The sequence below is a fragment of the Silene latifolia genome, chromosome 4, assembly GCF_048544455.1.
Source record: "Silene latifolia isolate original U9 population chromosome 4, ASM4854445v1, whole genome shotgun sequence".
Classification (NCBI taxonomy): domain Eukaryota; kingdom Viridiplantae; phylum Streptophyta; class Magnoliopsida; order Caryophyllales; family Caryophyllaceae; genus Silene; species Silene latifolia.
The window spans coordinates 93,899,783-93,971,871 of NC_133529.1; the positions used below are offsets into that span (position 1 = coordinate 93,899,783).

Sequence of the window (72,089 nt, forward strand, 5' to 3'; positions counted from 1 at the left end):
TATCTTCATATGAAAGATTCGAGTCTGGACCGCTGTCATCCTACAATGCCATATTAGGAAGACCATGGATCCACAACGTAAGGGCCATACCCTCCACCTATCACCAATGCATCAAAATACCAACAGAATGGGGAGTAGCAACCATAAAAGGTGAACAAAAATCTGCCCAGGAATGCTATACTGAGTCACTAAAGCCTTCCAAGGCAGGTAAGTCTCTCGCCTAGCAATTACGGTAAGACTGTCGGGACAACTCATATGGCAGAAACCAAAATGGAAGCGATCAAGTAATCTTAGACCCGAGTATCCTGGACGGGCATGTATCTTTGGTAGGATCCGATGTCCCCGATAACATCAGACCAGAATTAGTAAGTTTTCTTAAAGGTAAATCTTCATGTTTTGCCTGGTCACATTTTGACATGACCGGTATAGATGCCAATATTATTACGCATAAACTAAATATAGATGAGTCTTATAAGCCTGTCCCAGTGAAAAAAGAAGAAAGTTTGCCATTTGAAAGACATGCTATCCTTAATGAAGAAGTGGACAAACTATTGGACATGGGAATGATAAGAGAAGTCATGTACCCTTACTGGCTAGCCAACGTAGTGGTGGTACAAAAGAAGAATGGCAAGTGGAGAGTTTGTGTAGATTACACAGACCTCAATAAAGCCTGCCCAAAAGATCCATTTCCACTTCCACACATAGACGCAATGGTGGATGCTACAAAGCAGGCATGAACTCCCGACATTCATGGATGCCTCAAGTGGATTCAACCAAATCAAGATGCACCCATCTCGATCGGGAACATCTGCATTTATCACGTAAAGAGGCATATCTTGCTACACAAAGAATGCCCTTTGGCACGAAAAATGCGGGGGGCAACATACCAACGCCTGGTCAATACAATGTTTAAAGACCAAATAGGAGACACAATGGAAGTCTATATTGATGACATGGTAGTCAAATCAAAGAAGGTCAAGATCACGTCGGGACTTGGAGACGACCTTTAAGATCTGGAAGAATTTAATATGAAGCTTAACCCATCCAAATGCCATTTTGGAGTCTCTTGAGGCAAATTCCTAGGTTACATGGTGACCAAAAGAGGAATAGAAACCAACCCAGAACAAATAAAAGCCATACTAGAACTGGAATCTCCCAAGTCAGTCAAGGATATTCAAAAGCGACGGAGACGAGTTTGCCACTGAATAGATTCATTTCCGGATCATCGTAAGGTGCAACGCATTCTATGACCTACTCGGGAAGAACAAGGCATTCAAATGGTTGCACGAACACGAGACGACCTTCCAGGAGCTCAAAACATACTCGACTACACCTCCACTACTTGCGGACACTGACAGAGGAGAACCCCGACGGTCTACCTATCTGTCACAGTAAAACAGCAGTAAGTGGAGTCGACCAAAGAAATTGATGGCCAACAAAGCATCCGTTTACTATGTAAGTAAAAGTCTCTAGACGAAAACAGGTATGGCTTACTTGAAAAATATGTACTTGCTTTAGTAATGTCATGCACTAAACTTCGACCTTATTTTGAGAGTCACCCAATTATTGTAAGAACCAACCTGCCTATCAAATCTGTCCTGAGAAAGCCCGAGTTGTCGGGAAGAATGGCAAAATGGTCGAGACAAATTAGCACCTATGATATAACCTTTGAACCCAGACGACAATTAAATCTCGGGCATTAGCGAGACTTCGTGGTGAATTCAGTCCTACCCTAGAACCAGACCTCATAAAAGAGGTCAATCACCTTGACACCCATAAGACGGACCAGGAATAGACTCTCCATGTAGATGGGGCAACAAATATGAAAGGCACTGGCCTAGGACTAGTCCTAAAATTACCACAGGGAGACCTAATTGCACAGGCTATTAATTGTGAATTCAAAGCCACAAATAATGAAGTTGAATATGAAGCCCCGATTCTTTGGACTAAAGGTATGTATAGAACTCGGTGTAGCAAACCTCAAGGTAAAAAAACCGACTCTCTCTTAATTTCCAACCAAGTCAAAGGAGTATATCTTTGCAAAAGATTAAAAAATGATGCTCTATTTGGAATATGTCAAAAACCTTTGTAAAAAATTCAAAACCTTTGACATTGACCAAATACCAAGGGATTTAAATACCCAGGTGGATGCCCTAGCCTGCCTGGGATCAAACTTCAGCCCTGCTGTGTTTGACAAAATACCCATCGTCCACCTGTTAGAACCAACCATAGAAAGGCCTGAACAAATTTGTCCTATCCAGGAAGACACAACCTCCTGGACTAAACCCTACTATGATTGGTTCTTACAGGGAATACTCCCTACAAATAAAAACGAAGCAAGGGCCCTGAAAATCAAAGCCTCCACTTATACCATCATAAATAACACCTTGTTTAAAAGTCCGAGGTGGACCTTACTTACGTTGCACTGGAACCAAATGAAGCCGGTCGGGTCATAGAAGACATACATGATGGATCTGCGGAAATCATAAAGGTGGAAGAAGCCGGCAAGCAAAATTCTCGGGGCCGGCTATTTTCTCGGCCAACCCCGAGAGCCGATCGCATAGCATATAGCTCAAAATGTGAAGCTGCCAAATCCACCCCCTTATATCCATCAGCCATCAGAGCTACTACATTCCATCTCAGCTCCCTGGCCATTCATGAAATGAGGCTTGGACATAGTAGGCAAGCTACCTCAGGCACCTGGACAAAAAGTCTTCATGCTAGAAATGACTGACTACTTTTCCAAATGGATAGAGGCAGACTCTTACAGGCAAGTCAAAGAAAAGGATGTCATATCATTCATCAAAAGGAATATCATATGCAGATATGGAATACCTTCAGAAATAGTCTGTGACAATGGTACACAATTTGTGGGAAAAAGAACAGCAAACTTCTGTGCACAGTGGAATATCAACCTAGTTACATCTACACCAGGCTACCCAAAAGCCAACAGCCAGGCAGAATCAAGCAACAAAGTAGTAATCAGCTGCCTGAAGAAAAGCTGAAAAGGAGAAAAGGAAGATGGGCAGAAGAGCTCCCCTTAGTCTGTGGGTGACAGACCACACCCAAAAAACGACCCACGGGCCGGACACCATATTCCCTGGTCTATGGGTGTGAAGCGTGATACAATCAGAAATTCATGTGCCAACTACCGAAGCGACTTGAACACCATAGAAGAGAACATGCCCCTATTGCGGGATAACCTCGCTCCTAATGAGAAGAACTAAGGGATGCGCCAAAGTCGGGATAGCCGCCTACCAACAGCGAGCAGAAGTTACAACAAAAATGTCAACATCAGAGTATTCAAAGAGGGAGACCTAGTCCTAAGGAAAGTCTTCCCCAACACCAGAGAAAAGAACGCAGGCAAATTAGCCCCTACATGGGAAGGCCCGTACCTAATTGATTCAATAGTAGGACAAGGAGCTTACAGGCTACAAACTTTGGAAGGAGAAATGATCCCCAGATCCTGGAACATTTCCCACTTGAAACTATTTCATATTTGAGAAGCAGGTAAAACCACCTACTCTATATACATGTCAATAAAACTTCCTGCTATGTGCTAAACTGCTTGCCTGTTATTTTTAGCTTTATCTAAAACTTTATTCCAATCCTGAAAACTTGTTTTACGCCTTCTCTTCACTTGTTATATGCTACATTTTAGGCTTAAACAAATGTTTAGGATTGAGGGCCACTCCACCCAACCTGAATAGCATTTCTAAAATGCTCTAATTTGGCACCTGCCTGCCTGACCTAAAAACTAAACTGAGCTCAGTATATAAAAAGGCAAGTACAATGGTGGAATAGACCAGAGTACTTGTCAAAATAAGCCCTCTGACGACAGCCGAGGGCCATAAGCCCTCCTGACCGGCAACCACCCTCATTTTAAAGCCCTCCTGACAGGCAAATAGAGCCACCATTCCCCATAAACACAGGAATGAGGGCCATAAGCCCTCCTGACAGGCATTACTCTAACAGAAAAATACCACATGAATGTACAGGTACAAATTTTAGTCAAGCACAGCAAGAAAATCAAGAGAAGAAAGGACATATATATTAATACCTACCCAGGAATATACCCTTCCCAGGCAGGAAGAACAACTGTTTATCCAGGAAAAACCAACAAAAACCAAAACAAGTTCTAAACTGTTTGTTCAGGGAACATCCCCCCCTGAATAGGCCAAAAATAAAAATAAAAAAACAAACTAGCCCGCCTTGGAAACAGTAGCAGAGCCAATTCCCTCATCAGCAGCCTCCTCTTCTTCATCTCCCTCCCCTTCAGCATCACTATTCTCCCCTTTCGATGGTGGAGAATCAACTTCTTCGTCAGCATGTAATTTACAAAGCTCAGGATAAGTGGTATTGAGATCAGCCAACTCCTGATCAGGATTCCAAAAAGGCCTGACTTCAACAGGCTCCTTCATAGCATCCACACGACCCTTGCCAAAGAAATACGGTGCAAAGCATCTTTGTACCCGGCCCGAACCTCATCCCTCTCTACCAATTCTTCATTCACCTTTAATGCTCTTGCATAGCCTCGCTTTTGACCTTCAATTCTTCCCCGGGCAATATCAAACTTCGCCCGAAGAGCTTTGAGCATCCTGAGCGATTTCGACTTAGAAGACTCCACCACCAACCGAGCCTTCCCTGCTTCATTATCCTCCTTTAAAGAGTGATTCTCAGCCTTAGACACCTCCAACTCAGCCTTAAACTTGTCAGCATCTTTTTTCAAGATTTGTACCTCCCAATCCAAGGTATTTTTTAGGCTGTGGATTGATTCCATTTGACAGGCGCTCCTCAGCATATCATTGACATTCTAACAAAGAAAAAAATGCCTATCTAAGCCACAAAAAAGAAAACACACACAAATATCCATAATAAACAAGCCAAAAACAAAGAATATATACCTCCTTAAGCATGGTAATCAGGTTGGAAGCATAGTCCCTGGAACGGTACATAGCAGCCAAAGCACGGGTATAAGCATCCTCTGCCTGATACTTGAAGTAGGGATCATCAACCACAAAAGCCTGAGCCTGAATTTGTTCCTTGGCAAACTGGACCTCATCCATACGAGCCCTGATCCCCCTGACCTCATGAACCCCTCCTGAAGACTCATCCACTCTCTTCCTCTTCTCAGGACGATCACTCTCATCCACAACCTTCTCAGCGATGCCAATCGAACCCCCGCACGGGTTCCCGAATTTGAACAAAGACTATCACTTCCCGTAGCTTCACCGCTCTTTGACTTCTCCCCGTAATTTGAGAGATCCCCGCCTTCACGAGAGAGATGACCAAAGCAAAGCAATCCTGGCAGAAGCCCTGGTGGCTGCACGACGAGTTTCTAAATCAGCAATATAAGCATGAGTCCAATACAGCAAACAGAATGACAAAAGTAAGCAAAAGAACTTACTCCCTGACGAAGACGCCCCTGGAACCTTAGTGCTCTTCACAGGCTTATATGTACTCAACTTGGCCTTCTTAAAACGAGGCATAGAAGCTTGCCCCAGACGGACAGGCCACGCCCTCTCCTCTTCAGACAACGCCATAAACGCTGCTATTCGGTCAGCCGACCCCTCAGCATCAGGATCATTCACCCAATCATTTACTACAAGAAGGCATGAGCAAAGTAAGTAAACTCTCCAAAACATATTATTACCAAACCAAAAATGATGCAGGACAGAAAGTTACCTCCTTCAACAGCTGGGTAATTAAGATAGTCCAGGTCAGGGGCAATTGAATTAGCCTTGATAAACATATAGGTTTGAGCCCATCCTTTATCATCCCCTGAATCAAAGTTGGTAATCAGGCGAGCCATTTTCGACCTGACTCGAAAATTAAACCTTCCAGTAGAATGACTCTTCAGGTGATAGACATTCTTGAAGTCATCCAGGGTAATAACCAACTTATGCTTAGAACATAAATGCTCAACAGAATGAACAATTTTCCAGACCATTGGCATAAGTTAAAACGGGGGAACCCTGATAGCCCTAATCACCTCAGTCATAAAAGGAGAAAGGGGAAGCTGACCGCCACCCCTGAACGCCCACTCAAAGATACAGAACCAACCTGGGCTGCTCTAATTAGCCCTGACCGGACCGCTCTCAGGAATCCAAACCTCAACCCCATGAGGAATAAGGCCCCTGCCCTTTATATAATGCTCAAAAGCTGGTTTTAGTTGATTGGCTTCATGAAAAGAAGCCGCCAAAGCCCTATTAGGAGAATATTCAACCCCCTTATAAGACATGGACAGAATCTTTGGGGCAGCAACAACCTCCACCACATCATCCTCAGGGATGATATCAGGAACCTTCTCAACCTCGGCAGAAACCATTTCAACTTCAACAGGAACTTCTTCAGCCTCAGCAGGAGCTTTGGAAGCTGTTGTCCTTCTCCTGCCACCAACCATATCTTATTTTTTCTGGAAAATGAATTTTTCAAAGAGAGAATTTTTTAGAAAGAGAAAGAAGAAATTTGGAGATTGGAATGTGAAGGTAATCACAACAAAGGAAGGATATTTATAGCCGCAAATCCAAAACGGCTAGAAAAGCAAGTGGTAGAGACTAATCATGACTCTCCTAGGGTTTTGTGAACCTACCTTATTAATGGCAAATAGCCGTTACCAGAAGCCGAATCAAAAACTAATTCTAATCCGATAAAAAATCCCTGCAAAATCCATTGCCTGGCCCAAGTTTTTATCTCCTTATTCCTGGCCAGACCCAATAATGGAATAAGCAAATAAGGGGCAATTGTTGGGCCCAAAATTATCCTGCCTGACCTGACATAGGCCAGGCAACAGCCAAAGACAAGTTCCAAGCAAAAGACATCTGAAATCAGGCATTTATTCAAAGCGGATAGGCACCAAGCAGGAGTTGATACAAGACAGGCGATAATCAACCTAAGCAACCTGGGAGGAAAATAACTCGAGCACAACAGCAAAGACTGGGCAATTAACATATGTCCCCTACAAACAAGGAAGACTAATTCAAGAAGAAAAGATATGAAAGATAGTCAAAGGCAACGGTTGAAGAGATGGCAACCACCTCCGGGTAAATAAGGCACATTCCCTATTTACCAGGAAACCCTAAACGGCATAAGAAAAACGGAGAAATCAAGTATAAATAGAAGAGAAGACAAAATCAGAAGGATCATTGGACACACTCTCATTCTCACCTACACTTTTGTATTCTTAAGCATTATAATTTCGCCTGTCACGCCTGATATATCCATACTCTGTCAGGCTATCTAAAATCATAGTAACAATCACTCCTGGCTTGGTGCCCGTGGTTTTTTCCCTTATTCCCAGGGTTTTTCCACGTATATAATCTTTGTGTCTTTATTTATTAGTTGTTATTTCATTTAATAAATACTAGTAGGCGAGTTGTTTGAGTTAGATCACCCTACTTATAAATCCCTGGCAGGATATCCTAGATCAGTGAAATCCCTGCCAAAACAATCGAAGTTCGAAAAGTTTTGTAAATTTATTTGGGTTTTGTGGTTGTATCCCTCTTGTGTAAGAAAGGACTGCCTACATATCAACTTGAAAAGGTGAAATCAAACCATGCTCGGAGTTCGAAAAGTTTTGTAAATTTATTTGGGTTTTGTGGTTGTATCCCTCTTGTGTAAGAAGGGACTGCCTACGTATCCACCTGAAAAGATGAAATCAAATCATGCTCGTAGTTCAGGTGTTTTGGTTTGAGTGCAAATGGATGTTGCCTTTGACAGATCAAAGGATGTTTGAAATGTGGCAAGATGCCGCAACTTAGACTCGATAAAACATGCAATTTCAAATCAGAACGCGTTGAGGAACTTGACTTGAAAAGGTTGTGGTGGTCGCTAGTTTGTGAAACTAGGGTGAGGTTTGCTGGTCGCTAGGGTTCCAGGGTAATATTTCTTGAGTTGGTCTAGGTTAGTTGGGTTTGTGAAATCATCCCCGTCTAGGTCACTCAGTCTCACTGCGCCCCTCGAAAGTATTTTCTTGACGAGGTATGGCCCGGCACAATTGGGTTTGAATTTCCCTCTCGGATCGACGGGTAGTGGTGCTCGAACCGACTTGAGGACCAAGTCGCCTTCTTTAATGTTTCTGGGTTTGACCTTTTTGTTGAATGCCCGTTGTACACGTCGTTGGTATAGCTGGACGTTATGCAAGGCGTTGAGTCGCCGTTCGTCTAGAAGTGTGAGTTATTCGAACCTTCGACGGGTCCATTCCGCCTCAGGAACTCGACTCTCCAGTAGGATGCGTAGAGATGGGACCTCCAACTCTACTGGTTGAACCGCCTCCATACCGTATGCTAGGTAGAAGGGTGTGGCTCATGTTGGTGTTCGAATGGAGGTTCGGTATCCCCAGAGTGTGAATGGGAGTTTGCTCGGCCAATCGCGGTAATTATCTTGCATCTTTTTGATGATGGTGACAAGAGTTTTGTTTGATGCCTCCACCGCTCCATTGAGGACGATAGAGGGATGATCGATGTCGCTTGATCTTATATTTGTCTAGCAAGGCTTGTGTTTCCGCCCGGAAGTGAGAGCCTTGGTCGCTGATGATTTTATGGGGTACCCCATATCTGTAGATGACGTTGTCCTAGATGAACTTAGCCACTTGTTTGGCGGTCAAGACTGCATAGGACTGTGCTTCTACCCATTTGGTGAAATAGTCGATGGCGACGAGGACAAAGTAATGCCCTTTGGTGCCTATCAGGTTAACTTTTACGATGATGTCGATACCCCAGGTCGAGAAAGGCCAGGGTGATGTTATGGTGTATAAAAGGGAAGGTGGTATGTGTTCTATATTGGCGAATATTTGGCAGTTGTGGTAATGTTTGACGTAGTCTCTGCAATCGGCTTCTATGGTGGTCCAGTAGTAGCTTAACCGCATGATTTTTCGGGTCAGCGTCATTGCGCTCATGTGAGGGCCGCATTCTCCATCGTGGACCTCTCCCATTACTTTTTGGCTTTGTGATGGTCAATGCAAAGGAGAAGAATCCCTTGGGGTGTTCTTTTGTTTAGTTGTTCTTGGTTTATCACGAATTGTGATGCAAGTAAACGGATGATCTTTGTCCTCTTGTATCAGAGTTGGGAGGGAATTCGTTTTTGGTTTTATAGTTGAGGATAGCTTGGTACGAAGGTTCGACATGGTTTTCCTCGTCATTGTTGATGGCGCAGATGTGAGCTGGCTCATTCCTTCTCTCGACACATAGGGGCATCGATGTCATGTCGTCAGGTATGTTGACGAGAGCGGCAAATTTTGCTAGGGCATCAGCAAATTGATTTTTCTCCCGTGGCAAGTGGAAGTAGTCGACTTGGTCGAAGAATTCCGCCTCTTGATTGATTTTTGCTAGGTAGGGTGCTAAGCTGTCGCTTCGGATTTTCCATGATCCGGACACCTGATTGATGATGAGTGAGGAATCGCCGTGGTCTCTCAGTCTCTTGATGCCAAGCGCTATGGCTGCTTGTAAGCAGATGAGGCATGCTTCATATTCGGCGGCATTGTTGGTGACGGCGAAATCTAGCTTGACTGAGATCGGAACATGTTCTCCCTCTGGTGATATTAGAAGGATTCCTACCCCGAAGCCTCTTAGGTTTGATGCACCATCGAAGTATAGATCCCATGCGTCGGTGTCAGTACAAAGGATGTCTTCGTCAGGAAGTGCCATATGTCGGTCGTTGAGTCTTCGTTGACGGGATTTTCTACTAGGAAATCGGCGACTGCCCTTCCCTTGATGACTTTGAGGGGTACGAACTTGAGATCAAATTCAGATAGCAAGAGCGTCCATCTAGACAGCCTTCCGTTTAGTACGGGTTTTTCGAAGATGTATTTGACCGGGTCCATCTTGGAGTAGATGTGAACCGTGTAGCTGAGCATGTAGTGTCGCAGCTTCTTTGTTGACCATACTAGGGCAAGGCATGTTTTTTCCAGTTGGGTGTACCTTGTCTCATACTCGATGAACTTTTTGCTGATGTAGCAGATGGCTCGTTCTTCGCCGTCGACTGTTTGTGCTAGAATTGCTCCCATGGCTGTGTCGGTGACAGTCAGGTATAGGGATAAGGGGATTCCTTATTGAGGTGTCATGAGGACAGGAGGTTTGGATAGGATTTCCTTTATCCTGTCGAAAGCCTTTTGACAGTCGTCGTCCCAATCGGTGTGATCGGAGGCGCGAAGCTTCTTGAAGATTGGTTCACAAATCATGGTGAGCTTGGCTATGAAGCGGCTGATGTATTGGACTTGACCGAGAAATCCCCGAATCTCCTTCTCGTTCTTAGGCCGAGCCATTTGTTGAAAGGCTTTGATTTTGGTTGGATCAATCTCAATGCCTATTTTGCTGATGACGTGTCCCAGCAGTTTTCCGGAGGTGACCCCGAATGCACACTTATGAGGATTCAGTCTCATGATGTATTTTCGCAGACGAGCGAAGAATTTCCGGAGGGCGCTGATGTGGCCATCCCGTTCTTTTGACTTGACAATCATGTCATCGACATATACCTCCACCTTCTTGTGCATCATATCGTGTAGGAGAGTGGTAACGGTTCTTTGATAAGTTGCTCCGGCGTTGATTAGACCGAAAGGCATGACCGTGTAGCAGTATGTACCCCACTGTGTAGTGAATGCAGTTTTGTGCATGTATTCCTCAGCCATTTTGATCTGGTTGTACCCAGCATACCCATCCATGAATGACAGTAGGGCGTGCTCGGCGGTATTGTCCACCAGGATGTCAACATGTGGCAGAGGGAAGTCGTCCTTTGAACTTGGTTTGTTCAGATCCCTGAAGTCGACGCAAACCCGAATTCTTCCGTCTTTCTTAGGTACTAGAACAATGTTGGCCTCCCAGTCAGAGTTTTCAGACACTTTGATGAACCCAGCTTCGAACTGCTTATCCACCTCTTCCTTGATTTTCAAGGCCCATTCGGGGCACATTCGGCGCATTTTTTGCTTTACGGGTTTAGCTCCGGGTTTAATGGGTATCATGTGCTTCGCAATCTCCCTGTCAATCCTAGGCATGTCTTTGTAGGACTAGGCGATAACGTCATTGTATTCATGAAGGAGGTCAATGAACTGTTGTCTTTCCGAGGGGTCAAGGGTTGTCCCTATCCTAAGTTCTTGAGGTGTGTTGTCGGTTCCTACGTTAATAGGCTTGGTCTCCTCAATGATGGGGGTCCTAGTTTCTCGTTTGTCAAGTTCTTTGGCTAGGTAAGGTGGGTAGTCACTCAAGTCAAATTCCTCATATTCGTTCAGATCGCATTACAGTTAAATTGAGATGAGTCATAAGCAAACTTAGGTTCATTAAGTCGACTTGAGCGAAAAGCTCGGACAGGACAGACATCTCGTGGGCGGTCAGAGGCGACACAGCAGAGGAGGTGGCCCCTGGAACAAACTCCAGGTTGCTACCTTCCACGGGAGTGGGGATGACCCTAGTTCATTCAGCCTCTTAAGCAGCCACAAGTTTGTGATAAAACAGTGGAAAAGGGAACCTGACTGGGACATTAGGAGTGCTAGGAGCTAAGACAGACTCTGACTCTGACTCTGACTCAGACTCAGACTCTTCTTCACTTCCCTCTTTGAACATAGGGCCTTCTCTAGTTGTGATCTTGAGAATGCGGCCTTGGCGATCGGTCCACTTGACAGTTTTCCTCCAGCCTTGTGTAGCTTTATCTAGATCAGTTTCAGAGATTAAGGCGGTGGGATCGAACTGGTTGTCCTTTAGAGCAATGTTGATGATGTCCTCGTAGGCGAGGTGCTTGATGTTGTCCTCTCCGAAGAGGAGACTGGCGGCTTGTCCGTCGAGGCATCGGGTCGACTCAGATTTGGTCGACACAGCTTTGGTGTTGTCGGGGATGCAGTAGCAGTCTTGGAAGACTTCTATCCCCGGGTGCTTGACCTTGGCCACGTAGTCATGGATCGGCTCAGGAAAGTCGTGGTAGAGCTCGGATTCTCCCTAGGGGACGAAGTATCCAATGAGAGTCAAATGATAGGGACGGAGGAGGACTCCGTGCTTTTGCGCTTCCGTACTAGGAGGTTCATCTCCTGGATGTCTTCATCGGTAGGATCATAGCCTAGCCCGAAGGGGATGTTAGGGACCTTAGCCTATTTTAAGGGAGGCAAGGTGCTCTTCAGCGGATTGAGGGGTAGACCCGGGAAATAACCCTGGCGCATCAGAATGCGGTTAACTGTGAGGTTGGAGAACGGGTCGCAATCGAAAGGTGCTGATTCATCGGTTAGGGCGTTCACAGCTTGGAAACCCCACATTTCGATGTCGTCCACCTCAATGGCTTGGGAGGCTATTCCCTTTTTCATGATCGACTTGATTGGGGAAGCGGGAATTGTAATTGTCGTGCCGTTGAAAGGGACCTTGATCTTCTGGTGAAGGGTTGAGGTAACGGCCTTGACGGCGTGAATCCAGGGGCGTCCCAGAAGCATGTTGAAGGAGGCGTCAATGTCGACTACCTGAAAATTGGTTTGTCGTTCCAAGGGTCTAGTTGCAATGGTCAAGGTGATAAGCCCCGCAACCTTACGACGAGTACTGTCATAGGCGCGTACTCCTTGGTTAGTTGGGACCAAATCAGTTTCTTTGATACCCAGTTTATGAGCCGTCTTGAGGGGAATGACATTAACCGCAGATCCGTCATCCACTAGAACCATAGGCACATTCTTTTTGAGGCATTGTACGGTGATGTATAGGGCCAGGTTATGGTTGGCTCCGAATGGAGGGATATCTTCATCAGAGATGATGACCGGGTTGTTCTGGTCAGGGAAATCCCTTGTCATGTGTGCCACCACCTCTTCAGGAGAGGAGGTGGAGGGAACTGTCAACTTTCCCAAGGCTTGTAGTAGAGCTTGTCGATGTTCGAAGGATATAGCAATCAGTTGCCAAATTAAAATCTCGGCCTTCGCTTTTTGCAGTTGTTTGAGGATCGAGTTTTCGGGAACCTTAGGTTGGGTGTCCACGTCCGGGACAACCTGGTCATTCATTGTTGGAATGACTATTGAATTGCTTGGGTTTTAGTAGGGGCGTCCAGACCGTGTAAGATGACCGATCTCTTTTGTTTGTTTGCCCTTTCCTGGAACCATATAGACATCCTCGCGTCGTCTCTCCGAACACCGTTGATTTCGGGGTCTCGAGGGTACCTTGGAGGGGTATTCCTCGCTGGGTAGTTTTTGTGAGGGAAGTTTTTATGAGGGTAATTTTTGTGAGGGAAGTTTTTGTGAGGTTGATTATTATGGGGTTGACTGTTGTGGGGTTGATTATGGTGGGGTGCGTGCCAGAATGATCGCGGGAGCAATCCTTCCTGGTGAGGGTAGTTTTGGGTGTTTGGAGTACCCTCCCTCGGGCGTGGTGTTGGTGTTGGTGGGTTGAAAATCAACCGGTGGTAAGCGTCGTCAAGTCGAGTAATCCTTTCTGAGAGACTGGTTATAGCCTCCTCAACTTGTTGGAACATGGCGAGCATGGTTGCGGCGCTGAATACGAATACCCCGTCCGAGGCATCCTTCTCCAAGGCGTTCACCTCGTCATGAATTGGTAAGATGAGGTGTGAGCAATCTAAGGTTGGCTCGTCATCAGAGATAGCATGGATTCCCAAAGGGTTTGTCTTGTTGTTTGGTTTTGTTTGTGGTGGCAAAGGTAATTCCCCTTTCTCGATCATGTCTTGAATGATGTGTTGGAGCTTGAAGCAGGCTTCTGTGTCATGACCCTTCCCTTGGTTGTATTGGCAATAGGCATTGGGATTCCAGAAACGGGTTTTCTTAGCCTCGGATGGATCCCGAGTGGGTCCAATTGGTTGTAGTTTCCCTTGGTCCATAAGCCTTTTTAGGGCGCTTGCATAAGTTGACCCCAGGTTGGTGAATACCCTTTGAGGACGCTCGATTTTCTTTGTGGTTGGTTCGAGGAGGTTGATCTCGTCAATTTTGTTTGTTTGACCATAGAACGAGATTCGGTTGATGTAGGTTCCTGATAGCCTCTACGGGTGGTTTTGGCTAGAACACCCTTGCGGAGGTCGTCTTCGATGCGGGTTCCAAGGATTTGTAGATCCTGGAACGTTTTGATGTTTTGGTATCTGAGCAAGTTGGCATAAATCGGGCGTAGATTGTTGACAAATTTCTCTACCAAAGTCGCTTCACTCGGCTTACTGACCAATTGAGTGCTTACCCTCCTCCAACGGGTTAGGAATTCCGTGAATCCTTCCTTATCATTCTGAGTCAGCACCTCAAGAGTGCGGGTGTTAGCCTGGATTTCGACATTGTCGGCATACTGTTTAGCAAATTCAACAGCGACTTCGTCCCAGGTAGTAAGGTTCTTTGGGTCGAGGGAATAGTACCACTGGCGAGGGATCAGTTCTAGGGATGATGGAAAGATCCGGGTGAAGAGCTCCTGTTTGACCCCCTTTATGGCCATGTAGTCCTTGAAGGCCCGAATGTGATTGAGCGGATCCTCCACTCCCCTGAATTTGGGTACATCAGTCATGGTAAAGTTGTCGGGTAGTTGATCCCCACGGGTTCAAATCTCCGATTGTTTTCGAGGTGGATGTTGTTACCACAGGCTAGGAGTTGTTCCGCCAAAATTTTGAGCCTTTTCTCAGTCTCGGTCAAAGGTGGAGTGTTGTGTTCTCCATTTTCCTTGTTTTCCAGGGTGTCGATACGGGTCTCGACACGGTCCACGGTGACCTTATAAGCGGTGAGCAGGCTGGCTAGCTGAGCAGTTGTGAGATCTCCGTTGTCATTGTTGTTGGACGAAGTTGAAGACGGGGCCATGGTTCTGAGGCAGACAAACGGCTCACATTTCATCTCAATCCGACACGGTTTAACGACTAAACGCAGACAACACAAGGGACGGAAAAACAGATCGGACTCAACGAGACGAGGACGACCGTGTGTGGTCCCTCGGTGCTGACTCGATTTATGATGTGACGGTGTTGACCGAACTTTGACTCGCGTCCAACGTAGTGGTGTGATGCCGTTGGACGAGTCTCGTGGTGAGACGACTCATAAGTAAAGACCCATAAGTACGCTTGCTTTGATCCGACAGACACGAGGCGGAATTGGAATGGTGGACTAAAGTTTTCGAAAATAGAGATTTTCAAAAAGATTTGTTTGTCGCTTTATGGACGGCTTCCGAAGAACAGGGATCTCCGAAAGTCGGTCAGTTGAAGAGTTGTCTTAAGTTCGTTTTCAAAAGACGGTTTGAGTTTAAGTCGGCTCGGAAAACAATGTACTGTTTCCAAAGACGGTTTTTGAAATTCAAAATTGTATGTTTTGAAAATCGAGTTTTGAAATGTTTGAGAAGGTCTCGGGGATGGTGTATGGTCCTCGGGATTTGAAAATGTCTCGAAAAAGGGGTGTGTGCCTTTCTCGGGATTTGAAAGAGCCATTGTGTCGGCACGAGACAGGTTAAAATCCGTGTCTTGACGCGGCGATTATAACGGCGTAAAAAGGTGTTTTGAAATGGCTGAAAGGAATCGGGTTTGAAAATCGTCATTACGACGGCCTAGAAAGGCGTGTTTGAAATGGTTGTAGAAAATTGGGTTTCAAAATCGTCATTACGACGGCCTAGAAAGGCGTGTTTGAAATGGTTGTAAAAAACCGGGTTTGAAAATCGTCATTACGACGGCCTAGAAAGGCGTGTTGGTTTGAAATGGTTGTAGAAAACTGGGTTTGAAAATCGTCATTACGACGGCCTAGAAAGGCGTGTTGGTTTGAAATGGTTGTAGAAAACCAGGTTTGAAAATCGTTATTACGACGGCCTAGAAAGGCGTGTTGGTTTGAAATGCAACGGTCGACGGAAGACCGAGGTTTGAAATGGCCATTATAACGGCGAAAAAGGGTGTTTTTGAAATGACACGAGGACTTATGATCACATAACACATAAGCACTCGCAGTTTCATTATATTATGCATAATGCTGACACGGGTTTTGGTTTAAAAGGGTGGGTTACACACCAAGCAATCAAACCTCGATTTTCGAGAGGGATACCAATCCAAACAAAATGTATAAGGAGGGTATCCTAGCCTCGTTATCGAAGGTGATGAAAGCTCTTTGACGAAACCGAAATGTGTAACGTCAACGGCATGCTTGACTCAATCGCGATTTGAAATACGGGGATGAGAAAACTCACGCCGACGAGACGAGCCAATTGGTCGAAAAGGGTTAGGTTGTGGGCCCGGACAAGGAACCCAACCATGACCATAATATCAATTGGTGCATTTAAACCAAGACCTCGTTCGAGTCTCACCATCTAGAGATCACAAAGACACAAGTGTCCTAGTTATCCCAAGCGGAATCGCCAATCTCTGGACATGGCTCACCTGCGACGCCGGGCCGATCTGCGGGACGCGGCAGCGGTCTTTTTAAAAGCGACGCTCGGTGGCGTAAAAATGCTTTCGACCGGATCGTTTTAGATCAGTCAGTTTCGTCTCGGCAAGGGTCTCGAAACGATGCAAGAGATGTTCGGAGTCGCCACCAAGCATTTGTCGGATGCTTGGAACCCGTTCGAATACACTTTATACCTAGGTCAACCAAGGCAAAAAGCGGTGTTTGACATAGGTACTAAAGATAAGGAATCGTCCCTCTTTAGCATCCTATCTCTAGAATGACTCTCGTACGCCCTTGATAAGGTCGTCCACTATCCAAAGTTTCGGAGTAAGAGGTGAAGGTACGTATTGGGAAGCCCTTCAATCGGACACCCAATCCCGCCCGTGGTAGCGGCCTCTACTGATCGATCTTGGTTGGTTAAATGCAAAAGTTGATAAAACGGGTAAATGCATGAATGCGCATCCACGAGTTTGAACCTAACATGTGAGCTTTCTATGTTAGTTGTTTAATCCAAGTATCAAGTATTTGATGTCGAGTTGGATTTAATGTTGATTTGCATGCAAGACGGAAATTAAACATCCATTTACCGAGTTAGGTTTATGGTGTATAACGTGATATGTTTGTCTTAGTAAGGCGTTTTGCAAATATGATGTAAAATGGGCAGATTTTTCATCTGATCCGTCCTGTATTCGGGTTAACCGAAGTCGGGATCGTCATAGACAATTGCTGGAAGGAAACAGACCCTGCATCAGGCAGCCTATATAGGTGCGAGCCATCAGGCGATGCAAGCAGGTCTGCCCTGGTTTGAGAATGGAAAAAGGAGTGGCCTGTTTAGGCGCGGGTCAACAGACGATTGAAGGACGTCTTCTGACCATTGAAAAGTTCGTAAAGTGTATTGAAAAGAGGGTGTTTGAACCCGTCTTGATTTGAAAAGGTCGTTTTAGACCGCTTTTGTATTGATGTGAAGAACGAGACTTGAATAATCATCATTGTTTTGACAATATTCGACGTCGGGTACGGTTTTGCAAGCTTGACATGAATAGTTTTGAAAATGATTATGAACTAATTGTTTTAAGTTCATTTGATTATAATTAGTCAATATTTATCATCGTACTCGGGTTGAAATCCGAAATGGTATGTAGAACCAAGGATGATTTTGTATTTATGACTAATACATTTGTTTTGAAAATGTAATGAAATGAAATAAAAGGCTTTAAAATACCCTTTAAAATGTAATTAACCAAATATTATCACCGAAACACGGATTAAACCGTCATGGTATTAGGAACCAAGGGTGAAAATTGTTTCATGGTTAAAAGTTTGTTATAAAAAAAAAGGATTTGAAATATTTGAAATGGTAAAAACCGATTACAAATAGGAAATGAAAACGAAAGGGGAAGAAGAGACCAAACACGTTTGGATTTAGGCTGAGAGGGGCTTTAGGCGCGAGCCTGGTTGCTATACAAGCAGCCCCTGCCTCAACCAAAAATCACGTTTTGGCTCATTTATCCCATGTTTGGACCATGTTATGCATGTTTTAGCATGTTATAGTCATGAAACAAATGAAAAACATGATGGAAGAGGATTTTTACACCCTCATACTTACATGCTAGGCTTGAGATGAGAAATCGACGAAAGTGTATCAATTTGTTTGGTCGGAAAACTCGGTTTGAAAACCGTTTTAGAAATGTAAAAGAGTGTTTTAAGTTTAGTGATGGTGGAGTTGGTCGAGATGGTCGGTCAAGTGATTTAATGCACGATGACGGTACCAAACAATGTGTAAAGCTTGTGTTTTCGATCGGTAGGTCGGAAACACGTGTCGGTTTGTGACTTGAGAAGTCGAGTCTAGAATTTTAAGGGAGAGATGAGGGGGCGGACACTCGCGTAACTCTCAAATGGTGGAATTTGAGGGGTATTTATAGGAAAATGGGTGCTTGTGTGCGTTTTGAGCGACGTGGCCGCCAGGGCTGCTTGAAGAGGCGCGAGCCATTTCGCGGGTCTTCGAGGTGTCTTGTCACTATCACGCAATTGAAATCATGATTTGTTCTATCCTATGTTTTGGATGAACTTGATTTGTACTTGACCATTAAGGATTCCGGGAAACCTTAACATGGAAGTCTTTGAAAAGTTTATTTTTTGTGTTTGACTCGGTTTTACTCGCTGTTGGAGTCGGGATTTGAATTTTTGAGTCGGTTTTTGGTCCGGTGTCGGTTTGGACTCTAATTAGTGTCATTGCGACCCCGTCGTCATGCATTATACACTCCAGGTACTTTTGAAAAGTTTGGAAATGTTTTATTTCGAAATCGTTTTAAGTTTTACGACGTTTAGTTGTACAAAACTGTCGATCAAACGCTGCGATTCCTAAGCATGTTGTAGTCCGAAAATCATCGGGTGGTTGTTGGAGACTCGACAGATACTGGCTATCTACAATACCTTTCGAATTGAAAAGAGAACAATGCATTGCTTATCAACCTTCACTTCAGAGCTCTTGTTTAACCATTTTAACCTGTATGGACTAGGGTGCTCTTGGGTGGGTAAACTCAGCTTGCTGACCATAGTGATGGAAGCTACATTGGTACAACTACCTCCATCAATGATGAGATTACACACCCTTCCTTGGACAGTGCATCTACTCCTGAAGATTAGGGATCTTTGATCAGCTTCTAGGGGAGCTGGTTGAGAGTGCATGACCCTCCATAGGTCCAAACTGTGCCCTATGTCAGGGTGGGCTAAAATCTGTCCTTCGCCTATCCCCTCTACAGTCTCTACTTCCTCTAGGACCAATGTCTCATCTTCCTCATAATCAACTAACGCTTTCCTTTCCCACTCTTCAATTTCCATAGTTGTGAGAGCCTTGTTAAAAGGACAGTCCTTCTTGAAATCGCCAAAACCTTGGCACTAAAAATATTTAATCTTGTCCCTGGATAGAGGTGGGTTAGCCTTAGGTTACATGGGTGCCTTTCCCTTGTCTCTTGTGGTTTGGGTTGCTGGTTTAGGTGTTTCAGTGATTTTAATACCAGTATAAGGTTTGAATGCTGGTTTGGTGAGAAATTTAGGTGTCACAGGTTTCACTTTTCCCAATTTCTTAATCCTCAAAGCCAGATTGACAACTTCATCAAATGACCAAACTTGCTGCATCCTTACTCTGCTAGCAATCTTAGGATCTAGACCCTCAGCAAACCTAGCAATCGTTTGCTTAGCCTTTTCAGTGACTTCACATTGCAGGGTTAGCTGTTCAAAGCTCCTAAGATAGGCTTCTACAGATAGTTGGTCTTGCCTCAACTGAGTCAACTTAATAAAAATATACTGGGTGTAGTCTTTGGCTATAAATTTCTTTTTTTAATTTAGCCCAAGACTTTACAGGTTCCTTATCATCTCTAATCCTTTGGTGTTTTATGCTTTCATACCAAAGAGATGCATATCCTTTGAGTTTTAAAATGGAAATCTTAAAAGTTTTCCTTTCATTATACCCTTTAAACCCAAAGACTCTCTCAACAGACCGAGGCCAGCCTAGTAAACCCTCAGGATTTAGACTACCATGGAAATCAGGGATCTCTACTTTAACATCTTTGTCTCTAGTTTAGTAGTTACCCTCTTGCATAATAGATTCTTCTGAATCAGGTTGATCTCTTCTTCATTCTCATGTTGTGGTTGGCCTCTTCCTGCTCCAAGGAGCCCCCTGCCTCTACCTCTTCCTCTATTTTGGGGTGGTCTTCCTTTTTCTGTAGTGGGAATGTTTGCCTTGTTGCATTCCAGACTTCTAGAGCCACATTGACCAGGTTGGCCAACTGATCCACTTTTGTTTCAATCCCTGCTAGCCTCTCCTCACTCATTGGGTTGTTTTTGCGTTTTTAAATGTAGTTAGGCAATGATTTTTCTCTCACTCAAGACTAACATAAGATGGGATTGTGTTATAACGTAGGCTCTGATTACCAGAATTTGCAGTGCAATATGCCTGGACTCACACAAATTTGCAAACTCTGACACACAACTTTCAGAGAATGCAATAACCTTCAGAAATTTTGTAAAAAAAGCAAATGACCTTAACAAATCATGAAACTTGGTGACAATTTAGTTAAGATAGTGAACTAAAACTGTACCAAAATTCAGAATTTTACAAGCACTCTAGGTAATTTTAATAAATTGAAAACCAGACTGAAATTATTGAAATTTCAGACAATCCTATCAACAGGATTGTGTGACTATTTTTTTTTTTTTGGTTGATTTTTGTGAATAAAATTTGAGATATACTTATTAAATTCACCCTCAAGCAAACACAGAAGGTTCACTTAATAATTTGGGGAGTCTAAGAGTAAATTGTTCAAGTAAGCACAGAATAACTCAACCTCAGACAGACAATGCAACTTAAAACAGCTCAAGCAAGCACAGACCTGTTCTAAGATACACCACAGATCCTTAATCACCTTCTAAGCAAGCACAAGAAGATATTAAGTCTGACTTACAACTAAGACTCAGCAAAGTTAATAAGATTTGCAATTTTGAGAGAAATCTCAAGGTTTATCATTCATAAAATCTGCCTTTCAAAAGCAGTCTCAAGGTCCTTATATAGGCCTTGAAAATTAGGTTACAATTCGAGGGGGCATCCATCCAAGGGCCAGGATTGCCTTTAGGATAAGTACAACTGAAAGATAATATTTTACAAACTGAAATTAAAAAGTAAACTAATAAAACAAGAGCCTGAGGGTAAAACAGACTGTGACAAGGGCAAAAACAGTCTGCTCTTGGCTTGTTGCGTACAGGTTGATGTTGGTCTTGAAGGCTAGTTGCATTACTCCCAAAGTAAAGACTATTTTTGTGGTTTCGTGCCTTGCATTTGAATGGAAAACTGAGCAAGGAAACTTTATAAGTAGCCTCACAATTGCCTCACCAAAAGAGGAAAGTATGCTTTTTGCTTTTGTTTGTTTCATTCAGCAACATGTGACTGGCTCCTGGGATTGTTTCTTGGACTGCATCTTGGCCCTGTCTTGGGTGTGTTCAAGTCTCAGTTCAAGGACCTCTCAGGTGGCCATGGTGGTAGTTGGTGGCTGACCTGGAATTGGTACCTATTGCTTGGAAAAGTTGGACTGATTAGGACTGTGGCCTGCTTGTGTTTTGTTGAGTTCTCCTCAAGGCTAGGTTGGTCTAAGCTCAGTCCAGAAATGTCATTGCCCTGGTCTGTGGCTCCTGCTGCATTATCGTTTATTTATACTTTATACAAATGACATTTAAATGTGAAATAAATTGGTTTCCCGTGCTATAATCTTATGAAATGATGTATTATATTTCATATACGAGTTATAATTTATTCATTTTCATTTATTTATCGTATCTCAAGTATGAATGATCTATTTTAAATAATTACTTGAGTTTGAGTCATATATTAATGAAAATGTCATAATGCTATACTTTCTTGCTTGACTTGTCTTTACGCCTTACTTGTGTCGTTCTGCCAAGTATTGGTTTAACTCATTCCACTTCCGCCTCTTTCATGTCATTCTGCCGAATTCGGAGTACTCGACTTCCGTTTTGTTGATCGAGTCTTGGTGGCGTGACGTTTATCGCATGTCGAATCGGGAAACGTTCATCCCGAGAGTCTGGCTAGGTTTAGACTAGGACCGTATTATATTATCGTCGTCCTACCGGGAGAATTTGAGTCTAAGTGTAGTAAACGTCTTGCATTATTTGGTTGGTTGCATATGTCTCATTTCATTGGAGCTCGTGCTCGTGATTAATTACCGCATCCATGTCTCTATTAATTGTCTCACATGATTGGATATGCTTATGACACGTTCTTTTACTATTCAATTTGCTTTCTCTTGTTACATTAACATGTATGATCCTACCAAGGATGTCTTAGTCTAGTGGTTAAGACGGAGGTATTGTGGACAATAGGTCCCAGGTTCGAATCCCCTCTCCCCCTTATTGTAATGCGACTATGTGTGCGCGCTTCGTGAGACCAAAAAAAAAAACATGTATGATCCTACGTTATATTAATTATTATTCAAGTTAATTACATTTGTTGATTTGCCATGTTTAATTGAGTTCTTTTTCATGTGCATTTTGATATAATGTGGCTGCTTGGAGAACCCTGAGTTACTCCTCACTGACTGTGGCATTCATGTTTCATGAATGACAGGTATTAATCGGTGCATTTATGGAGTGAAGACGTGTGAGCTAGCGAGCAGTTTGACTCTCGGACTTTATTTATCATTTTGCTAGACTCACCTATTTTGGACTTGTTATTCGTGGGATATCTTTTGCCCCATTTTGCTAGAGTTCGTTTGTAATAACCTAAGTTTACTTATCATCGCACTTGGTTTCGTTATGTTAGTGAACCTTCGCGTTTAAACTTACAAAGTTTTTGAAAACCCACAGCTTTCCGGTACTTCTACTGTTTTATTTTCCGCATTATCGCGGGAGTTTACAAAATCCCCGTCACCGATTTACATAATAAGCGTATCCATTTTATCATTATTCGGGATTTGAACCTATTTTATTACCAGTAATACATATTTTAATTGTAATTTTTTTTTATATTGAGGGACCGTCTCGCATAAGATTTACATCTAAAAAATTGGGGCAGAAATTACCTGATAGATTTAAAAGGAGACTGATGGTGCTCTAGGACTAACCGAACAACGAATTTACCCACAAAAAACGTGCAAACAATGTACAAATAGTGCATCAGATTCAGGCTTTCGTCAGCCAAGTAGGGAATTAATAACTCAATATTAGGAAAGTAATCAAATGATGGGGGTTGACATGAAGATTGCTATTTCTTTGTTAAAAAGCAAGAAGCCCATCCAACTCTCAAATTATATTGATGGAGTACTTCATGAAAACAAAGTATGTGAGACTCAAGAGCCTCCGAAACCGGTACTTGGTTGCAGGAAAAGACGGGGAGTCTGTGAAACAGAGTCGCAATGGCAATGCAATTCGTGCGTGTTGGATTGTCGAAATGGTGGATGGAAAACCCAACTTGATCCGCCTTCGTAGCTGCCACGGCAAGTACCTTACCGCTTCTGACGATCGGTTTCTATTAGGTTGGACAGGTAACGGTTATCAACTTTTTACGTAATATGGTATATCCAATATTCTTATCCCCAGGTCAAACTAGTAGAAGTACTACATTTACAATAGAAGAATGAAATGTATTTTTAAGAGATGACCATCGTATCGTATTGATCATAAAAGTAGGTTACAATGTGAACAGTGCTTCCCGGCTCATCTCTCATCCATGCTCTAGTAGAATAATTAGTAGGTCAGAAATGGCTTCGCAATATACCGCCTAGTTGATGATTCTTTAAATGAAATTGTAGTCGACGACGAAAACAGAAGGACTAGAATTACTCAAGACGTCAATACAATACAATGAGAGGGGGATTTGGATCCACCACTTCCGATCCGCAAGGCTATTGGAGGGTGGCAAGATTTGAAGCACTTAAGTGATGGCCAGTTGAGACCCAACTATTATATGAATAGCCTATTAAATTGCACACATTTTTATTAATCTCGTCATTGTTTTGTTACAATATGACAGTCTTATTGTAAAATTTCTGTTATTTTTTTCTATGCATGTAAGACAAAGTTATTTTCTGACAGGTAACAAGGTTTTCCAAACGTCAGGAACTGGTGATGAACCGGCAGTTCAGTGGGAGCCTGTATCTGTAAGCGATCTTCCGTCATACATCAGACTGCGGAGTCCATGTTTTGGTAAGTTTTTAAGGGCTAACGGTGGGGCACCGCCTTGGAGGAAATCGGTGACGGTGGATGTGCAGGAGAGCGCTGTTACCCAAGTTTGGATCTTGTGGTGTGTTGACACTCTTACTGATCAAGGAATCGACAGTGATTTGTGTTCATCGGGACATGAAAGTGATCAATCAACTGGAGCATCTTCACCAACATCTTCTTCTTCTCCCCTCAACCTTCCATTTAAGGTGCGCTTAACAATAAATTGGTTCGATTGATACTTTCCTAACTAAAGAATATTGAATTAATTAAAAGATGATTCCAAACTCTAAACTGATGCATGGTTAAGGGTCAAAAATGTCAAACCTTAAAACATAACCTGATAGATGTGTTTGTAGTGTTGCTACAATCAATTAATGGAGTTATATTTATTATATACTCAGAGTGGAATACTAGACCTTCATAATGCAAAGATAATCCGGCTACTAAGCCACCATAACAAGTACTTATGGGCCCATGAAGATGGCGACTTGGTGATCCAAGGCAAACACGGTAGCCAGAAGCAGGCGTATTGGGCCGTGGAACATATAACTCCTGTAAAAGGAGGGAGTTTAGTGCGGCTTAAGAGTAGCTACCAAAAGTACTTAACCGCCACAGAAGATAACTTCTTGTTAGGTGCCACCGGAAAGAAGGTTAAACAAACAGTGCCGGCAAAGTTGGATTACTCAATTGAGTGGGAGCTTATTAGGGATGGCAATAAGGTAAGGCTTAAGACATGGGATGGTAACTTTTTGAGGGCTAACGGAGGAGTTCCACCATGGCGGAACTCAGTCACCCATGATCTTCCTCATTTAAGTAAGGATAAGTTACTTTGGGGGATTGAAGTCTTTGATGTTTATGACGATTAAGTCCGGGGCTTCGTCACCCATGTACTTTTATTACTCATGCTTGTCTTCAACTGTCTCACATGTGTATTTTGTAAAACACAGACATATAATGATTTTTGATTTTTATCTAATGTGAAGTGTCCCAACGATTTTGTGGAGTTAACGACCCTTGTGTCGGCTCAGAAGGCCATGCTAATGCCATGCCTAACCCAAGTTCTTTACAAAAGACCACACTATATGCAAAGAATATAATGCTAGTCTTTAAAACTAATCAACAGCAATTTGCTTCACAAAATTTCATTGACGAAAGCTCTGACGTTCTAAATCAATGATTTTTTTTTTTTTTTTTTTTTTTTTTGAAAATTCTAAATCAATGAATTCATCAACCCTCCTGAATTAGATTATTTGACTAAATCAATATGACTTGGTCTCATCAATATGACCTCTTTTGACACAGACATTGATATACTATTTGCAGTCTCCTCAGCATCAGACGTTAATATTACGGGACACAACAATCGGTAACTCCAAGTTTCATTACATTAACGGTTTTTTCTGCACCATATTTAAAGTATACATATATGAAAATATGGAAAAAGTAAAAGTAAAACTCTAGCCTGGCACGAAACAGCAATGAATTTACTCTACGAAATGTGACAGCAATGTTAAATATTACTCTACTACTTTATTAAGGCTTTGTTAGGGCCAATAAGACAGTCAATGACTCAATAGCTGACAAAGTAATAATGGTTATTAATAAGAAAACACAGATAATCAAATAGTTTATGAGCAGCAGCTTTTGATATTGAAAACCAAGGAAAACATCAAACCTCACATTGATGGAATACTTCATGGAAACAAAATATGTCAGGCTCAAGAGCCTACACAACAAGTACTTGGTAGCAACTGAAAATGGTGAATCTATCAAGCAGAGTCGCATTGGGAATACAATCCAAGCCTATTGGGCTGTCGAAACGGTTATCAGTAGACCCAATTTGATCTGCCTGCGTAGCTATCTAGGCAAGCTCCTTACCGCCTCCGACAAAGCCTTTCTATTAGGCTGGACAGGTAACCATCTATTTTTTTATCAGACGATCTTATTCATAAGGTTATGATCAATTCAGAAGTCAAAACCTCGCTTTTTTATTTTTATTTTTATTTATCAAGGAAACATGTCTCTGGATTTAAATTAGCATAGGGGTGAGACTCCGTAATTCGGGCTCCATACCCGATTTACGTGCAAGTCGTAGAGGTCTAGGATAATGCTATTGTACGCACTAAGACTAATTTACAACAGGTGATAAGGCTGTGCAATCTTCAGGAAGTGATAGTGACCCATCAGTCCTGTGGGAGCCTGTACGAGATCATTCATTCTATATTAGATTGCGAACCCCTGTTTACGACAAGTTTCTGAGGGCTAACGGTGGGGGCCCGCCATGGAGGAATTCGGTGACAGTAGATATGCCGGAGTGTGCTGTTACACATGAATGGATCTTGTGGAGTATTGAAACTCTTGATGATGAGGTTATTGACATTGACCTAAGGAACTCAGAGAGTAAAAAGATGTGCTCATCATCAAGTCTTGAAATTATTGATCAGTCTGTATATACAGAAGGTTCAACACCATCATCTTTTGTTTCTCGTGACCTTTCATACATGGTACGTTTGCCAATCTATATTAATTCGACACTTCAAATCTGGCACACAGTTTTTGCCATTTTCACTGAATACTAGGAAATTTTACGCCAACACGGTGAATTTTTTTCATTTTTAGTTGTGCAAGTACATTAAATTTTACGCCAAGTATTTGAGCTTCTCTTACCCATCATTCGCAGTAGCCTTTAACACTTGGCCCACTGAGAAAACGTTGTTGTTGTTGTTGTTGTTGTTGTTGTTGTTGTTGTTGTTGTTGTTGTTGTTGCTGTTGTTGCTGCTGCTGCTGCTGCTGCTGTTGTATCGGATGCTATGACACACCCACCCATCCACTTACGGCTAAGGATAACATATCTTAGCTCTTCTTCCATAACTTATCAGGGAATAATTCTAACTACTCCATAATTATTATGCAGTGAAAAACATTAGTCATTTTCATTTAAAGGATTAGTTATGTAGAAAGATGAAGCAAGTGAGACTAAAAAGCTATATGAAGAAGATCAATGTTTAATTAGCTTCAGTGAGTAAGATTTAAAATTATTCGATTCAATACAATGTAGATGCAGCTAGGAAATTCAGATTAGTAATACATCTAAGTTCTGGCTGACTTCATATATGCCTGAAAAATAAATCACAGAAAGTATTTGGAGTGTTATGTCACCATGTCCCCGGCTCTCGTTACTTTAACAAGAAAACTACCCCCTTTAGTTTATCCTTATGATAAGAAATGCAATCACACCCTATGTTGATGATATGGATAGGCTATTTCTGGAAGACCAAGGACAATGTTTGCTGAAAATTGCCTATACTGATTATTACGGAGTACTTGATAACACAAGAAGTGAAGCCAATTTAGTTGGTCATTTTGCTTTGTTATTCCGTCTTATCGAGTTGTCGCAAACTGATGGAGATAAAATGTCCTTGTAACTTTACTGTGGTCACTTAATTGTTTATCTGTATACGCAGACAGGCATAATAGACCTTCATAATATAAAGACAATTCGGTTACTAATTTATAACAACAAGTACCTAACGGCCCATGAAGACGGCGAGTCAGTTATCCAAGGCAGAGGAGAAAGCCAAAAGCAAGCGTATTGGACCGTGGAACACTTGCCTTTAGCAGGAAAGAGTTTGGTACGCCTCAAGAGTAGCTACCAAAAGTATTTAACCGCCACAGATGATAACTTCTTGTTAGGTGCCACTGGAAAGAAGGTTAAACAAACACAGTTGAAATGGCTGGATTACTCGATTCAGTGGGAGCTCATAAGGGTTGACAACAAGCTGAAGCTAAAGACATGGAATGGTAACTTTTTGAAGGCTAATGGTGGATTTCCGCCATGGCGGAACTCACTCACCCATGATCTTCCTACTTTAATTCCTACTACCAGCTGTATACTTTGGGAGATTCAGGTCTTTGATGTTTATGGAAATTAAATGTGTGATTATCACAGTAAATTATATTTGTATCATTGGCGTTTGTTTGTTTGTACAAACACTGTGTATATGTTTTCGAGTGTTGCTATCATCTACCTTTTTCATACAACCTTCTCTCCCACCTTTTACCGTTACCCTCTCACTATCGGTTAAACAAATATATATCACGTGGGGACGGATGGGAAGTGATGAGGCAAAATATACAATACTTTAACCGCTTATGAGAGAAGAAGGGCGAAGAGAAGGTGAATAGTACTCCTTATATATTTACATTGTACTCCGTCTCATCCTTGTTGGGTCACACATAAGTTTTCTCCGGTGAAATGTCCGAGTAAGATGTGCACAGTGCATGTAGCCTCACTAGATCTAAAGCTAGCCTCACTATTGATTTTTTTCGGCTACAAGCATGAGTGTCCTACTTTGTTGACTTCTCCATGTGGACATAGAAAATTGTTGGGAAGTAAAATATAATACTTCTCCCAATTTCATTTATTATTTCCAATTCTTTTTGGCATAAGAAATAAGGGAATTAAATTAGATCACACAATACACATAATTCTACACCAAATTGATTATTTTAGACCACACAAAATTGTCCAAAAAAAGAAAGAGGGAACAATAAGAAAAATGGATGTAAAAGTAAAGAGGAACAATAAATGAAATTGGAGTGAGTAACATTTATTATTATTATTATTTTTTCAAGAAAGGTACTCCTTCCGTCCCGGTTAATTATTATCCTTTGGTTTGGCACAAAGATCAAAGAAAGAGGAGGGGCCAATTGCAAAATGACAAGTGGACCAAATTGAGTGTTAATGGTTAAATTGTTCAACAAATTCATTCTTCAAATAGAAATGACAATAATTGACTGAGACACTCCAAAATGAAATAAGATAACAAATAACCGGAATAGACCAAGTAAAATTCTTTATCATCTATAAAAGGCAAATACAGAAATTTTTTGCAAAAAGGTATAGCCAAGTACAAACTCTTATAAATTCAGGCTCATAAGACCATCCCTAAGCAAGGTCAATTGCTAGGTCATGACCTTGCTTGGGTCAAGTTAATTACACATTAAAAGGAAATTAGGATGACCCATGAGTGAAAAAGGTCAATTTGTGACCTAAGGTGGAGTAAAATGACCTAGGGATTGACCTCCCATGTGGCCAATTATTATTGGTTACAATATTTAAAATCCAATTAAAAAAAAAACTAATATACAAACATTAAAAGTACAAATAGTACAAAAGACTAGAAAAGTAGTCTGCCCAACTGCCAAAATGCCAGAAGCGTAAACCTTTTTGTGCTTTTCCTACCTCTTCAACATTCAACCAACTCCCTCTTCAATATTAACTCAACCACCACATGCATGCAAAACAATTAAATGAACATTCACACCAACTTTCCATTTAATTGGGTAATAATTTTTTTACTGTCTAAAAATTTACTATAAAATGACCAAAATCAGATTATTACATAAAAATTACTCCTTGTCTTCTGCGTAATTTTTTCATAATCTTCAAAATCATAAAAATTATTGTCTTCTTTTACATAAGAAAAAAAAACCAAACACTTATAATCTTTTCTGATTTTCAATACAATATGGATTTAAATCATTTTGATTTTTTAAGTTATGAAAATGACGATTATATATCACCTCTAAATACTCAAAATATCGATCTAAATCGAAGTACTCCAATTCCTACTTTTACGGAATTAGTTTCGGGTGATCAAAATTATGAAAATTTTGATGGTTTTGGAAATCCGATTTGGTTGTCCCAACTCCGGACTCAAGATTTTGTTGAGGAAACCCCTAATTTTTGTGCAAAAAAATCCAAAAAAAAAATTATTACTATAAAAAAATAATCAATCCAAATCACTTGGTGAAGGTCGAAATTGGACCGAAAAGGAGGATGAAGCTCTTATGTCCGCTTGGTGTTTACAGAGAAAAAGGATTGTACATCAGATGTATTACCTCATACTTAATGAGTTTTTGAGTTTTTGTGTATTTTTTTATTAGTTCTACAGAGTTTATAAAGTCAAAAATCAAAATTTTATGAGCTTAAATGTAATTTTTTTGAGTTATAATATAACTTTTTGAGATTAATGTTTAAGTAAATGAACTCAAAAACTTTATAATAAAACTCAAAAATTTTAAATTAAAACTCAATTTTTTTTTCTTAATGCTAAAAAATTATATCATCTGATGTACTACATCAGATGTATAATCCACTTACTGGTGTTTACATACCGCCAACTCAATGTATGCGGCTTTTTTAATTATGTATGCGGTTTTTTTATTGTCAATGAAATCGTCTTTTCGATTATTAAATTTTAACATTGTTATTTAATAATTTTTTCCGTAGTGTACGTCATTAAATTAATGTTTAATATATTGGAGTAATTTTATTTTATTAAAATTAAAAAAATAACTTGTGCATAATTAGTTAGTAAATAATAATTGAAAAAATAAGAGAGAGGTTTTAGTGGGGTAGAGAATGTGGAAAATGATTGGAAATGATTATAAATGTTGAAAAGTGGAAAATGATTGGGTTGGTGACCTAGGTCGTGACCTTTTGCTTAGAAGGGTAAAAGTGGGTCAAGTTAAATAAGGTGTAATTAAGAGTAAAAATAGATCGTGACCTAATTAGATCGACCTTTGCTTGGGGATGGTCTAAAAAGCTCCCCAATACTATCCTTTATCCCCCATTCATGAGTTCTGCTCTAGTTAGAAACTTGGGTCTATTCACCAACCAGTTAGTAGTGCGCCAGTTGGACCTTTACATATCCTATCATTTCTTTTATCTCATATAAAGTAGATAACAGTCTAATACAACATGAATGTCAGTAATATTTCAAATACCTGATTTTACCATGATCATCACATTTTTTTCAGTTCACAAGTCAAACTCCTTGGCCTTTGAGTAATACCCAACTAGCGCAATAGGTCTTCCATAACCTGAAGTCCTGAACAGATGACGGACATGAGAAAAATAAATGGTAACGGTTTTCTTTAGCTGCATAACAGCAGGGCCAGCTGGATGGGTGTACAGCCCGTGCGGTCGAACAGGGCCCCCAATTTAGGGGAGCCCAATCTATGCTGCGATCTGTTATTATACATAATAGCGAGTATTTGTTTCATGAAGCGCTTGCTGTCTCAGTGGTAAATGGATGTTACTTTGGTAGTGGGGACGCGAGTTCGACTCGCAGTACTCCCTTTCTAATTAAATTTTGCATATTTAAAATCAAGAAAAAGAACAGCAACCACGAATCGAACCTGGGTCGTATGTTTGTGACAATGCTAATATTGATTTCCAAGTTTACGTTATAAAGAAACATTAATATCTATATCTATTCGTGGAAAGTATAGAAATTACTCCGTATTAACTTATTAAGATGCACCCTTGATTAAGGGCCTATGTTGAAGATGTCGCACAGGGCCCCTAAATTGTCAAGGACGGCCCTGCATAACAGACAATACACCTGTTGGGGAGATAAAAACCTCTACTCTTCAACTTATCTACCGTGAGAAGGCATTCTTGAATGGCAAGAGAGACAATAAACTGTACATAGAAGTGCACACCAGATTCCAAATGACTTTATATCCAGCAATTTTCCTGAACTTATCCCTATAGAAATGTTAGGCTTTTAATGTAACACCCCCATTTAATCAAGAGCATTTAACTAGACCTTCCCAGCTAAATATGAGCCTTCAACTAGAACTTATCAATCAAGTAACTAAGCATGTAGACAGGGTATTACCACTTGATGTGTAAAAATGATTTCCATTAGATCACAATGTTAGGAGAGTACCTGCAGCAACCTTATTACCAAATGATGTTCAGATGTGATCCTTAACAACAATAATACTATTCCAGCATTTTTCATTATTAGAGCTAGAAATAGCCTCAAAGATATCAACCTCCCTAATGTTTATAAGCTCTGACCCATTCTCCCGATGTAGAAGATTAACCTCTAAACAACCTACAAAATAGCTTGCCAATTAAGCATTTGTTACAAGAAAGGATTTCTTTTATATTGAAGCCCCCTCCCTTTTTGGTGAACAAGAGCTATACCAGTTTATAAAGATAAGCCTAAAATGTCCATCAAAGATTTGTCACAAGAAGTCATTACATATTTTTTTAAACTTCTTTTTAATGGCTTTAGAGAGAAGCATTATGGCCAACCAGAAATTTCCAAGGCCAAACACAACTGAGTTAAGAAATTGCACTTCCCCAGTGTGAACCCCTGCGATAAATAAATGAGTAAACAACAGCGGAAATCATTAATTTTTAAAACTTTTTAAGTTTAAACACGCGGGTTCACTAACATAAGTAAGCAAGTAAGAAACAGAAGATAAACTTTAGTTATTACAAATCAAGTCTAACTAAGAGGGGAAATGTCGTTCCCAAAACTACAAGTTTAAAGGTGAGTTTAAACACGAAAGGTATGTGCAGTGTAAAGCCTAGGGACAGGCAATATTGCAATTTGGGTTGCAGGATACTTTAAAAATATCAAATGACCTTATAAAATTCTGAATTTTTGTAACAAGCAAGTTTAAATATGGATCTAAAACTGTGCCAAATTTCATGAATTTAGAGGAATCCTAAGTATTTTTAATAATGACTGAAACAGCCTGAAATCCTGAGATTGCAGACAACAAACCCAGTTGAAGTGTAGGACTTGTTTTTGTGATGAAAAGATATAGTTATGACCTTAAATTCCCACAGAAGATTCACAGGAAATTCAAGGTTATAACTTAACAAATTTCAGACTCAAATCCACAGCTGAACACGGGATTAAAGCTTGAACTTTGTTCAACACAATTAAACTTAACCACATATAGGCACATGTTCAACTTAATGATGCCAAACTGACTTTGATCAATTACCCACAGAGATCACAGGTTAATTACCAGGCCAGGGATTCAAACTACAGTTTAACACAAGTTTGAAAGAAATGAGAGAAGTCTCAAGGCTAAATTTTCATTCCAAAATAATCTGCTTTCTTCAGTTGGGACACAGGTCCTTATATAGGCCTTGTCCTTGACTTACAGCTTGAAACCTAACAATCCAAGGGCCAAGATTCAATTTAAGATGAGTACAAACTATCTTAAATATATTACAAGTTGGAAATAAAGTTACTAGGTAAAAATTAAAACAGCAATGGATAAAAACAGACTAAAATAAAGCAAGGGTGTAGTCTGGCATTTTGTCATTTGTGCACAGGTTTCTGTTGATCTTGTTGGCTAGCTGAGTACTTTATAAAGTCAAGACTTCTTGTAGTTTTCATGCAGTTGATTTCGTGGCAGGATGGTGCAGTGGTCCTCCTGCATTGGCCTCACAATTGCCTCACCCAAAATAGAAAGTCTGCTTTATGCTTTATCAACTCTTTCAGCAGCATATGACTGGCTGTTCTTGCTTGTTTTTCTGTGCTGATTTTCCTTTACATTTCTTGGCTGATCTTGGATGTTTGTGTTGGGGCTGGTGTCCTTAACAGTTAGTGCAAGGACTTATAAATCTCTAAAAGGATCAAAGGGCATACTTTTGGTATTATTATCAGTTGGTCCACGTTTATCAATAACGGTTGGCTTGCTAGATAAGTTTGACGTTATTGTCATACAGATGGCGGTGATCAACTGGTCCCTAAAAGTCACACCTATAGGATACGTTTGAGAGATGTGACGGTATGAAAATACAGTCATGTTGATGCCAATAATTGACTAAGCAGTTAGTCCGAGTTATTTGACTAATAATTAGTCAAATGTGATGTTGAGATATTTTATTTAATACGGATTAAATAATAATGGCTAAGGCGAATTAAGCAGTTAATTCGTAAATTAAATATAAACGATTTATATTTAATTAATGTATATTGAATTTATTTAATTATACAATATTGTCTTTGTCGGACATGTAATAATATATCGACTGAGTCATGTCACTAGTTGATACGTTAATAACCGATAACCGATGACGATTTATAATTGAAAACCCGTCATATACATTTTAGTAATTTCGAGCTGAACTACGAGTTAGAATAAGGAGGAAGTGAAAGCCCACTCCCTCCCCTTGAGCTCTCGGTTTGGCCGAACAAGACAAAAGGAGAGAGCCTCTCTCCTTTTGACCTAAGCAATTCATTTGTCTCTGAAATTAGGGTTTCGGAGCATTCTTCTCAGAAATTTCTAGATCTCACATCGAATAACCTCACAATAGCTCTCTCGATATTGCAAGTCAATTAGAGAGCATTTCTAGCACAAGGGCATAGTCTCAGACGGTCTTGGGTGCAACGATTAGGAGGAAATCTCTGTTGATTTCTGTTCTTTACGCCGCACATCAAAGGACCCGAGGTTGATTCTTAATCTTTATCGTTTTCCATTGTATTTCGTTTATGACCATAAATCGCATGTTATATTTACGTTATAATCCTTAAAATTAAGGGAATTTTACGGATATTTCCCTGCAAGTGGTATCAGAGCGAGGCCACGTAAATTTTCATTGTGATTTTTCATAAAACGATTTTGAAACGGTTGTTTTTGTCTCGAAAACCGTGCCATGTATACACGGCTGTTTCGTTTTTTTGTTGAAACCGTGACATGTTTTTACACGGTTGATTTATCTTATTTTCGATTTGTTCTTTTACATATTGTTATTTTATACGGAGATTATAGCAATATGTCAAGTTTTGTCAGATTGTAAAATTGTTTTGATGCGGTTTTGATCAAAATTGAGATGTTTTTGTTTCGTCAAAACTGTCTTCACGAGGGTTTCATGTTTTCAGAATGTTTTTGCCCTCGATCGAGCATGTTTCTACTCGATCGAGAGCCCTTCCTTGTTGTTTTTGCTCGATCGAGTAATTGCAGTACTCGATCGACCTCTGTTTAAAACCCCACTGCTCGATCGAGAAGTCCTCGTACTCGATCGAGCGATTTTCTTGATAAAAGCCCTCGATCGACCTCCGATCTTGTCGATCGAGTACTTTCGATTAGCATACCTCTCGATCGACTAGCGATTGGTCGATCGAGCCCTTTTGTTCCTCGATCGAGCCCTTTTGTCCCTGGATCGAGGGATTTTTGTTCTGGCAGCTTTGAAAATTTATTCTTTTTGTTTTAAATTTTCCTTTGGCCTTAATATGTACTTTATACGGATATTGTACACTCGCTATGATTGTGAAACGGTTCACACACGTACCATTAAGTTATTTTAAAGCGTATTTAAAGTAACGGATTGTAATAGATTAAAATTAAACTGATAGAAGCAGTTTTATCACATAAATTTTAATCGTTAAAAGGTGGTTTGGATAAATTTAACATAATTACGGAATTATGTCACGAATAAATTTAATGTTTTAGTTGATGCATTGTTTTTTTATCGTTATTGTTGAATGCCTTGAATGCTTTTTATTACGTATTTATTCATTTTTACAAACGGTTGTAACTTAGTGTGGCCTTAGTAGAACGTGTTACCGTAATGATGGAACACGGTCTTGGTTGTATTTTGAGATCTCGTATCTCCGTTTTGGATTTTTCACTTGTAATTAAAGTTTTTTTTTGTATTTAGAATGTAAATAGGTTTATATTTGTAAATTTTAATTGTAATTTTTGAGAAGACCAAAGATGGAGATCGGATGCTCACTCCCGCTGCAAGGTCAAAGATGGAACATCAAGACAAGCTTTTCGGGTCCAACGGTGGATTCCAAAGTTGTATTATGTTCTTTTTACTAGGATAGGCCACACTAGGAATTTTATTTACGTATTGCATTCTTTTATTTATTTTTCGTAACGATAATTTGCATCATATTCCGCCTAAAACCAAACCACCTAATAATTGCATGAAAACTGACTCATATAGAGGTCACGAGTTAGTTTTCTTTGACATTCTCATGTCACTCGATCTATGCTAAGCCATCACCTAAATTAATTCATTCACGCAGACGCTAGTTATTTGTTCACTTAAAATGAATTAAAATTAAGTTGATGGGATCTTCCTCGTATAAACCAAAATTGAGAATGGTCTTTATAGGTCAAACTCCAATGAGTCCCTTCTTCGTCGGTAGGCATAATATGACCCCTTCTACGTCGGGTAAGTTGGAACCGATTGACCTATTTTATCTCAACACTATGGTCACTCGTACGATCCTGTGATTATGGTGGACTATAGATAGGATTTACGGAAATCTATCGACCAAGAGTTCTTACGGAAGAATTAGCTAAACAGTTGGCTTATCAATTTACGGAAATTGAGTCTTGGGATCACTTGTATCATTCTTGAGGAAGATCAATTATGCAAGTGCAAATCACCTCGATGAGTTGCTTATTTCGTTTTTGTTTTTCTTTCTTTTTCAGTGTAGGAACACGAATTTTTAAAACTGCTATAATGAAATGGCTGGTCCTACTAACGACCCAATGCCAAGTGTCACATTGGACCGTGAGTCCTGGCTTCGGATCTTCATGAATCAGATGAATCAGTCTACTCGACTGAAGAATGATGGATCAAACTTCGCGGACTGGGAGGCAGCATTACGGAATGCTGCCACTGCTGACGGAAAGCTCAAATTTCTGATTGAGCCCATGCCGCCAAACTCAGGTCCCACGGCTAGAGCTAATGAGATCGCCAAGTTTAACGATTTCTGTATGGAAGCGGGTGCGATTAAAAACGTACTCATTTTTGCAATGGAACCCAATTTGCAGAAACGCTTCATAGCCCATGGTGCAAACAAGATTTTCACCACGCTCACTAAGGAATTCTCGAAAGCACCGAGAATCGTGGCCTATGAGCATACCACTCGCTTCTTTGATGCGAGACTCCAGAAGGGCCAACCAGTTAGCCCACACATTCTCAGCATGATTGAGAATGTCGAGAAGCTGGAGACGCTTGATTGTAAGATCAGCGAGAACATTGTTATTGACCGCATGCTTCATTCACTCCACGATGGTTTTGCGCTCTTTAGAGCGAATTACTATATGAATGATTTGAAGAAAAGTCCTCATGAACTACACTCCCTTCTCGTTCAGACCGAGAAGGATATGAAGTTTAGTGGGAGCTTGAAACAGGATGTTCTCGTCGTGTCAAACAAGGGCAAGGGTAAGGGCAAAGTTCAGCCAAACCTAGCGGTAGGTAAACCGAAGTTTAAGAAGTCGGGATCAGGTAAGAGTGGGCCTGGTGAGTCGAGCAACTCATCAGGCACGACAAAGAGCAAAACCGATAACATGGAATGCCATCATTGCCACAAGACTGGGCATTGGAGGCGTACATGTCCTGTTTACCATGAGGACATAAAAGCAGGTCGCGTTAAACCTGTTGGTATGTCTTCATCCTTTTCTACTTTTATTCATATGATTGAGATTAACCACGCAAGTTACGGAACTTGGGTACTAGATACTTGGTTGTGGTCCTCATCTGTGTAATCATGTGCGGGGGCTCGGAACATCGAACCCCTCGTAAAGGGTGAGGTGGACTGCGTATCGGGAATGGAGCACGAGTGGTCGCCGTCTCGAGGGGAACATACGTGATCCGACTTCCTAGCGGATTTGAGTTATTTTATATAATTGCTATTATGTACCCAGTCTTTCTAAAACATTATTTCGGTTTCGCACTTGACAAACTTTGTTTTTCATTTGTAATAGAGAATAATACTTGCATTTTCTCATTACACGATATGATTTATGGCAAGGAGTCTCCATGAATGGAATTTATGTTTTAGATCGGACCACCGAAATATTACACGTAATGAATAAAAAGTTAAAGGTTGGTGACAAAGATCAAACGTACTGTAATCGCCGTATGGGACACAATAATGAGAAACGCGTTAAACGGCTCACACAGAATGGAGCTATCTCGGCCTTTGATTTTCAATCATTTGGCACGTGTGAATCATGTCTCATCGGTAAGATGACTCGGATTTCCTTCAAAGGTGTTGGAATGCGCGCTGCTGACCTATTAGGACTCATACATACGGATGTGTGTGGACCTATGTCAATCACCGCACGAGAAGGCTATAGGTATTTCATCACTTTCACGGACGATTTAAGTAGATATGGCTATGTCTACTTAATGAAGCACAAAAGTGAATCCTTTGAGAAATTCAAAGAATACCGAACAGGTACAGTAACCTCTTTGGGTAGAAAGATTAAAACACTGCGTTCGGATCGTGGTGGCGAGTATCTTTCTCACGAGTTTGATCAACACCTTAAGGAATGTGGGATTACCTTACGTTAACTCCACCGGAACACCTCGGTTGAATGGTGTGTCCGAACGGAGAAATCGAACTCTACTTGATATGGTTCGATCCATGATGAGTCACACGGTATTACCTGATTCATTATGGGGTTATGCTCTTCGTCATTTGCTCTAATACTTAACCAAGTCCGTCTAAAGTCTGTTGACAAGACTTCATATGAACTATGGAAGGGAACGGTCCCTAACTTGTCCTTTATACGGGTTTGGGCTGCGAGGCTTATGTCAAGTGGAGACACGAGGATAAGCTCGGCCCACGATCGGTCAAGACATACTTTATAGGTTATCCTAAAGGAACACTTGGTCATTACTTCTATTCGCCAACCGAACAACGTGTTTTTGTTGCGGCTAGTGCGACATTCTTAGAGAAGGAATTTCTCGAGAATGCAAAGAGTGATAGAACCTTCGACCTGTCGGAGATTCCAGAACCAAACACCGAGCAAATATTGGAGGAACCAATTCCTTCAATCCCGGCTGCGGTGAATATTCCTGAGGAACCTAGGAGGTCGGGAAGAGTCTCTATTCCTCCGGACGGATACATTGGTATGGTCGAGGAACATGACATAGATAACATTCTACTCTTAACGAGTAGTGAACCCGCAACCTATAAAGGTGCCATGACCGATTCGACTCAAAGCTATGGCTTGAGGCCATGCAATCCGAGATGGACTCCATGTATGAGAACAACGTATGGGATCTTGTTGACTTACGTGCTAAGGTTCGTCCCCTTCAACGAGATGGCTTTACAAGATAAAGCATTCGTGGAAGGTCAACAAGATATCTATAAAGCACGACTAGTTGCTAAAGGTTTCACCCAAGTGCCAGGTTTGCACTACGATGAAATTTTTGCACCCGTAGTCATCTTTGCGTTCCATTCGGATTATCTTAGCGATCGCTTTTCATGACTATGAAATTTGGCAAATGGACGTGAAAACCGCCTTCTTAAACGGCTTTTTGGAGGAAGAGTTGTACATGGTGCAGCCCGAAGGTTTCATCGATCCACAACATCCTAAGAAAGTGTGCAAGCTTAAGCGTTCCATTTATGGACTTAAGCAAGCATCTCGGAGTTGGAATCATCGCTTCGACCAAGTGATAAAAGAAAATGGATTCATTCGATCAGTCGAGGAACCATGTCTTTATATCAAGTCGAGTGGGAGCAAGATTGTCTTCCTAATATTGTATGTTGACGACATACTCCTGATTGGGAATGACATACCTCTCTTAACTTCGGTGAAAGTATGGTTGAAAAACCATTTCCAGATGAAAGATCTGGGTGAGGCACAAAGAATTTTGGGCATCCGTATCTATCGAGATAGATCACGTCGGATGTTATCTCTCGGCCCAGGAGTCTTACATAGACAAAGTCCTAGAGAGATTCAGCATGACTAACTCCAAAAGGGGGTTTCTTCCTATGGCTCCAAGGGTGCATTTGAGCAAGTCTCGGGCACCGAGACACCAGGAAGAGAAAGAGCGCATGACACGGATTCCTTATGCCTCGGCTATAGGATCAATCATGTATGCCATGATATGCACACGTCCGGACATGGCATATGCATTGAGTATGACAAGTCGATTCCAACAAAGCATCCGGTGTATCACATTGGATGGTGTCAAGAACATTCTTAAGTACCTACGGAGGACTAAAGATTGGGCATTGACTTATGGATCGAGATGACTCGAAATCTCGGTCTGGATTCGTTTTTACTCTTAATGGCGCTACGATCGGTGGAAGAGTTCCAAACAAAGTGTTACAAACAGATTCTACGATCGAGTCCGAGTACCATGTCGCGTCTAGACATGTACAACGGAAAGCTCATCTAATCTGAGATTACGTGGAGCAAAAGGAAGTAGTGATAGAAAAGATTGCTGCACATGATAATATAGCAGATCCTCTCACTAAACCATTACGACAAGATAAGCATGAAGGGCATGTTAATTCCATGGGAATTAAACGTGTTCCTGAGTTGTAGTACTCTTTTATGGATTAGATTCATTTTCTTGTGTACTCTATACGACATCATCGTTTTGATATTTATGTATTTTGTTTTTTCATGTGGAATTGTACGACAATTTTGAACACCACAAAGTGAACTGAACAAACATTATATTTTTTAGTCCTTAATTACTCACATGAGTTGATAACTCTGGCAATTATTTTATGACGTTGGTTGATGGTGGGTTCAACGAGCCATAAGTCAACCGGTTGACTAACCAATCACAGAGGCGAGTTATACGGATACCTCGTAGGACACAATTGTGACATCGACGTGGAGTCCTAAATGTTTTATAACATTCGGTGCCAGGTCGTGGATAGGACCTCCATGGTGATCCTAAGAGTCGATTCTTTTGACTATCGACTGTCTCTTGAGACTACGGCAGATTTTGGGTGACTTTGGTTTCTTTCTCACGGTCATCCGTAACAGGGGGCCAAGTAGATTTTTTCTGGGTCATTTCATGCTGTGCTTAGATCGGAAGGAGTCGAGTTGAAGGAAATATTCAGCCTTTATCAGGTACTCGATATTTCTCAGGGCCACTCGAGGAGCTGTAACTGAAATGCGTGGCCATGCTCGAATACGGATTCGTTTTATTAGTTAAGTTACTCTCTAGTCGGGGAAACCACTCTTGATCCAGATCGATTGTAAAATACGACCTTTGCGGATCCGGATCTGCAAATTGTTTTACATTGAGTGGGAGAAATTTTAAATGAATATGAGAATCGGTTATCGCACATACACTTGTACGGACAAGTGGGAGTTTGTTGTTTGTGTCCTCCAGTTAGTGCGGATAACGACATTGCACATACACTTGTACGGACAAGTGGGAGCTTGTTGGAGCTGGTGTCCTTAACAGTTAGTGCAAGGACTTATAAATCACTAAAAGGATCAAAGGGCATACTTTTGGTATTATTATCAGTTGGTCCACGTTTATCAATAACGGTTGACTTGCTAGATAAGTTTGACGTTATTGTCATACAGATGGCGGTGATCAACTGGTCCCTAAAAGTCACACCTATAGGGTACGTTTGAGAGATGTGACGGTATGAAAATACAGTCATGTTGATGCCAATAATTGACTAAGCAGTTAGTCCGAGTTATTTGACTAATAATTAGTCAAATGTGATGTTGAGATATTTTATTTAATACGGATTAAATAATAATGGCTAAGGCGAATTAAGCAGTTAATTCGTAAATTAAATATAAACGATTTATATTTAATTAATGTATATTGAATTTATTTAATTATACAATATTGTCTTTGTCGGACATGTATTAATATATCGACTGAGTCATGTCACTAGTTGATACGTTAATAACCGATAACCGATGACGATTTATAATTGAAAACCCGTCATATACATTTTAGTAATTTTTTGAACTACGAGTTAGAATAAGGAGGAAGTGAAAGCCCACTCCCTCCCCTTGGGCTCTCGGTTTGGCCGAACAAGACAAAAGGAGAGAGCCTCTCTCCTTTTGACCTAAGCAATTCATTTGTCTCAGAAATTAGGGTTTCGGAGCATTCTTCTCAGAATTTTCTAGATCTCACATCGAATAACCTCACAATAGCTCTCTCTTTGCAAGTCAATTAGAGAGCATTTCTAGCACAAGGGCATAGTCTCAGACGGTCTTGGGTGCAATGATTAGGAGGAAATCTCTGTTGATTTCTGTTCTTTACGCCGCACATCAAAGGACCCGAGGTTGATTCTTAATCTTTATCGTTTTCCATTGTATTTCGTTTATGACCATAAATCGCATGTTATATTTACGTTATAATCCTTAAAATTAAGGGAATTTTACAGATATTTCCCTGCAGTTTGAGACTCTTTGAAGGGTTTAGTTTAGGCCTCCTCCAGCTGGCCATATAAGCAGCTAAAAGCTAGACCTGGTGAACCTTTTGACTGGTTGAGTTGGGGGTGGCTCAGTGGATGTTGTTTGGACTTGGCCTGTGACCTGGTCAGGATTAGGAGCCCCTGATGGAGCTCCTACTACAGCCTCCCCTTCTTGAAAAGGGCTTGACCTCAAGCCTGGTCCCTCTTCATCATCTGATTCACCATAATAAGGACTCATGTCTCTTATGTTGAATGTTGAATGTACCCCATACTCACCAGGAAGGTCTATCTTGTAAGCATTTGGACCAATTTTCTCAATGACTTCAAAAGGACCCTCTACTCTAGGCATCAGCTTATTCTTTCTGATAGCAGGGACCCTTTCCTTCCTTAAGTGGATCCATACAAGATCACCTGGCATGAATTCTTTCTTCTGTTTAGGAGTCTTGGCCTATTTCTTATACCTGTCATTGGCTTTCTCAATTTGTCTCTTGACAGTGTCATGGAGTTTTAGCATCTGCTCCACCCTCTTCTTAGCATCATAGTTTACTTCCTCCTTAGGTACACTTGAAAGATCTAAGGGCATCAGAGGATTGATCCCATAAACCACTTCAAATAGACTGTGACCAGTTGCAGATGATGAAGCTCTGTTGAAAGCAAACTCAGCTTGTGGCAATTTTAAATCCCAATCTTTTAAAGACTTGCTAACAATGCACCTCAATATCCTCCCCAGGGTTTTATTGGTGACCTCAGTTTGGCCACCTGTTTGTGGATGGTGGGAGGTGCTGAACATCAATCTTGTATTGAGGAGCTTCCATAATGTCTTCCAGAAGTAGCTCATGAACTTGACATCTCTGTTTGAGACAATGGTCTTAGGAACACCATGTATCTTGACAATGTTGCTAAGATAAATTTCAGCAACACTCACAACATCCTCAGTTTTCTTACATGCTATGAAATGAGCCATCTTGCTGAACCTGTCAACTACAACCATCACTGAGTCATTTCCTCTTTGAGTTCTTGGTAAGGCTATGATGAAGTCCATGCTTACATCTTCCCAGGGTTTGTTTGGCACTGACAATGGTGTGTAGGGACCTGCCTGAAATGAACTCTTAGCTTGCTGGCAGATGGAGAACCTTCTGAGCATTATTTGGACATCCCCCATCATTTTGGGTCAGTAGAACTGCTCTTGCAAGATCTCCAGAGACTTTTGGACCCCAAAATGACCTCCTAATCCACTAGAGTGAACTTCTTTGATCAACAAATCTCTGTATGAACCTCTTGGTACACATAGCTTGTTCCCATGGAACATAAAACTCTTTTGCAGCAAGAACTTGATTCCCTGAGTCTTAGTCCCTTCTGTTTGAGCTAACCAATCTTCATAAAAATCAGGATCATCTTTGTATACCTCTTTCATGAACTCAAACTCAAGAACCTTCTGTTCCATAACTGTGAGCAAGGAATATCTTCTGGACAGTGCATCAGCAACAATGTTTTGCTTCCCTTCTTTGTACTTGCTTGAAAATGTGAAGGATTACAAGAACTCAATCCATTTGACATGCCTGTTATTTAGCTTGTACTGGCCATTGATATATTTCAAAACTTCATGATTTGAATGCAGCACAAAAGGTTTTGGTTTCAGGTAATGGCCTCAATGCATAAGAGCCCTGACAATTGCATAAAAATCTTTGTCATAAGTGGAGTAACTCAGCTTGGCTCCACTTAGCTTCTCACTGAAGTAGGCCACATGCTTCCTCTCCTGAATCAACACAGCTCCTATGCCAACACCACTGACATCACATTCTACCTCAAACAAACAGTTGAAGTCAGGTAGCCTGAGAATGGGTGCCTCAAACAACATTCTTTTGATCAATTTGAATGCTTGCTGAGCATTCTCAGTCCATTTGTACTCTCCTTTCTTCATACACTCTGTGATAGGAGCAGCAACAACACTGGAGTTTTTGATAAATCTTCTGTAAAAGGAAGCAAGGCCATTGAAGCCTCTCACTTCAGTGATGCTCTTAAGAATTGGCCAAGATTTAATAGCATCAGTTTTATCTTGATCCACAGAAACTCCCCTCCCATAGATGATGTATTCTAGGAACTTAATCTCAGAAGCCAAGAAGGTACACTTCTCAAATTTTCCAAACAGTTTGCTACTTCTCAGGATTTGGAATACTTTCTCAAGGTGGTTCAAGTGTTCTCCTGTGGTTTTGTTGTAAATTAGGATATCATCAAAGTACACCACAACAAACCTTCCCAAGCAAGGCCTCAACACTTATGTCATCAATCTCATAAAAGTGCTGGGGCATTTGATAACCCAAATGGCATAAACAACCATTCATAGAGCCCTTGCTTTGTTTTGAAGGCAGTCTTCCACTTATCACCTTCCCTGATTCTCACTTGGTGGTAACCCTGCCTAAGATCAATTTTAGAAAAGATCCTGGCACCACTTAACTCATCCAGCATGTCATCCAACCTAGGTATATGAAACCTATATTTAACTGTGATGTTGTTGATGGCTCTGCTGTTAATACACATCCTACTCACTCGATCGAACCTCTCTGCTATTCTCGATCGAGTAAATGCGTGACTTTGCTGCTATTTTTCACCCGCTGTGATGCTACGCAGTTATCTGTGACCTCCCATGTTCATGGTCGGTTTGGGGAGGTCCCTCCTTTACGTTGTCTTGTAAGTTTTCCGACTCTTATTCTCCTTTTCTCTTTAATTTGCATTTCTTTCCCTATTTTTGGTACAATGAGGACATTGTACGGTTTGGTTTAGGGAAGTATGCATCCATATCTGTGTCTGCATATTTTGTTGCATTTCCGTCTGCACATTTATTTATTTTCGCATGCATTGCTGTTTCAATTCAAAAAAAAAAAAACTAAAAACTACATAAAATTCAAAAAATTTCACGTTTATTATTGCATTTAGGTCGAGTCGGAACGATTGAACTTTGACGCTACTTTGAGTCCCTTTTACCGTTACCCTGCATATTCTTGACATTCTGTTGGCATGGTAATGTGCATAATCTACGAGTTTTAGTTTCTCTCTTATCTAAACGAATAGACATGACTCATATATTGGCAAGCTACATTTACATTCTAAGGTTAGAGCTTAATAAACTGCTGACATTCATGACCAGTTTCATATAGGATGTGAGTAGTACTCTCTATAAGGCATGTAACATCAATTTGCATAAACATGAATCCAGTCTTCTTGATACCTGTATGCATTCGGTCTGTGGTTGGTGACACATGTTAGGAGAGGCAGTTACCTTTATTTCATTCTACCCATGAGCTCCACATAGCCAAATTGCCCATTTTGTCCTATATAGCTACAATCTATAATTTTGCCTACCCTAGCCGAGCTAGTAATAGTAGCTGTTTGGAATGTTTCATTGCAATTTGGTTACATATCTGATTTGAGAAGTAAATGGAAATGTTGAAGGGAATGAAGAGAAAAATGATGAAAGAAAAAGAAGCTGTGAAAAATGAAAAAAAGTGTTGGGAAAGAAAAAGAAAAGAAAAAGAAATATTATGAAAAAAATCATGAGCCGAAAGCTTACTATGTTGTGATTTACGCTCCCATGTTTTATTTGTATCTTATGGGTAGTTAACAATTTTATGGTGGTTAGTGAGTTATGTGCTGTAATTTAGCACCGTTTTGTTTTGATATATTGAGTATGAAGTTGGGATGTGTTCTAATTTGGACCCGTTGCTGCTAGCTTGGCTGCTAACTCCACACTTCCAAATTCTTTATAGCCCCTTCTTACCCATTACCTCACTATTCCAGATGTAAGTTCTCGGCAAGTGTCTTGGTCATCAGTTGGGGGGAATGCATATGTACGGTTATAGAGATTTTATTAATGTTATACTGCATGCATGTTCTTATAGGTCGAGTTAGGTGAGTGTCTTTACTTCTTTCTATATCCTACTTATATACTCACCCTGTGCCTAAATTGTGTGATGAGCGACCCGTGAGAGTCCGATATTTGTGAGTCTTGCAAGGTTGACGGTTCAGTAGTATGAAACATTGATTTAACTCGTTTGCACTTGCCTATTGCTACTTTGTTAGTTGTTGCATTAAACTGGTTTGGGTGGGTGATTTGTAGCTGATGAGTTGGTCTCGTTCCGTTAGTTGTCTTTAGTTGCATTCATAGTTTGCTTGGGGACAAGCAAAGGTTTGGTTTGGGGAGATTTGATGCGTGTATTTTATATAAGGTTTTTACCTCATTTTTACACGCATTTCTGTGTTATTTACGTGGCATGACAGGGCAGTCGTATACCTATCAAAAATAACCAACTGGCTCTAACTAATATAGCTAGGGAAGTCGGGTCGATCTCCACAGGGAGATGGGAAAATGTCGGCTTTGTCTAAGTTCGTCACGGTAACCAAAATGGGGGGTTTTAATTGTGTTGTTCTAAACTAATGAGAATGAGAAAGAGAAAAAGACAGAGAAAAAGGATTAAGCAGATATGGAGAAAGCAGCTAAGACAGTCGGTTCACCATGATCATTAAGTTAAGCAATCTAGGTCTCAGGTCAATGCAAGTATGGTCAAAGGGGCAGTGAACATCTCCTTCCGGTCTCAATTCACCCTAAAGCACAAATAGCTTAGCTTCCGCCCTCACTACGGTGCCCTAATGTTCGCTAGGAGTCTCACCCCTTCCAACCTTCCGGTCAAGGTCAAGGTTTACTATAATTTAAATGCCTAATTGCGTCGACTCAATTAGACAGATACAAATAAGTGCAGCGATTAACAACAGAGACCACACAAGCACCAGACCTAATATGGCAATTGCTATTCCTTTATAATCATGGATTCCCTAGTCTTAGCAAGAGGGAATTAGCTACACATTACTATCGAATTAACAATAATAGCATATAGATAATAAGAATAAAACATAATGATAATGAAAATGAAGGATTAAATAAAACAATAATGAAAGAAATGAGAGAAAGGTAGAAACAAAATAATAATTACGATTAAGAAATAAAAGGAGAAATAATACCAATTACAAATCCGAATCCGAGTAGAAAAGAGTAGAAGAAAGGTAAAATGAAGAAACAGTAGGAAAAGATCAAGTAGAAGTGAATGAGCAAGAGTTACGCAGTCTACACCCTTTAGTAGCATACGAAAATCTCCCCCTTAAACCTAATCCATAGCCTAATTACAAAAGCCCATACGAAATTAGGCGGAAAAACTCTATTACAGGCCAAACCACTCGATCGAGTGCAAATAAACCACTCGATCGAGCAACTAAGCGACAAACCCTTCGATCGAGTGGAAATAAACCACTCGATCGAGTAACTCCTTGTATTGCCTTCTCGATTGAATACTGGAACTGCTCGATCGAGTAACCTTCAGTATATAAAGCATTCGATCGACTAGAAAAGTAGTCGATCGAGCTATTTTGGCACGTTAGACACTATGACACCTTCCGAACCCAGCTCATGCGTCTTCAAAGTGTTAGATTCCAAGCTCCGGCTCCTTGTTCTCCATAAATGCATGCAAATGGGACGCGTTTAGGCTTGATTTATCTTCTTTTCGGTCCATACCTGCAATTTACACAAAACGAACCAAAGTAGACTAATCGGGGGTATTTGTAGCTAGATGCCATGTAAATAGTACAGAAATGCGTGTAAAAATGAGGTAAAAACCTTATATAAAATACACGCATCAAATCTCCCCAAACCAAACATTTGCTTGTCCCCAAGCAAACTATGAATGCAACTAAGAATAAACAATGGAAAGAGACCACACATCAGCTACAAATTACCCACCAAAACCAGTTTAATGCAACAACTAACAAAGTGGCGAATGATAAGCGCAAACGAATTAAATCAATGTCTCAAACTTACTGAACTGTCGACCTTGCAAGACTCAAAGATATCGGACTCTCACGGGTCGCTCATCACTCAATAATTACGCTCATGGTGAGTATGTATGTGAAAGATAGAAAGAAGTAAGGACACTCACCTAACTCAACCTATAAGAACATGCATGCAGTTAATCATGAATAAAGTCTCTACAACCGTACATATGCATTCCAACCATACTAATGACCAAGACACATGCCGAGGACTTACATTTGGGTATGTGAGGTAGTGGGTAAGAAGGGGTTAAGATGAATTTGGAAATGTGGAGTTAATAGCCAGGCTAGCAACAACGAATCCAAATATTGAACTGCATCCCAACTTCGTACCCAATATAACAAAACAAAACGGTGCAAATTCAGTGCACTCAACTCACGATACACCATAAACTTGTCAACTCCCCATAAAATATAAATGAAACATGGGAGTGAAAATCATTATACAATTTCTCATTTCTCTGCACATGATTTTCCTTTCTTTTTTTCTTTTTCATATTTCCATTTTTTTCTTTTCATTCTTTTCATCCTCTTTTTTTTCATTTTCATTCATCATTTTTCTTTCATTCCCTTCAATTCTTCCACCAACTTCTGAAATTAGATAAATATAACCAAACTGCAGCAAAGCATTCCAAACAGCTACTCATCACTAGCTTAGCTAGGGTAGGAAAAATTATAGAATGTAGCTAATAGGACAAAAAGGCAATTTGGCTATGTGGGGCTCATGGGTAGAATGAAATAAAAGGGATCTGCCTTTCCTAAAATGTGTCACCATCCACAGACCGAATGCATACAGGTATTAAGAAGACTAGACTCATGCTTATGCAAATTGATGTTACATGCCTTACAGAGAGTACTACTCACATCCTAAATGAAACCGGTCATGAATGTCACCAGTTTATAAAGCTCTAACCTCAGAATGTAATGTAGCTCGCCAATATATGAATCAGGTCTATTCGTTCAGATAAGAGAGAAACAAAAACTCGTAGATCATGCACATTATCATGCCAACTAAATGTTAAGAAATTGCAGGGCAAAGGAAAGGATTCAATGTAGCGTCAAAGTTCAAACGTTCCGACTCAAATTAAACGTGAAATTTTTTGAAAAATATGTGATTTTTGAATTAAAAACGACAGTGCAAGCGAAAATAAATAAACGTGCAAACGAAAATGCAAGAAAACATGAAGACACAGATATGGATGCATACCTCCCCAAACCAAACCGTACAATGCCCTCATTGTACCAAAAATAGGGAAAGAAATGCAAACTAAGGAGAAAAGGATAAGTGGAGTCGGAAAACTTACAAAACGCCGTGAAGAGGGACCTCCCCAAACCGACCATGAACATGGGAGGTCAAAGGAAGTCAAACAGGAGTTCAACAGACGAAAAGTAACGGCTGGAAGACGAAACTACTCGATCGAGTGGCTTGGAATAGCTCGATCGAGTGATTTGGTGTCGAAAAGGGCTCGATCGAGCAAAATTATTACTCGATCGAGTGATCGTGGTTGTGCAGCTTGTCGATCGAGTAAATAAATTACTCGATCGAGTGATTCTCAATTCAAAAGTGCTCGATCGAGTAAATAAACTACTCGATCGAGTGATTACACCTGCAAAACACGCATAAAGAGCAAGGAAAATACAAAGGGTGCATAAAACAGTGTCTAAAGTTCAACAAAAAGCTAAATGCGAAGCAAAAAGTTCAACAAAAATACAATAAAACAGTCCGGGTTGCCTCCCGGAGAGCGCTGGTTTAAGAGGTCCCGCACGACCTTTCTGGCATCAATTAACTGGCACGTCAAGCTCGTCGAAGTACAGGACTTCAACACGATTGTCTGCTTCATTTGTCTCGTGATAATGCTTCACATACTGCCCATTCACCTTGAACCGATTTCCCTCGGGGCTTTCTAGCTCAACGGATCCAAATTTAGTAACAGTTGTCACCGTATAAGGACCACTCCACCTTGCCAGGAAATAATCGCAGTCGGGCATTAAACAGCAGCACCTTTTGCCCAACATGAAATTCCCGAGGTAAAATTCTTTTGTCATGCCATCTCTTCGTCTTTTCTTTATAAATGCGCGAGCTATCATAGGCATTAAGCTTAAATTCTTCCAATTCATCTAGCTGCAAAAGACGATTCTGACCACACAACTTAGGATCAAAGTTAAGCTCACGAATTTCCCACCAAGCCTTACATTCCAACTCAACAGGTAAATGACATGATTTCCCATAAACTAGCCTATAAGGTGATGCACCAATTGGTGTCTTAAAGGTAGTTCTGTAGGCCCATAATGTGTCTTCTAATTTAAGACTCCAGTCCTTCCGTGATTTAGAAACTACCTTAGACAAGATCTCTTTCAGCTCGCGATTAGAAACCTCTACCTGACCACTAGTTTGGGGATGATACCCCAAACCACGCCGGTGTTGAACACCAACTTTAGACAGAATGGAAGTTAGTTTCTTTTCTTTAAAGTGCATTCCCCCATCACTAATGACGACCCTAGGGACACCAAATCGGGAAAATATGACCTTTTTAAACATTTTTATCACGGTCTTGGCATCACAATGAGGTGAGGCAATGGCCTCAACCCATTTCGACACATAATCTACAGCTACTAAAATGTACCTGTTACCTTTACTAGACGGGAACGGTCCTTGGAAATCAATGCCCCAGACATCGAAAACCTCAACCTTTAAGATACCATTTTGTGGCATCTCATGTCTCTTTGAAATGTTCCCTGATCGTTGGCAGGCATCACAAGCTGAAACAAAAGACTTAGCATCAAGCAAACAAAGAAGGCCAAGAAAAGCAGTTGAAGTACCTTAGCCACGGTGCGCGATGGACCGTGGTAACCACCATAGGAAGAGGAGGACAGCCGCCCAGGACTACTTTGGTCTCCCATCGCGGAATACACCGTCTCAGAGACCGTCTGCGCACATTCCTTAAACAAATAAGGATCGTCCCAAAATACCGCTTAGCGTTATACAAAAACGCTTCCTCTGGCGATGAGAAAGGTCAACTGACTTGCCACCGACAACGTAGTTAGCTATATCTCGCATACCAAGGCTCTTGGTTAACAATAGACGATAATAATACAAATAAAGAATCATCGGGAAAGACTCATCAATAGGTAAAGAATCTTCCTTCTTGTCGCGACAGGCGCGACAGATGATCAGCTACAACGTTCTCAGCTCCTTTCTTATCTTTAATCTGAAAATCAAACTCCTGGAGAAGGAGTATCCATCTCAATAGCCGTGTTTTAGCCTCCTTCTTAGCAAGGAAATGCCTCAAAGCTGCATGGTCAGTAAAAACAGTAACTTCTGACCCAATTAAATAAGAACGAAATTTCTCTAAGGCATAAACTACAGCTAGCAGCTCTTTTTCAGTGGTGGTGTACTTCACTTGAGCCTCATCCAGAGTTCGGCTCGCATAGTAGATTGCATTTAAAGCTTTGTCTTTCCGTTGGCCTAGCACCGCTCCTAGTGCATAGTCACTAGCATCACACATTATCTCAAAAGGCAAATCCCGTCGGGAGGTCGTATGATCGGCGCATGAGAGACTAAAGCCTGCTTTAACCTGTTAAAAGCAGAAAGACACTCATCAGTAAACACAAAAGGGGCATCCTTAAGTAGCAGTTGTGTAAGTGGTTTAGCAATTTTTGAGAAATCCTTGATAAACCGGCGATAAAAGTCGGCGTGGCCAAGAAAACTCCTCACCCCCTTAACATTAACAGGAGGGGGTAATTGCTGAATCACTTCCACTTTTGCTTTATCAACTTCTATTCCCCTATCAGAAACTAAGTGCCCTAAGACAACTCCCTCGTTGACCATGAAATGGCACTTCTCCCAGTTAAGCACGAGATTAACCTCAATGCAGCGCTGCAACACTTTATCAAGGTTAGACAGACAGTTAGAAAAATCACTTCCATAAACACTGAAATCGTCCATAAAAACTTCCATAATAGACTCAATATACTCTTAAAATATCCCCATCATGCACCTTTGGAAGGTAGCAGGGGCATTACATAAACCAAAAGGCATCATGCGATAAGCAAACACGCCCTGAGGACAAGTAAATGTAGTCTTAGCTTGATCGTCTGGGTGAATAGGGATCTGAAAGAACCCTGAATACCCGTCTAAATAGCAGAAAAACTTATGAGAAGCTAACCTTTCTACCATTTGATCAATAAAAGGAAGGGGAAAGTGATCTTTCTTGGTGGCGGCATTCAGCTGTCTGTAGTCTATACACATCCGCCAACCAGTCACTACTCGAGTAGGTATTAACTCATTCTTATCATTCCTAACCACGGTAGTCCCTCCTTTCTTCGGGACTACCTACATTGGACTCACCCACATAGAATGACCAACAGAATAGATAATACCTGCGTCGAGCAGCTTCATTACCTCAGCCATCACAACATCTTGCATCTTCTCGGTTGGGCTACGTGACCTCGTCTGCAAGTTTTGTGATCTTCCTCCAGCTCTATCATGTGCATACAAATATCGGGACTAATCCCCTTGATATCATCCAAGGAATAACCCAAAGCTTTCCTGTTTTTCTTAAGCACAGCTAACAAAGAAGTCAGCTGATCATTATCAAGCTTAGCACTAACAATGACTGGATATTGCTCAGTATCGTCTAGGAAAACATATTTTAGATGAGAGGGAAGAGGCTTACGCTCAGGCACCTTTACCTCAATGGAGCAAAGGGTGCGATCATCATTCCACTTGCTCTCTCCTCGTGTCGGTGAGTTCACGCTCATCTAAATCATCTATAAGCAAATACAACACAGCATCATCGTCATCTGGGTTATCTGCACACTCATCCAAAAGCATAAGAGCTTCTAGTGGGTCCTTCATAAAAGAACCCGACCAGAAGTCATAGATAGACTCGTCAATAATATCAACAGAATAACATGTGTCCTCTATTATTGGCCGAGCTAAAGTGCTAGGCAGGCTAAAAGTGATCGCGTCATCCCCTACTGCAAGAGTCAAACGCCCTTGTTTGACATCAATAATGGCCCCAGCTGTACAAAGGAACGGTCTTCCTAATATAATTGGGGTCCGGGTGTCCTCAGCTATGTCTAAAACAATGAAGTCTAGTGGTATAAAGAACTTGCCTATTTTCACAGGCACGTCCTCTAAGACACCCAAGGGTCTCCTAAATGAGATCTATCACCATCTCGTAGGGTAATATTAGTCAATTTAAGATGACCCATATTCAATTTCTTGCAGATAGATAGGGGCATGACACTGACGCTGGCTCCTAAATCACAAAGAGCCTTATCAATAACCACATTGCCTATAACACAGGTAATAGAAAAGCTACCCGGGTCTTTCATTTTAGGTGGAGCCTTATTTAAAAGTAAATTACTAGACTCTTCCATAAATGAAACCGTCTCAAATTCACTTAGCTCTCTCTTACGCGTCATAATGTCTTTCATGAATTTAGCGTAAGTGGGTACCTGGGTAACAAGCTCGGTAAAAGGGACAGTTACCTGGAGGTTCTTCACAACGTCCACAAATTTACCGTACTGTCGCTCGACCTTCGCGTCCTTCAGACATCTTGGAAAGGGTACTCTGATAGCAATGAGTGGACCCGCGACTTTCTTTTTACCTTTATCAGTGCGTGACGTCTCCACAGCAGGGGAAGATGACACGGTAGCGGAATTAGATATCAAAATAGGGTCTCCGCTGGCTTTGGTACTCGATCGAGTACTTTCCTCACTCGATCGAGTGGTTTTATCTTGGACTTTACTCGATCGAGCTGTTTGAACCACTTGATCGAGCTCTTCTAATTCAGACTTACTCGATCGACCATTTTGTTCACTCGATCGAGTGATTTCTTCAACTATTTCACTCGATCGAGTAAGAATATCACTCGATCGACCATCTGTAAATTGGGCACTACTCGATCGACCACATTTATCACTCGATCGAGTGATTGGATGGATTATTTCACTCGATCGAGTAGATATTTCACTCGATCGAGTAGATATTTCACTCGATCGAGTGTCTGGACAGCACGCATCAAGGATATCGTCCAGAAACTCATCTAAATCATCATCCGATGTATTATCAGCTGTCACAACCCCGTCTTCTGGTATTTTTAACCCCTCATGAGCAAGGCCACTTCGGAGATTCGTTGCATTAACTGGGTCGCATGTCGGTGAATGATTGGCTTGGTCTTTCACGAGTGTCGATTGCGCTACTTGTTCTCTTAACTCTACGATAACAGTTTCATTCTTGCTACATTTCTCCCCAAACTGTTGTGTTAAGTTCAACATCAAGGATTTCAGTTCGGCAATTTCCTCATTTGTAGAAGGAGAGACCGGCTGCGGCGCTGGCGTAGAAGGAGTAGAAACATTTTTCATTTCTTCATATAATTGAGAAAAAGAAACTCCTTGCTGCTTGTATTTCTGATAAGCAAGGACGCGCTCTATGCTCGCCAGACAATCAATAGGGTCATGCCCCTCCATGCCACATCTACCGCATATCTCCACATGCTCAGTAATTGAACAAACCTGTGCACTCTCACCCATAACCTCCGTAATCTCCACATTTCCTAGACTTTTGCTAGGACTTCCCACTTCAGCTGCTACCAACTCGTTAACTTGCCCACTACCTCGGGAATTTCCATATTCGGCAACATGAATGGCCATCTCCTCAATAAGACGCCACCCTTGATCATCTTCCACGTTTTTAGTGAATCTCCCCTTAGCTACACTATCAAGAATAGCTCTCTGGTTTCGATATAACCCGTTGTAGAACTGGGTACAAAGGAACCAACGCTTGAAACCATGGTGAGGCACAGAACGGACAAGCTTCTTGAACCTAGTCCAAGCCCCATCCAAGTCTTCAGTGGACAATTGCTCAAAAGAAGTAATCTGAGCTCTCAAAGTATTAGTGCGCTGTGGTGGGAAATATCGCCTGTAAAAGGCCAAAACAAGAGAACTCCAGTCGGTTACACCGGCTGCTTCCCTATCTAAATCCCTCAACCATTCCCGGGCATCATCAGCTAAAGAAAAGGGAAAACGAACTCCCTTCACTTTGTCCTGTGTCACCCCAGCAGCAAGAGGAATGGTAGAGCAATACTCCGTAAATAGCTCTATATGCCTGCATGGATCTTCTTCAGGTACCCTCCTAAAGAGATTTCTCTCGACCAGCTGTATGTAGGATGGGTGGATTCCAAAAGTTCCCGACTCAGTAGTGGGTAGTAGGAAACCTTTTGGAAGGGAATCCACATTAGGCTCTGAATGGCTGGCTATATTCAGCATCCTGGCAGATAGAGTTTACAAAGCAAAGCAGGTGCGACGATGTTCTCTTATAGAACAGATAACCTGCAAAACTAATGAAAACTTTGCAAAAATGAGATCAGTCTCAAGGAATAAATTCCTTGAGACGAGAGACAAACTTAAATAAAGCAAAAAAATTGCGCCACCTCCCCGGCAACGGCGCCAAAATTTGACATGGCAGTCGTATACCTATCAAAAATAACCAACTGGCTCTAACTAATATAGCTAGGGAAGTCGAGTCGATCTCCACAGGGAGATGGGAAAATGTCGGCTTTGTCTAAGTTCGTCACGGTAACCAAAATGGGGGGTTTTAATTGTGTTGTTCTAAACTAATGAGAATGAGAAAGAGAAAAAGACAGAGAAAAAGGATTAAGCAGATATGGAGAAAGCAGCAAAGATAGTCGGTTCACCATGATCATTCAGTTAAGCAATCTAGGTCTCAGGTCAATGCAAGTATGGTCAAAGGGGCAGTGAACATCTCCTTCCGGTCTCAATTCACCCTAAAGGACAAATAGCTTAGCTTCCGCCCTCACTACGGTGCCCTAATGTTCGCTACGAGTCTCACCCCTTCCAACCTTCCGGTCCAGGTCAAGGTTTACTATAATTTAAATGCCTAATTGCGTCGACTCAATTAGACAGATACAAATAAGTGCAGCGATTAATAACAGAGACCACACAAGCACCAGACCTAATATGGCAATTGCTATTCCTTTATAATCATTGATTCCCTAGTCTTAGCAAGAGGGAATTAGCTACACATTACTATCGAATTAACAATAATAGCATATAGATAATAAGAATAAAACATAATGATAATGAAAATGAAGGATTAAATAAAACAATAATGAAAGAAATGAGAGAAAGGTAGAAACAAAATAATAATTACGATTAAGAAATAAAAGGAGAAATAATACCAATTACAAATCCGAATCCGAGTAGAAAAGAGTAGAAGAAAGGTAAAATGAAGAAACAGTAGGAAAAGATCAAGTAGAAGTGAATGAGGAAGAGTTACGCAGTCTACTCCCTTTAGTAGTATACGAAAATCTCCCCCTTAAACCTAATCCATAGCCTAATTACAAAAGCCCATACGAAATTAGGCGGAAAAACTCTATTACAGGCCAAACCACTCGATCGAGTGCAAATAAACCACTCGATCGAGCAACTAAGCGACAAACCCTTCGATCGAGTGGAAATAAACCACTCGATCGAGTAACTCCTTGTATTGCCTTCTCGATTGAATACTGGAACTGCTCGATCGAGTAACCTTCAGTATATAAAGCATTCGATCGACTAGAAAAGTAGTCGATCGAGCTATTTTGGCACGTTAGACATTATGACACCTTCCGAACCCAGCTCATGCGTCTTCAAAGTGTTAGATTCCAAGCTCCGGCTCCTTGTTCTCCATAAATGCATGCAAATGGGACGAGTTTAGGCTTGATTTATCTTCTTTTCGGTCCATACCTGCAATTTACACAAAACGAACCAAAGTAGACTAATCGGGGGTATTTGTAGCTAGATGCCACGTAAATAGTACAGAAATGCGTGTAAAAATGAGGTAAAAACCTTATATAAAATACACGCATCATGGCATCAAGCTACAAATGCCCCCGAATAGTCTACTTTGGTTTGTCTTGTGTAAATTGCAGGTACGGACCAGAACGGAACAAAATCGAGCCTAAACTTGTCCCATTTGTGTGCATTTTTGGAGAATAAGGAATCAGAGCTTGGAATCCATCACTTAGAGACGCGTGCAGTAGCCTCGGAAGGTGCTAAGGGGTTCATATGTGCTAATATAGCGTGATCGACCAGTTTTGCTACACTATTTGGTCGATCGAATGCTTTATCCATCAAAGAATCACTCGATCGAGCTGTTCTATTACTCGATCGGGGTGGCTGATATAAGGAGTGCTTGATCGAACTCCAGTTTCACTCGATCGAGGGGAATTTCAAGATTTGTCCTCGATCGAGTGGTTTCATTTTACTCGATCGAGAGGCTTTGTGTTTAATGCGTGTTTTAGCCTATTTTCGTGTTGGGCTTTGTAAATTGGATATAAGCTAGGTTAGTATACGATACACTTACTTCTTCTTCTTCTCCTCTCTTCACTTCGATATTTTCTCTCGACTCTCTATACTTTGCTCTTGAACCCTAATTTGGATTAATTGTAATCGGTATTATTGCCCTTTTCTTAATCTTAATGTTTTATTGCTCTCTAGTATTTTCTCTTCTTTAATCTTCATTTATTATTGTTAATCTTTTTTTGTCTATTATCATCATGCTTACTTTTTATTGCTCATGTGTTGTTGTTGCTTGTTTGACGATAATGCGTAGCTAATCCTCCCTTGCTAAGACATAGGGGAGCCATGATTTTAATGGAATTGTGAATTGAGTAACTAGGTTTAATGCAATTTTGGTCTACGTTGTTAATCGCTACATTTAACTGTTCTTGTCTAATTGAGTCGACACCATTAGTTAATAAATCACGGTACACCTTGACCTAGATCGGAAGATTGGAAAGGGTAAGACCTGTAGCGAACAATAGGGCACTTTAGTGAGGGCGGAAGCTAAGCTATTAGTGTTTTAGGGCAAATTGAGACCGGAAGGAGATATTCACTGCTCCGTAGATTAATCTTGCATTGACCTGAGACCTTAGATTGGACTACTTGAGAATCATGGCGAACCGACTGTCTTAGCTGCCTTCTCTCTATTTGCTTACTTTCAACCCTTTTACTCTATTTCTCTTTCTTAACCTTTTAGTTTAGAACAAACAATCAAACCCCCAAGAATTAGTAACCTTGACGGACTTTGTTAAAGCTGACATTTTCCCATCTCCCTATGGAGATCGACCCTACTTACTGCTAGCTTCTGTTAGTGTTTTTAGGAATTTATTTTTGGTGCCTGACGATGGTATCACAAACTATCAAAAACAATTACATCAGTTTCTCAAGCCACTGCCTATCTTTTCTTGACAAGGTGCCCCTTGCCTGTTGTTGAATGCGAGCTCTAATATCACCCTGAATCATGGTAGCACATCTACTAGGATTGATTAACTTGTACTCATGCCTGCTCCCATTGCGCTGCATCCATATATGGTACATTGTAGAATTGATGATGCTATTCAGATTCCCAGTTTTTGGTCTGGTAAACCTCCTGTGTTGCCTCCGTTTGGATATTATCGATTGAAAATCGCACACCGATCAAGCTCAAGACACCGAAGTACCTTCTCTTTGTCATCGGCATTGAAAAAACAGAATCTTTGGCTTATTTCTTCCTCCTGAGCACCGATGCGCAGATTCTTATCGGGACCGATACCTAGCCCGTAAAGCTTCCCCTTAGTATTAAAACCCTGATGGTAATACAGCCAGGCAATGAAACTATGTTTGGGGATAGACCATTTGGTCCATATAAAGATGATGCCACTCCACTTCTGGAATGACAGGACTGAGCTAGTTATTGGCTTTTTTAATTGTGTACTCTTTGCCTAGTACACAAGTCCATTCATTCTGGTCATAAGCCTCTGGTAATTCCTTCCTCATTTTGCACACTTTCTTCCAAGTCCAGCTCGCCTCATTTGGAGGGGTGTAGTCCTCCCATGTCACTCCTTTCAAGTAGATATTGTGCACCCATTGAACCCATAATTTGGAAGGATGGGAATGTACCCACCATACCAGCTTCCCAATAGCTGCCTTATTCCAGATGCTGTCCACTCTTAATATAAGACCTCCCCTCTTCTGATCAGTGCATATCTTAGCCCAAGCCACAGTTGGAGTTCTTGTATATTCAGTCCCTCCATCCCAAAGGAAATTCCTGCAGATAGCTTCAATCTTAGTTAGGACAGCCTTAGGAATGATGAATATAGATACCCAGTAGGAATGCAAGGTTTTATACACAGCTTTTATCAACACCAGTCTCCCTGCATATGGAAGCTTCTTGGTCCCTAGAATCCTAATTCTTTCCAAAACCTTATCAATCAAAGGTTGGCAGTCTTTTATGAACAGTTTACCAGGTTTGATTGGCACACCAAGATATTTAAAAGGTAATTGTCCCTCAATACACCCTGAGACATGAATAATCTCCCTTCGAAGCTCATTGTTCACTCCATTGAAATAGACATTTGATTTGCCTCTACTCATCCTTAGTCCCGAGGCCTGAGAGAAGGTAGAGAAGGTTCTAAGCAAGATCATGATGGATTCAACATCTCCTTTGCAGAAAAGCAGTAGGTCATCTGCAAACATCAAGCTGCTCAGTTTCATAGGCTTACACAGAGGGTGAAATTTGAAGTTCATGGTAGATGTAGTATAAGCCAGAAGCCTTGTAAGGTACTCCATACAAATAGTGAATAAGAGAGGTGACAAAGGATCTCCCTGTCTCAAGCCCCTTTGTCCTTTGAACCAACCAAAACTATCCCCATTAAGATTAAGAGTATATGAGGTTCTGGTGACACATTCCCTGATAAGATTAGTGAAAGAACTTGGGATGTTCAATTCCGGTAGCATCTGAAATAAGAAGCTCCATTCCACAGAGTCATATGCCTTCTGTAGGTCTATTTTAAACAGGCACCTGGGTGAAGCAGACTTCCTACCATAGAGCTTGACCAGGTCCTGACAGATGAGAATATTCTCCATTATACTCCTCCCATGAATAAAACCACCTTGTGTTACTGAGATCAGATGAGGAAGGACCAAGGCCAATCTTGGACAGAGCAATTTGGAAATGCATTTATACACAACGTTACAGCATGCAATTGGCGTAAATTTTAGGTTTATTTACCTATTATTAAACTCCTCTAATAGTGAACTAATTAACTTCTTAATTATTTGTTCTTTAGATCTAGTGCATGCATAACAAAATAAGAGATTTATAAGGAAAAATAATGTGCCTTACATTGTGATATGGCTCGAAATTAAGGGCACAAATAAGGTCACCTTCCTTATTTGTTCTTGAGCTATAATATGTTGGATGATCCTCCAAAATCCCAAAGTAGAGATTCTCCTTTGATTGCACCCAAGACTTATCCCTTAAACTAGTATACTAATTAACTAGATTAATACACTAGTATCTTTAAAATTAATTCCAATAATATACTTATTACTACACTAGTAATCTTATATTGTGTTTAGAATTTATGATGAACAATTTATGAGGATTCTAAGACATTTTAGAGAGTTGTGAGAGTAGTAGATATTTTGCATGCATAAATGAATAATGATAGTGTAGTGTGTCTTATAAGAGAACAAAACTCTCTTAAGAGAGAGTACTGAAACCGGTGGAGGCAAGAGGAAGGAGCCAAAATTGGCATCTTGTTTTTCACTTTTTCTCTTCACAATACAATAGGTATGTAAGCTAGTCTTTACTAGCCATGATGATGTCTATTTCTACTAATAAAATAACATCATCCTCACACCCTATACTACCCAATATTTCGGTCCATTTATCATAAAATGGACTATCATTTTATTTTGTCAATTGTCACACAATATGTCACATGTAGTATGTTACATGTTATTAATTAATTTAATGCATATTTATCACATAAATATCATTTTATAAATTAATTAAATTACATACAACAAATTGACTAGTGATACTTGATCACATAAATAAAATGGGTCATATAATTATAATTCACAACATCTTGTAATTATAATTAACCATTCATTCTTATCTCTATTGTTTCTCAAACAATAAACAATTTTAGTAATAAAGTATTTCAATTACTAAAATAAATCTTATTTAATCCCATTACAATAAGATATCAATATCCTCTCTCACAAATGAATTGTTCAATTTTAAGGAATTGATCACCTTGTATCGTCATACAATTAATCAATTTATCTATTAAGGGAATTGTCCTTTAGGTGTGACCTTAAGGGATCAACTGATCACCACCGTCATACGACAGTAATGTCAAACTCTAGTTAGCCAATCATTACCGATTAATGACGATCAGTTGACTATATAATGAATCATCCCTTACGTATTCTTAATATGAGATTTAAATATGTGATCGCACTATTGTTGAGGACACATACTCCAACAATCTCCCACTTGTCCGAGACAAGTGTGCGTCACCAATTCTCTTATCCTATTACAATCTCCCACTCAATGCAAGGTGTCTCGCAGGTCGTACTTGCACTTGATCATATCTTGAGTGGTTTCCTTGATCTGGAGTGTAACTGTCTGACCGAAATTATCTACTATAGATACCTTCCGAGCGTGGCCACGCATTTCCAGTTCACTACTTCTCGAGTGGCCTTTAGATTTCAAACGACCCTGACAAGGGGGTGGACAATTCCTATCACACTATTCCCTTTGTTCAGCCACAGTTCATCTTAACCCAAAATATACCCATTTGACCTCATTTACGACAGTCGTAGAGCATAAATCAAAGCTAATCAGAAATTTGTGCCAACTTGGGCGAACAGTCTCTAGTCAAAAGAATTGACTCATAAGAATACTATAGCAGCTCTTGCCACGACCAGGCTTTATGAATTACCAGAACTCAATAAGCGGTCACTGCCCGACAGAGCGTCCCATACCATCTGCCTATGTGATCGACTAGTCATCCCATATGACTCTATGGCACTTGAACTTGCCATCAATCGCATCACACTCCAGTCACTTCGAGACGTCGCCTCATATAATTAACTAGGGGCGAATACCATGTCAATCAAGTTCAATTTAATGGGGTTCAATTTGTCTCTACAACCTATTTGGATACAACAAAGTAATTAATAAACGAGTTTGTATAAATAAACTCAAACGACAAATGCGACTATCATATATGAACCAAAAACAAAGGTTTTTCTTTTCATATCTTATAATCTAATACAAATTTGGCATACGCCTTAGACCCATGGATGAAAACATGATGGTCATGCTTTGCCTGCGATAAAGGTTTGGTCAAAGGATCAGCTATGTTGTCATCCGTTCCAACCTTACAAATCGCTACTTCCTTTCTTTAAATGAAATCCCTAATTACATGAAATTTTCTAAGTACGTGTCTTGACTTGTTGCTAGACTTGGGCTCTTTAGCTTTAAAGATTGCCCCACTATTGTCACAGAAGATCGTGATAGGATCTTTGGCGGTGGGAACTACCCTTAGCCCCTCCAAGAATTGCCTAATCCGCACGGCTTCCTTGGCAGCTTCTGATGCTGCAACGTACTCAGCCTCCGTAGTAGAATCCGCAATCACAGCTTCCTTGAAGCTTCTCCAGCTTACGGCACCACCATTGAGCATGTATATAAATCCAGCCTGGGATTTCATATCATCTCTATCTGTTTGAAAACTCGAGTCTGTGTAACCCTTAACACATAGCTCGGAGTCACCTCCAAACACTAAGATAGAATCCTTAGTCCTTCGCAAGTACTTAAGGATATTCTTAATTGCTATCCAGTGACTCTCACCTGGATTCTCTTAATATCTACTAGTCATGCTTAAAGCATACGAGACATCTGGACGAGTGCATATTATGGCATACATGATTGATCCAACAGCGGAAGCATAAGGAATCAACTTCATACGTTCAACATCTTCGGGTTCGGAGGGAGATTGAGACTTGCTCAAAATGATTCCACTACCCATAGGAATTAAGCCTCTCTTAGACTTATCCATGCTGAAGCGTCGAAGAACCTTATCAATATAAGATTCTTGACTCAATGCCAATATCCTTTTGGCTCTATCTCTATAGATCCGGATACCTAGTATGCGTTGTGCTTCTCCTAAATCCTTCATTTGGAAATAATTTCCCAAATACTCCTTGACGGAGGATAACATTGGAATGTCATTTCCAATAAGTAGTATGTCATCCACATACAATATTAGGAACACAACATTGCTTCCACTGAACTTCATGTATAAACATGGTTCCTCAACGCTTCGAGTAAAACCATTTTCTCTTATAACATGATTGAATCGATGATTCCATCTTCTAGATGCTTGCTTAAGACCATAAATGGATATCTTAAGCTTGCACACTTTGTTAGGATTTATAGGATCTACAAAACCTTCAGGTTGTATCATGTACACCTCCTCTTCTAAATGCCCATTTAGAAAAGCGGTCTTTACATCCATTTGCCATATTTCATAGTCATGAAATGCGGCAATCGCTAACAATATCCGAATGGATCTTAGCATGGCTACGGGGGCAAAGGTTTCATCATAGTGAAGACCCTGAACTTGGGTAAAACCCTTTGCTACTAGCCTAGTCTTGTAGACATCATTATGTCCTTCTATGCCATTCTTTACTTTAAAGATCTATTTGCATTAAAGAGGTCTCACTCTTTCAGGCAAATCCACCAAGTTCCAAACTTGATTTTGATGCATAGAACTAATTTCGGATTCCATGGCTTCAAGCCATAAAGCTGAATTAGGACTAGAGATTGCAGCTTTGTAGGTGGCGGGTTCGTCACTTTCTAGAAGTAACACATCAAGACTCCCATCCTCTTGGATAAGTCCCACGTATCTATCAGGGTGGCGAGTTTCTCAACGCGACCTCCTCAATTGAGGAATAACTACCAAATTAGACGACGAAGGAACGTCTTCACGAGCTTCTTCATGTGTCTCTATTTCGGTTTGTGTCTCTTGAACTTCATTAAGTTCAAAATTTCTCCCACTATGTCTCTTAGAAATAAACTCACTTTCTAAGAAGACAGCCTCACTAGACACAAACACTTTGTTTTCAGGAGGTTTATAGAAGTAATAGCCTCGGGAGGTAGTAGGGTAACCTACAAAGATGCATTTTTCGGATCGCGGGGCAAGCTTGTTGTCGGTCTTTACCCTGGCGTAAGCATCACATCCCCAAATCTTCATGTAGGATATATTAAGAACCCTTCCTTTCCACATCTCATATGGTGTCTTTTCGGTTGCTTTTGATGGACTATTGTTCAATGATTTGATTGCGGTTTGGATTGCAAATCCCCAAAACGAGCCGGGTAACTCGGTTTGACTCATCATAGATCGAACCATATCTAGTAGAGTTCGATTTCTCCTCTCGGCAACAACATTAAGTTGTGGTGTACCGGGTGGAGTGAGTTGTGACACAATGCCACAATCTTTCAAGTGTGAATCAAATTCATTACTAAGATACTCTCCACCACGATCCGATCGTAGTGCCTTTATCTTTTTGTTTAATTGGTTTTCTACTTCATTTTGAAATTCTTTAAATTTCTCAAAAGCTTCACTCTTGTACTTCATTAAGTAGACATACCCATATCTACTTAAATCATCGGTGAAGGTAATGAAGTATTCATAATTACCCCTAGCGGTGACACTCATTGGTCCACACACATCGGTATGTATAAGGCCCAAAAGTTCACTAGCTCGAGTCCCTTTACAACTAAAAGGATTACGAGTCATTTTGCCTAGGAGGCAAGATTTGCATATACCATAAGATTGGAAATCAAATGGTTTAATAATATTAGTTGAAGCTAATCTTTTAATGCGATTCTCATTAATATGACCTAATCGACAATGCCAAATGTACGATTCATTTGGATCACTTGATTTGAGTCTCTTGGTTTGTATATTATAGATGTCATTCTTTGGATTTGAAGTCTCTAGAACATAAATGCCATTAATAGAAGAGCCTCGGCCTATGACCAAGTCATTTCTAGAAATAATACAACAATTGTTTTTAATGGCAAAATTAAAGCCCTCTATGTCTAACATAACAACTGAAATAATGTTCTTAGAAAGAGAAGGTACATAAAAACAATTATGCAAATACAACTCAAATCCATTTGCTAGAACAAGTACATAAGTACCCTTGGACGTGGCCGCTACCCTAGCTCCATTCCCATGTCTGAGATCAACATCGCCCTTGCTCAGCTTTTCCACGTTTCTTAGCCCCTGTAAATGATTACAAAGGTGAGAACCGCAACCAGTATCTAATACCCATGTTAAGGTGGAAGTGAAATTTACATCAATAACATAAATTTCAGAAAGAATTTTACCAAGTGGAATAACAAGTCCATCCCTTATATTTCCCAAATATATGGGGCAATTCCTCATCCAATGTCCCATGCCATGACAATAATGGCATTCATCATCAACTTTGGCTCCTCTGGTAGTCCCACTAGCTATCTTGTTACCATTGTTGAATTTTCTACCTTTCTTTCCCTTCCTTTTGAACCATTTCCCTTTAGTTGCAAGAACTTGCTTGCTAGGACTCCCACTAGCTTCGGCATCCCTTTCTTCCAATGATAAGGATCCCATAGTTTTAGTGATATGGTCTACCCGAGACACATTCACAAAGGATCTAGTCATAGTAGGAGGTATGGAGGAAGTAATGAAATTGAGGTTTCCATCAGAACCGATCCCAAAATGAAGCTCTCTAGTAGTATCGAGATTGTTGTTGGAGCAAATTTCGTCAAATAAGTTATGACAAGACTCAATGGTAATTGGTGTTGTTGCATGTGTAGGATCCATTGCGATATATATAAACTACAAAAATGGAGGTAAAGGAAGTATTAACATTTGTCATTTTAATCAAACTTGTAAACATTTTAAACAAGTTATAACATTTATATAGTGACCTCTACCCAACTATCATAAATGATTCCGAGATCCAAATTCATATTAATTTGGGCACGGTGAGCCGATTCATCCCTCATTAATATAACTTGGTGGTTTAACCTCTTAATCGATTCTACTTCTAGAACTCTCGGTCAATAAAAATTACTTTAATATTTATCTTTTGCCCGGAACACATGCGACTACGGTCACGAATACTTCCGTTGAGCTCAATCCAAATTTCGATGCAATAATATTTTATTACCCACTTACCCAACGTAACAAGTTTAGTACCCCGGTGAGCCGAGCCTACTTCCTCATGAACTTGGGACTCATGGTTTCTACTATTTGGTAAGGCTAATTCTCAATTTTTATAAGTGAGAGGTCTTGTCAATTTATTATCTATCACGTTTTAAGTGAACTAAACCGGTGAACTACGATAATTATAATTGACAGGGTCGATGACTCGATATGATATGCATGTGTTGTTATGGCGATTTGGCAATGCATGCAACATATTAAAAGAAATGCAAAGCAATAATATTAAATTCCTAGTATGGCCTTCCTAAAAATACAAAATCAAATAATGTATTACATATTTGGAAACCAACCCCTTTGGTCCCTTGAATCTTCAAGTGGCACGCTTTCCAAGAACACCGTCTTTGTCGGAACGCCTCTCCGAATGACACCGTCTTGAAGAAACTCCATAATTACAAATAATAATAAAAATACAAAACTATTCCTATTATACATTTGTAAAATGAAAAAACTAATAAAAATAAAAGTGATACGAAATCACATTAAATTACAACCGAATCAATATTCCCTTTCATTACGGGTAGTATCGATTAAAACTAAGGCCATACTAAGATAAAATTACATAATTCAAACTTATATAAATAAAAGGACATTGAACAATTGAAATATGCAGCATTATAATATGTATCTATCAGGCCAAATTATGTGCCAAATCGCCCTATTTAATTTACATCGCATATAACCCGGTTTTATGGAAATGCGTGATAATAACTTCTTAAAATCACAAATTAACACTTAAATCACATCTAAACTCAAGTTAATTATCCTAACACTCTTAGGACTCAAAAATTAGTCATCACTCAATTTTTGACAATAATTCTACTTGATTTAAGTTTTATGCTCATTTTTGACCTTAAAATCATAATATTTAGGGTTATTTTATAAGAATAATCCAACCTATGTCTCCTCTTCTCATATTAATCCAACCTAATGTTTAACTGAGAAAAATCCGAACTTTGTCATCATTTAACTTATACTAAACCGATGCCAAAATTGACCTGATATCACAGGTTTCTCAACAGGTGACTACATCATCCATTTGTTTTCTATTTTTTTTCCCGATTCTTTCCTTTTCTTCTTCCATCTTTATTTCTTCAATCTCTATCTAGTGTCTTCATTTCTTCTTCAATAGTACTAAGTCACCATTACCAACTCATAATTCATTGCATCAATATATGATACCAAATGGATCAAGTTTATGATCAATCTATATAACAAAATGTCCTAAATTAGATCAACCAAAAACTAGAGTATGTGGTCCACTTGTGCTTGGCTACACTTGCTGATATCCAAACAATTTTTTAGAGTATGCTCCATAGAAGCCAAAAAGGAGCTATGATGCGTCATTGCCAATCTCTGCCAGGAATAGCACCAAATTGATCATATTATCGCCTAACATCTCTTATTTCCTTATAAAAACATTAATTTGCCCTCTTTATTCCTCTCATTTCACCGTATCTCATGACCTCGTCGGAGCTTCTACCCGCCCGCTAACCACACACCAAATCCCCGAAAAATCCATCAGAAATGGCGGCTACGACGAGTTGCACACCACGACGACCGACGACGTTCGGGCTTAAAAAAACAAAAAAATAATTGTATTTTATTCGGATCTAAATTTCAGATCTACAATAATATAAACGAAAATTTTGAAAACTACCACCACCATGGTATTCTCCAACCTCATACACCTAATATGGTGATTGTCGTTTATGTCGACGTAGTGGTCAGTGTGATGACGGGATTTCTAGTATGGTTGTTGCGGATAAGAGTTAAGTGGTCAGGCGATTTTGGCGATGGTATGATAAGAGTGTGGTTTTGGAGTTGGTGTAGGTGTTAGTAGTGGTGTGGTGGTAGCAGCAGCTCGGCGGGGGTGGTTTTGGCGTTGGTGATGATTTTTAGAAGGCTTTTTAGAATATTTTTTTCTTCCAAAGTGTCACCTGTTGAACAGGTAACAGGTTGCTAAGAGTAGTTTGAGAAGATGCGGTACATAGTTGGGTTTATTATGAGATTAAATGAAGTAGGGATTATTATAAGAAGATCACGTATAGTTTGGATTATTCTTGTCAAATAACCCTAATATTTATGAAATAAATCCAAATTAAATTACAATAATTTCAAAATTTGAATTTTAGATTTTTGAATATTCTGGAATATTTACATGACACTCATAATGTCAAAAATCATGGTTAAAATTTCCGAATTAATTTTGAGAAAATATAGTTGCATTTTATCGGTTTTATCTCATAATATATCTAAAGTATCCAAAAATTAATCCAATCAATTTTACAACCTTAGATCTGATTATTGGGATATTTATGCAATCTAAAATAATTTTCTCATGCCATGCAATTCTTTTTAGCTATTTATGCTAAAATAGTCACTATTTATGCCATTTTTACACTAAAAATTCATAAATCATGCTAAATGAGATCATTTCATCTCACAATTTACATACACTCTGTAAATCATGCATGTGACAATATATTAAATTTTCATGGCCCAATTCGAAATTTAACTATTTTTAACCATTTTACCTCTTTTAATCCATTTTTATCTCATAAAAATCATAAATCATGCAATATTAATCCAATTAATACTAGATTTTACACACAACGTGAAACATATGCATGTGAGGTCATATAAAATTTTCAAGGTCAGAGAGTAAGTTTAACCATTTTTAGTCATTTAACCTCCATTTATGCCATTTTTACACTAAAAATTCATAAATCATGAAATATTAATCACATTAATATGATATTTTACATGCAATACATAAAATATTCATGTGAGGTCATACTAAAATACCAGGCCAGTAGTGAAGGTTAACTTATTTTAGTGAATAAAAGTTCATTTTACTCATAAAAATGTAATAAAATCACTAAAAATCATTATAATGAGCTATAAATTTCCATAAATCATAAAAATGACCTAAAAACATTTTAGGACCAGAATATATAAAATGCATAATTATTTCGTGGCTTACTCATTGAAATCACAAATGTTTAGTTTTATATGTTAACATTTTAACTCGGAAAAACAATAACCGATTATGCATGTAACATCCTATGCTCTGATACCACTTGTTAGGTTTATTTACCTATTATTAGACTCCTCTAATAGTGAACTAATTAACTTCTTAATTATTTGTTCTTTAGATCTAGTGCATGCATCACAAAATAAGTGATTTATAAGGAAAAACAATGTGCCTTACATTGTGATATGGCTCGAAATTAAGGACACAAATAAGGTCACCTTTCTTATTTGTTCTTGAGGTATAATATGTTGGATGATCCTCCAAAATCCCAAAGTAGAGATTCTCCTTTGATTGCACCCAAGACTTATCCCTTAAACTAGTATACTAATTAACTAGATTAATACACTAGTATCCTTAAAATTAATTCTAATAATATACTTATTACTACACTAGTAATCCTATATTGTGTTTAGAATTTATGATGAACAATTTATGAGGATTCTAAGACATTTTAGAGAGTTGTGAGAGTAGTAGAGATTTTGCATGCATAAATGAATAATGGTAGTGTAGTGTGTCTTATAAGAGAACAAAACTCTCTTAAGAGAGAGTAGTAAAACCGGTGGAGGCAAGAGGAAGGAGCCAAAATTGGCATCTTGCTTTTCACTTTTTCTCTTCACAATACAATAGGTATGTAAGCTAGTCTTTACTAGCCATGATGATGTCTATTTCTACTAATAAAATAACATCATCCTAACACCCTATACTACCCAATATTTCGGTCCATTTATCATAAAATGGACTATCATTTTATTTTGTCAATTTGTCAATTGTCACACAATATGTCACATGTAGTATGTTACATGTTATTAATTAATTTAATGCATATTTATCACATAAATATCATTTTATAAATTAATTAAATTACATACAATAAATTGACTAGTGATACTTGATCACATAAATAAAATGGGTCATATAATTATAATTCACAACATCTTGTAATTATAATTAACCATTCATTCTTATCTCTATTGTTTTTCAAACAATAAACAATTTTAGTAGTAAAGTATTTCAATTACTAAAATAAATCTTATTTAATCCCATTACAATAAGATATCAATATCCTCTCTCACAAATGAATTGTTCAATTTTAAGGAATTGATCACCTTGTATCGTCATACAATTAATCAATTTATCTATTAAGGGAATTGTCCTTTAGGTGTGACCTTAAGGGATCAACTGATCACCACCGTCATACGACAGTAATGTCAAACTCTAGTTAGCCAATCATTACCGATTAATGACGATCAGTTGACTATATAATGAATCATCCCTTACGTATTCTTAATATGAGATTTAAACATGTGATCGCACTATTTTTGAGGAGATATACTCCAACACTAAATTGCATGACTGTGGTGGGATGAGGAACTTTAGGAATTAAGATAATATTTGTAGCATTCAATTGCTTCAGGAGCTTGCCATTCCTGAAAAATTCCTGGACTGCATCACAAACATCTTTACCCACAGTGTCCCAGCTAGCTTTAAAAAACTGACTGGAATACCCATCTGGCCCAGGGGCTTTCTCATTTGGAATGCTAAACAATATTTTTTTGATCTCATCATCAGTAACAGGTGGTAAGAGCAATTGAACATGGCACTCCTCACATTTATTGCCATGTTGCATCACCCTGGGACTAACTGCAGTGGTTGCATTAGTTTGGCCAAGAAGCTGTGTATAGAACTGGATGAAGCTATCCTGAATACCTTGCTTATCAGCATGGTGATTACCCTGTTGGTCATCTATTTGGACAATCTGATTCTGTCTCCTTCTAGTCTTCAGAATGCCATGGAAGAAAGAAGTATTGGCATCCCCTTCTACAGTCCATTATATTTTAGCTTTCTGTTGTAAAAAATTGAGTTGAGCATCAGCTAATTGTTGATAAACTGCTCTAGTCTCACATTCTTGATGTATAAGATCTCCATCAAGAGGATTCACCCCCAGAGACTGTTGAATCTTAGTGAGCTTGGTAACGGTAATCTCTGCATTCATCTCTATATTTGAGAACTGGTCTCTATTCAGGGATTTCGGACATGGCTTCATAGCCTTCAATTTGGTAACCAGTTCAAACATATTAGTGCCCCTCTGAACACAATGCCATCCATTTTGCACAATATCCTTGAAATTAGGAGAGTGACTTCACATATTAAAGTATTTAAAAGGTCTAGTCCTTTTATCTCCTGGATTACTGGTTGCACCAAACAAGGTGTGTGGTCAAATGTTCCTTCAGGCAAAAAGTGAGCAAATAAATGAGGATAAACATTGAGCCATTCTTGATTTACCAGAAATCTATCTAATCTACTATAAACTCTATCAGCAGGGCACTGCTTGTTATTCCAAGTATATGTGGCCCCCATGGCTAGGCTATCAATCACCTCACATTGATGCAGACACTGTTGGAATGGCTCAGCATCATTTCTAGAGAAAGACCCCCCCCCTCCCACTCTTTCAGATTCAGTCAGGACACAATTGAAATCCCCTCCAATTGCCCAAGGTCCCTGAATACGAGCTGCCAGTCGACTCAGATTGCTCCAGAGTGGCTCCCTTTCAGCACTACCATTGAAAGCATAGACCATTATGACAAAGAAACTCCTATTTATTGACTTGTTGATAATTTGCATATGTATATACTGAGCATCATATTCTAAAAACTGTATGTCACACACATTAGCTTGCCAAAGAATCCAGATCCTACCCCCTTGATGATAGGCAGAATTAGTAGATATGCTCCAACTATTGAATAGATTCATGGCTTTATTCAAATTATGAGGTTTGATTTTGGTCTCAAGTAAAACAAAAAAACCTACATTATTATTTAACAGGAATCGATTTATCACCTGTTGTTTATTCCTCCTATTCATACCACGCACGTTCCAGAATCCGAGCTTAATCATTGATCAGATGTGGGATTGTGGTAAATAACTGACCCTGCAGTCCTCCCTGGTGAACCAGTAAGAACTGTAGCATATGTCCCTCCATCTTTAGCTGGTGTATGCTGAGTGTATTCCTTGATTTGTATCAGTACAGGTTCCTCCTCCTCCCTAGG

General features: G+C 40.1%; 3 protein-coding genes across 3 annotated transcripts; all 3 read left to right on the forward strand.

Moving 5' to 3' along the window:
• The first annotated feature begins 23,101 nt into the window (after nucleotides 1-23,101).
• Nucleotides 23,102-24,957, forward strand: LOC141652340 (uncharacterized). The gene is made up of 3 exons (XM_074459827.1): nucleotides 23,102-23,340; nucleotides 23,891-24,225; nucleotides 24,421-24,957. The coding sequence occupies exons 1-3, from the start codon at nucleotides 23,112-23,114 to the stop codon at nucleotides 24,883-24,885; spliced, it is 1,029 nt and encodes a 342-aa protein (XP_074315928.1). The 5' UTR covers nucleotides 23,102-23,111; the 3' UTR covers nucleotides 24,886-24,957.
• A 644-nt stretch (nucleotides 24,958-25,601) lies between these two features.
• On the forward strand, nucleotides 25,602-26,918 carry LOC141652341 (uncharacterized). The gene is made up of 2 exons (XM_074459828.1): nucleotides 25,602-25,932; nucleotides 26,162-26,918. The coding sequence occupies exons 1-2, from the start codon at nucleotides 25,704-25,706 to the stop codon at nucleotides 26,596-26,598; spliced, it is 666 nt and encodes a 221-aa protein (XP_074315929.1). The 5' UTR covers nucleotides 25,602-25,703; the 3' UTR covers nucleotides 26,599-26,918.
• Nucleotides 26,919-27,270: 352 nt separating this feature from the next.
• On the forward strand, nucleotides 27,271-27,951 carry LOC141651800 (uncharacterized). Its single transcript, XM_074459495.1, has 2 exons — nucleotides 27,271-27,372; nucleotides 27,484-27,951. Exons 1-2 carry the CDS (start codon nucleotides 27,271-27,273, stop codon nucleotides 27,949-27,951), a joined length of 570 nt encoding a protein of 189 aa, XP_074315596.1.
• Nucleotides 27,952-72,089: the final 44,138 nt, after the last annotated feature.

Excerpts from the sequence above, each read along its gene's own strand:
- LOC141652340 (XM_074459827.1), top strand. The coding sequence starts at position 23,112 with ATGGAGTACTTCATGAAAACAAAGTATGTGAGACTCAAGAGCCTCCGA. Across the intron at positions 23,341-23,890 it reads GTTTCTATTAGGTTGGACAG|GTAACAAGGTTTTCCAAACG; the intron begins GTAACGGTTATC and ends ATTTTCTGACAG. Across the intron at positions 24,226-24,420 it reads CCCTCAACCTTCCATTTAAG|AGTGGAATACTAGACCTTCA; the intron begins GTGCGCTTAACA and ends TTATATACTCAG.
- LOC141652341 (XM_074459828.1), top strand. The coding sequence starts at position 25,704 with ATGGAATACTTCATGGAAACAAAATATGTCAGGCTCAAGAGCCTACAC. Across the intron at positions 25,933-26,161 it reads CTTTCTATTAGGCTGGACAG|GTGATAAGGCTGTGCAATCT; the intron begins GTAACCATCTAT and ends AATTTACAACAG.
- LOC141651800 (XM_074459495.1), top strand. The coding sequence starts at position 27,271 with ATGGATAGGCTATTTCTGGAAGACCAAGGACAATGTTTGCTGAAAATT. Across the intron at positions 27,373-27,483 it reads CAAGAAGTGAAGCCAATTTA|ACAGGCATAATAGACCTTCA; the intron begins GTTGGTCATTTT and ends CTGTATACGCAG.